The 71450-nt window shown below is 36.9% G+C and overlaps 6 protein-coding genes and 1 long non-coding RNA gene across 12 annotated transcripts in view; 3 read left to right on the top strand and 4 right to left on the bottom strand.

Moving 5' to 3' along the window:
* The first annotated feature begins 17262 nt into the window (after positions 1-17262).
* Positions 17263-20789, top strand: LOC111907370 (uncharacterized). The gene is made up of 3 exons (XM_023903143.3): positions 17263-18048; positions 18184-18220; positions 20525-20789. Exons 1-3 carry the CDS (start codon positions 17849-17851, stop codon positions 20657-20659), a joined length of 372 nt encoding a protein of 123 aa, XP_023758911.1. The 5' UTR covers positions 17263-17848; the 3' UTR covers positions 20660-20789.
* A 926-nt stretch (positions 20790-21715) lies between these two features.
* On the bottom strand, positions 21716-23474 carry LOC111907371 (probable serine/threonine-protein kinase PBL19). Its single transcript, XM_023903144.3, has 4 exons — positions 22948-23474; positions 22592-22849; positions 22324-22446; positions 21716-22213 (listed from the first exon to the last, which is right to left on the bottom strand). The coding sequence occupies exons 1-4, from the start codon at positions 23278-23280 to the stop codon at positions 21833-21835; spliced, it is 1095 nt and encodes a 364-aa protein (XP_023758912.1). The 5' UTR covers positions 23281-23474; the 3' UTR covers positions 21716-21832.
* Positions 23475-44482: 21008 nt separating this feature from the next.
* LOC111907372 (novel plant SNARE 11) lies at positions 44483-47494 on the bottom strand. 2 transcript variants are annotated; one of them, XM_023903146.3, is made up of 9 exons: positions 46942-47494; positions 46029-46121; positions 45797-45928; positions 45618-45709; positions 45453-45532; positions 45307-45363; positions 45092-45189; positions 44912-44986; positions 44483-44824 (listed from the first exon to the last, which is right to left on the bottom strand). In XM_023903146.3, exons 1-8 carry the CDS (start codon positions 47019-47021, stop codon positions 44947-44949), a joined length of 672 nt encoding a protein of 223 aa, XP_023758914.1. In that variant the 5' UTR covers positions 47022-47494; the 3' UTR covers positions 44483-44824; positions 44912-44946. The 2 variants fall into 2 exon arrangements, with proteins under 2 accessions (XP_023758914.1, XP_023758913.1); XM_023903145.3 differs by having other exon boundaries at positions 45097-45189; positions 46942-47486.
* A 5623-nt stretch (positions 47495-53117) lies between these two features.
* On the top strand, positions 53118-55470 carry LOC122196966 (uncharacterized). Of its 2 annotated transcripts, XR_006189717.2 has the most exons (4): positions 53118-53299; positions 53369-53917; positions 54649-54736; positions 55272-55470. It is a non-coding gene; the product is annotated as an uncharacterized LOC122196966 (long non-coding RNA). The 2 variants fall into 2 exon arrangements; XR_006189716.2 differs by having other exon boundaries at positions 53133-53917.
* Positions 55471-60610: 5140 nt separating this feature from the next.
* On the top strand, positions 60611-65417 carry LOC111907374 (SNF2 domain-containing protein CLASSY 4). 3 transcript variants are annotated; one of them, XM_023903147.3, is made up of 4 exons: positions 60611-60774; positions 61061-62853; positions 62943-63101; positions 63177-65417. In XM_023903147.3, the coding sequence occupies exons 2-4, from the start codon at positions 61081-61083 to the stop codon at positions 65070-65072; spliced, it is 3828 nt and encodes a 1275-aa protein (XP_023758915.1). In that variant the 5' UTR covers positions 60611-60774; positions 61061-61080; the 3' UTR covers positions 65073-65417. The 3 variants fall into 3 exon arrangements, with proteins under 3 accessions (XP_023758915.1, XP_042755941.1, XP_023758916.1); XM_042900007.2 differs by having other exon boundaries at positions 60623-60738; XM_023903148.3 differs by lacking the exon at positions 60611-60774 and adding an exon at positions 60892-60913.
* Positions 65418-68162: 2745 nt separating this feature from the next.
* On the bottom strand, positions 68163-69211 carry LOC111907376 (60S ribosomal protein L37a). The gene is made up of 5 exons (XM_023903151.3): positions 69097-69211; positions 68814-68853; positions 68625-68713; positions 68460-68542; positions 68163-68370 (listed from the first exon to the last, which is right to left on the bottom strand). The coding sequence occupies exons 1-5, from the start codon at positions 69097-69099 to the stop codon at positions 68307-68309; spliced, it is 279 nt and encodes a 92-aa protein (XP_023758919.1). The 5' UTR covers positions 69100-69211; the 3' UTR covers positions 68163-68306.
* A 1122-nt stretch (positions 69212-70333) lies between these two features.
* The window catches only part of LOC111907375 (phosphatidylinositol 4-phosphate 5-kinase 5), a 2795-nt gene continuing 1678 nt past the window's right edge, over positions 70334-71450 (bottom strand). Inside the window, exons 2-4 of one of the 2 annotated variants that reach the window (XR_006189010.2) lie at positions 71208-71450; positions 70762-71109; positions 70334-70592 (exon numbers count right to left, since the gene is read on the bottom strand). The exon at positions 71208-71450 is cut by the window's right edge and continues 7 nt beyond it. Coding sequence is in view for 1 of the 2 variants with exons in the window: in XM_023903149.3 (XP_023758917.1) it covers positions 70930-71109; positions 71208-71450 (423 nt within the window). In the remaining variant the exon portion in view is untranslated. Of the gene's footprint in view, positions 71110-71207 lie in introns of both variants that reach the window. The other variant, XM_023903149.3, reaches the window with a different exon arrangement.

Here is a 71450-nt window from a genome sequence, read left to right as displayed (position 1 = left end):
GCGGACTCGCCGAGTCCGGAATATCGACTCGCCGAGTCGCCAACTTAAACGTGCTTGAAATCCCGACTCTACTCGACGAGTCCAGCTACTGACTCGTCGAGTTCTCCTTAAAACTTGAAGAAAAATAAAGGTAAATATATAAATATCATACCAGAATTGGGGTGTTACAACCCTCCCCCACTTGTCTCTGACTTCGTCCTCGAAGTCTGCTGCCGCTGAATCTAGGAACAACTTGGGGTAATGCCCCCGCATCTCCTCCTCGGACTCCCACGTCCACTCTGAACTCTTCCGGTGCTACCACTGTACCTTTACCAACTGAATCACCTTGTTCCTCAAGGTCTTCACCTTCCGATCCAAGATCGCAACTAGTCTTTCGACATAATTCATGTTGCTATCAACCTGAATATCCTTAATGGGTACTATTTCCGACTCGTCCACCAAACACTTTCTCAACTAAGAAACATGGAAGGTGTTGTGGATCTGGCTAAGCTCTGACGGGAGATCCAACCGATAAGCAACCCGACCCACCCGGGCCAAAACCCTAAAAGGACCAATGAACCTGGGGCCCAGCTTGCCCCTCTTCCGAAACCTGATAACACCCTTCCAGGGTGATACCCTCAGGAAGACCATATCGCCCACCTGGAACTCCAAATTTGAACGCCTCCTATCGGCGTAACTCATCTGCTGACTCTACGCAGTCTGCAGTCTGCCACGAACCTGCTGGATCAATTCTATCGTCTTGAGCACCACTTCGGTGCTTCCAATGACTCGCTGACCGACCTCTCCCCAACAAATCGGGGTCCTGCACTTCCTCCCATAGAGCATTTCGAAAGGAGGTCGATCGATACTTGTGTGGTAACTATTGTTATACGAAAATTCCGCTAACGGAAGATACGTATCCCAACTGCCACCGAAGTCTAGAACACATGCCCGCAACATGTCCTCGAGAGTCTGAATCGTCCTCTCGCTCTGTCCATCCGTCTAAGGATGGAAAGTGATGCTAAAATGGAGACGAGTACCCATCTCGTCGTGAAACCGCTTCCAGAATATGGAAGTAAAACGGACATCTCGGTCTGACACCACTGAAACAGGCACTCCATGACGTGCCACCACCTCCCTCACATAAATATCAGCTAACTTTTCTGCTGATATACTCTCCTGGATCGGTATAAAATGAACACTCTTCGTCAACCAATCCACAATAACCCATATAGAATCCACTCTACGCGCAGTCCTGGGAAGCTTCGTGATGAAATCCATGATAATGTCTTCTCATTTCCACACCGGAATGTCTAACGGCTGCATCTTGCCGTGAGGTCTTTGGTGTTCTGCCTTAAGCTTCCTGCAAGTTAGGAACCTCTCCACATACCAGGCGACATCCCGCTTCATGCAGGGCCATCAATAATAGGGTTAAAGATCTCTATACATCTTCGTCGCCCCTGGATGAATGGAAAATCGAGACTTATGAGCCTCATCCATCAACACTTGTCGTACTCCGCCCCAGTACGGCACCCAAACTCTCCCGTGAAGGGTCAACAATCCTCTACTGTCATAGTCAAAAGAAGCTACTCGGCCCACGATCCTCTCACACTTCTGTCTCTCCTCCTTGAGGCCCTCTACCTGCGCCTCCTTGATTTTCTCCAATAATGGAGTAATCATCGTCATCCTCAAACAAATATCTCTAATCGGGGCCGCTACTGGCTTGCGACTCAAGGCGTCGGCCACTACGTTGGCCTTCCCTATGTGATAAAGGATCTCATAGTCGTAATCCTTCAACACATCTAACCATCGCCTTTGCCTCATGTTCAGATTCGACTGATCCATGAGGTACCTCAAGCTCTTGTGATCCGTGTAAATGGTACAACGGACCCCATAAAGGTAATGGCTCCAAATCTTGAGGGAAAACACCACTGCCCCCAACTCTAAATCATGTGTAGGATAATTAGCCTCGTGAGGCTTCAACTGTCTCGAGGCATAAGCTATCACACGGTCTCGTTGCATCAACACTGCTCCCATACCTGTGATCGAGGCATCACAGTAGACTACGAAATCCTCTATTCCCTCTGGCAGGGTAAGAATCGGTGCCTCGCACAATCTCTGCCTGAGGGTCTCAAACGCTACCTGCTGCTCAGGCCCCCAACGAAACGCTACCGACTTCTTGGTCACCCGGGTGAGCGGTACTGCTATCTTGGAGAAATCCTGGATGAATCTCCTGTAATACCCTCCCAAACCTAGGAAACTCCGAATCTCGGATGGAGACTTCGGAACCTCCCACTGCATCACAGCCTCAATCTTGGCCGGATCTACCAAAATACCCTTCTGGTTGACGAGGTGGCCAAGGAACTGCACCTCGCGCAACCAAAACTCGCACTTGGAGAAATTCGCTCCTCAAAACCTCTAGCACCTCTCTCAGGTGCTCCTGATGTTGCTCTTGAGTCTTGGAATACACCAAGATATCGTCTATGAATACTATCACAGACCGATCCAGCATCGTCCTGCACACGCGGTTCATGAGGTCCATGAACGCGGCCGGAGCGTTGGTGAGCCCAAACGGCATCACCACAAACTCATAATGACCATACCTGGTCCTGAAGGCAGTCTTCTGCACATCCTCGCCTCTGACCCGCATCTGGTGATATCTGGAGCGTAAATCGATCTTGGAGAACCAAGACGCTCCCTGAAGCTAATCAAACAAATCATCTATCCTCGGAAGTGGGTAACGGTTCTTCACCGTTACCTTATTCAGCTCCCGGTAATCTATACACATACGGTGTGACCCGTCCTTTTTCTTCACGAATAAAATCAGTGCACCCCAGGGCGAACTGCTCGGCCTGATAAATCCCTTGTCCAGCAGCTCTTGCAGCTGCGTAGACAACTCCTGCATCTCTGGGGGAGCCAACCGATACGGTGCCTTGGCTATCGGAGCCGCACCAGGGATTAGGTCAATCCCGAACTCAACCTGTCTCTCAGGAGGTACCCCCCGCAATTCCTCTGGAAATACATCCGAGTAGTCTCGCACCACCGGAACATCATCAACTGTCATCTTGCCCTTCTCCCGGGCATCTGAAACATAGGCAATATAGTCGACGCAACCCTGCTGAAAGTAGCATCTTGCTCTCGCTGCTGAACACAGAACTAGTCCGTGCTGTGGCTTCTCTCCCTGAATCACTAACTCTCCCCCACTGGGAGTGCAAACCTTCACCAACTGTAGCTCACAATCTATAATCGCCCCATTGGGGCTCAACCAATCCATGCCTACTATGACCTTATTCCCTCGCAATGGAATAGGGACCAAGTCCACCGGAAACTGCTCATCGAATAACTTCAGAGAACACCCTCTGTGCACCCTTGCAACCCTAACGGTCCTATCAGCTGCTATCTCAACCTCAAGTGGACAATCTAGCTCCCTTGGAGCTCTGCTAAACCTCTTGCTAAGTGCAAGAGATACGAATGATCGGGTAGCTCCCGAATCAAACAATACTATAGCTGAGATGCCGTTCACCGAGAACGACCCTATACAAAACATATAACCATAAGAAACAATAAAGAAATAAATACTGAGATAAGGGAAAAATACATACCCGTCACCACATCAAGAGTCGCTCGCGCCTCCTCTGCTGTTAGCTGAAAAGCCCTACTCTTCGCCACCGGCATCTCGACTCGGCCCTGACGGCCATCTGAAATCCTCAAAGTAGCAGGAGCAGGTGCTGACACCTTCCCCGCTGCCGCTAAACTCGGACACTGGGACTTTTTATGTCCCCTCTAATTGCACTGGAAGCAAATCAGATCTGATGTCGCAACGGTGGTAGTAGTGGTTGTACAATCTCTACTCATATGCCCAGTCCGGCCGCACTTGTAGCAGCCGACACTCCCTGCCTTGCACGCCCCATCGTGCAATCTCCCACACTTGCCACACCGCGCGTGGCTCTGCTGAATCCTAGCTCTATGATCTGAACCCTTGGGCTTTTTGCCCGAATTCCCTGAACCTGGAGCCACCTCCGGCTTCCTCTTTCTCTCCATCTCAAGGTCAATCTCTCTCTCTCGAGCCCTAGCAATCATGTCATCCAACGTCTTACAGCTGGACCGGCTCACGAACTGGCGGATATCACTCTGCAGCATCTCATGATAACGGGCTTTCTTCATTTCCTTATCAATTGCGTACTGAGGAACAAGAAGTGCCCTCTCTCTGAACTTGGCGGTAATTTCCGTCACCGTCTTTATAGTCTGAGTCAACTCCTGGAACTCACGTGCTAACTGCTGCACCTTAATAATCGATGTGAACTCAGCTCTGAACTTGGTAGAAAAGTTTGTCCAGGTCATGGCATCCAAAGTCGCGTCATCCCCAATGGCATGACCAACCTCCTCCCACCAATCTCGTGCCCTATCCTTCAGAAGACAGGACGCCAATCTGACTTTGTCCCCTACGGGACATCTGCTTGTGCGGAATACGTTGGCCACATCTGCCAACCATCTGGTACTCGCAATGGGGTCCCGCGCCCTGTGGTAACTTGGAGCTCCACATACACGGAACTCCCGGAAGGTAAGCGTGCGCGACCTCATCATGGCCGCTACCTCAGCACGGAAAGTGCTCAATCTCTCATCCATCAACTCCAAGATACTCTCCTTGATCGAACCAAAGATCACAGGAGTCTGCTCAAGTATGGTGCGAGTAATCTCTGAAGAGAGAAAATCCCTAGTCTGCTTATCCATCTGCCCGGCCTCCGGGTCTGATCCTGATCCCCCTTCGGCACCTGAACTGCCAACTGCTGGTCGAGGACGCAACACCACCATTATGAAAACACATCAAAATAAATTTCAGGATCATAAATATATCTCGAGGGATCAGTACTATCACAAGTTTCCAGGTCTCGTCTCAGCTTTCTTGATTTGAGTATGGATCCTCTGCTTTCAGTAGTAGTGGCCCATACTACCTTCCATATCTATCCGTACTTTCCTCAAGAACTGCCTTGACTCCACCAAGTCACTTTACAACTACTGATCTCTAATACTACCTTCCTAGGCTTGCCCTAGGGAACTTCTGACGCCACCCAAACCAGTTCTCAGCTGCTGAAGGCCTCCTTGTAATGCCAATTAGCCATTACCTGAATACCATCATATGCGGCGATGCTCGGATAATCCTTTGAGTAAAGATCCGTCCCTACTACGGTCAGACTCATACCGGAGCTGCACAATAGGGCCAAGTCTAGCACTCTGAGATTATTCAACCCTGTTCACATGTGACGTGACGTATTCACCTAATGGCTAACTCCCATCACTCAGAGCCCCACAAAGCACAAAGCAAGCAGCATTCAGACACAAAAAACTACTCAAGCAACTCTATCCTCATAACAAGGACCTATACTAGCATACAATGCTAAGCTCATGATATCAGGCATAACCTAAACAGGCTATCCTACTGTTGCCCACTCAACTAGTATGAAATTCTCATAAAGCTGAAGCACACATATAGCAGGCACATATGGCATCCTCCTAGACCTTAGTCCTATTCTAGCATGTTGTTCTACTGAATACCGAATCTGATAACTCATAACATAAACTTGTATGGGTAATTTGGGAGTACTTACTTGAGCTCGGCTGATCGCATACACCACACCCCTTTTCTCTTTTCAAAGTTCTTTTCTTTCTAAAAATTCTCTTCACTTTTCTAAAGCTCTTTTCTTTTGAAAATATTTTACCACTTCCTTAGTTTGACTTCAGACACACCCGAGAGTGTGCCCGAGTCCCTCAAACCAAGGCTCTGATACCAACTTGTAACATCCTAAAAATACGACCCAAATTTTTTTTTTTGTTTTAATAGTAATAAAACCATATACTGAACGTCACATCATAAAACCATGTGCCAAATATCTCAACCCATAATAAAATGTCATGAACATTTGTGCCAAATCAAACTATGAATCAAAACAATCTCCCAGGAAAAGACTGAAGCGGTGGTGTATGCGATGCCATCGTCCCGAGCTCTTCCCTTTACTTGCGGAAGTACCTGAAACCAAAACTGAAACTGTAAGCACAAAGCTTAGTGAGCTCCCCCAAACTACCACATATCATACATAACATAAAAAGCATCTACTGGGCCTTGCCCACTGCATCGAACCGAAGTCCGGAAACTAACCAGGGCCTTGCCCTCTACATCGGACCGTAGTCCGGAACTGATTGGGACCATGTCCCCTGCATCGGACCGAAGTCTGGAACTGACTGAACATAACAAAGCATAAACATATCAGCTAACATGGATACATATACTGCATACTTCATCGGAACATAGACCGAAACACATAACACCAAACATGCTTGAATCACAAAGACATCAAGCACCCTAACTACTGCATCAGACTGAGGTCCGAAACTACTGCTAATTAAACGGGCCGGAATTATGGTCGTGGACCCATTCCTACTGGAAAGAAGACTCACCTCGTAACCTAGCTGCTGAAAGGACTGCTCCGGAATCTGTCTGTTGCGGCTTCGGTTTCACCCCGGCTACAATTTCCATAAGCACCATCAATCAAATACTGATAATAATACTGAGGGTAAACTGACTCTCTTACCCCTGGTCCAAGTCATCCTAACTGTCAAAGTCAACATTCAGTTGACCTGACTCGTCGAGTTGGGTCGCCAACTCGTCGAGTCCTTACTCTTACTTTCTTGATTCTACTCGCTACTACTCATCGATTTTTGGCACAAACTCGGCGAGTTCCTCTTTGTTACTAACACTCCGACAATCTGCATCCGACTCGCCGAGTTGTATGAACAACTCGTCGAGTTCTCCTTCATCAGATGAACATTCTAGCTGTGACTCGCCGAGTTGTATGAACAACTCGTCGAGTCTGTTCTTGAGGCATGGAGATTGCCTTGGACTCGCCGAGTCAGGGCATTCACTCGTCGAGTCTTCCACGAATGAGTCTAACCCTCTAGCTCACCGAGTCCACCTCTCACTCACTGGTTCCACTCGGCATAACTCGAAAAAGGGAAAAACAGGGGACTCGCGACTCGACTCGCCGAGTCGTATACATGCAAACACTATATACTCGATTCTGCTTGAAACCAGTCCATACCATTCATAGATCTGGGTTCCTGGGACTTGATTAACACATAAAGTTTCCAACTTTACGTGTAAATAACATCAAATGAAGGTTTTAAGGTTCAAAGCATACTAAAAGAGTAGATCTAGAGCTTCTATGCAAAATGGATCCATAAAGGTGCTAGATCGAAGCTTCTGGAATTCAAACCTAGTTAGATCCGAAGGCTAATCAACTCCATGAGTCCTTTATGCTACTACTAAGCCAAGAAATGGTTCAAGAATAACTTTAATGGATTCAAAAAGAGGATTTAAGCATAGAAACAGAAAAGGGCAAAGATATACCTTACTATCTTCTGAAATTCCTCAAAGATCTAGGATCTCCTTCTTCTCCTCTTGATCTACCTTCCTTCTTCTCTCAAAATCTTCAAAGAACACACCAAAATCACACAAAAATGCAAAGGGAGCTCTAGGGTTTCGAGAATGATGCTCTGAGGGGTGATGGGGGCTGACTTGTGGCCTCAAAAGTTGTTTAAAGCGGGTGCAAACCCTTGAAATTAGGGTTTCATCCAGACTGGCGGACTCGCCGAGTCCGGAATATAGACTCATCGAGTCGCCAACTTAAACGTGATCGAAATCCCGACTCTACTCGACGAGTCCAGCTACTGACTCGTCGAGTTCCCCTTAAAACTTGAAGAAAAATAAATGTAAATATATAAATATCATACCAGAATTGGGGTGTTACAATTTCTTTACCCACACCTTTCATGGCAACCTTGGAAACCAGCCGTCTCCATATAGTGCCTACTGCGATCTGACGGATCCCGTTGTCAGGTTTAAGTAGAGGCGTGAGAGGAGCGGATGCAACAAACTCTGCCAAAATGGTTGGACATCTTCCTGCTAACCATAAATTAACAACTGAAGTGATAGCATGTATGAGATCTGTGGCAATAGCAGACCCTTCTCCACAAAGGGTGTCTAGTAGGTGTTGAGCCCTCAAGCCATCTCTCCCGCAAGAAGTTCCTTTAAGGAAGGATTTGATGCAACCGAATACACAGTCAAAGTCTGCTACAAGGGGAGGTTCAGAAATTATGGGGCTCGGCATGGATGGGGGTGGTCTGAAAGGGTGTTTGTCCTCCAAAACTTTAATAGTATCACCATTATATGGTGCAACACCCGATGAGCATAACACTTTCACTACTGCGGTAAAATGACCATCTACAACCTTACGGAGACACTGTCTGATGTTGGTGTTATTTGATGTAGTCTCCTTCTAAAGGATGCCTCCACCCTGTCTCATAGCTCCACCCTCAGGATTGTCTAACATATTTTGAACTAACTTCGTGATACCCCCTCTTTCCCCCATGTATCCAAGGACTGCAGGATGGAGCTTTGATGTAAGGATTTTCTATTCCCAGACCTACATTCTTGTCTATTTATGGGTCTAAACACTTGCAGTGTGCATCGAGGAAGAAGTAACAAACACATCCATGCCTCAACCGAGCCAGGTTGGGCAATCACCTTGTATATAGCGGTCTTCAAAGCCTGAGAGAAAGCAAGACGACAACTATGGGGGATACTCTTGACCGTAGTGATAGGCTCTTTAAAAACACGATCAAGGAGCGCAACATCAAAAACCAAACCTCCAAGGGCATTTGTCACCGACTCTTTAGTTGACGGCTTTAGAATACCGACAATATAACGACCCGAGTCGTCATCCCCAGTAACAAACCTCGCGCGACCATCCGGGTGATGACAATAACGGCTAAGAGCCTGCAAAGTCATACATTTCCCACACATCCATTGACCAAAGGCCTTCAAAGTTTCTTCCACTGCCATGAATAAACCAACATCTCTAGAAAGAGCTTCGCGTAACACACTTTTACGGTCTTCAGTAGGTAAATGATGCCTTTTAATGTGTGAAATCATACGGCCAGTCCCCTTACTTCATACTTCACCACTTGGGCAACAATGGAAGCTTCTGAACGGGCATAGACAAATATCACTCGAACTTGTGGAAGAAGAAGCCATACAAGAGAACAAGCCTCGAGATGAAGCTAAAACTATGAAACAATATTTAACAAGGAAGGGAAGGAAATGGCACACCAACACAATGTTGGTGTGCACAAGAAGCGTCCAAACGAAGCAAACTACATTATCTTGAACAATAAGGCTGCAGCGCGAGAAAAACTGGTTTAGGCATTTTATCAAACACTTGGTGGGCAGCAAAATTGGCTTCTTTGAATTTCATCTTCTTCCATTGAAACATCAACCCAAAATCTCTAATTTAATGAAGATAATCCTCAAAGCATGCCTAACTTAATCCCACCAACCATACATTTCCTCTGATTTTGTAATCAAATTCCGAAATCAAATAGAACTCACGTTGGTTTGTGATTTTTGATGTCAATTGTTTCACTGATTCAACAGTGACAGCGAGAGGTTAAGGATGACGATGACCAATAATCTCGTTCTTCATTTTTTTCTTTCTTTAACATGTTATTATGTCACAACTGAAAACCCGATGGGTCATCATTGCCAATTTGCTTATCTGTTGAAGAGGTGAAGAAATCCTTTCATACACACACAACACCATTACATTACATATGTATGAAAGCAAAGCCTTTTTTCGCGAAACTAATTTTATAAATTGGAAATAGTTCGTAACATCAAAATTTTAATAAAACTATTCTTAAAATTTTAAAGAATAGTAAAAATATCATGTAAAAAAACAAAAATCTAAATTTTTTTTTAAAAAAATGAAAAAATGTAAAAAAAACTATAAGTTTTATTCTAAAAAAACTAATTTTAAAAAACATAAAAAAATAATGAAAAAATTAAAAAAAAATATTGCAAACGATGTCTAAAATAATTACATGTATTACAAAAAATGCAATCGAAACCGAAAATATTATTAACAAAAACGGTAAAAATTATTTAAAGTTTTTTTAAAAAAAAATCAAGTTATAAAAAATTGTAGAAACTATAAAAAGAAATTATATCAAATTCATAAATCAAAGTTTTAAAAAAAAAAAATAAGTTATACCAACTTTGTAAAAATAATCATTTGGAAAAAATGAAAGATGAAGAAGTTTGAAGAGGCAAGTCAACTGCAGCGACGCGCAGAACACGTGTAGAGGTTTTGTAGTTGAAGTCTTCCAAAAAACAAACTGTTGCGAGAATACAAGTGTTGCGCATGTACTGCGTCGCACAGGCCGTCCAAGAGGATAAGCGATAGGGGCATCGTCCATGACCTACTTTTTAAAGGGGTCCAAAATTTCTATGGACTTTATTAATGATATGTTAGAAAAAATCGATCTTGAAGATATCATTAATAATTTTTCATCTAAAAAATCTAGAAAAAATAATTTTCTTTAAATATATGAATTTTTATAATCGAAAATATTATATTTAGGAGCTAGTATAAATAATTTTCTTTCAATTATTGAGTTACTATAAAAAGGTTAATGAAATATGTGTATTTTAACTTTTAAGGCCTTTTTTTCCTCTTTCTTCCTAGGCCCAAAATATGTTTGGAACGGTCCTGGCACCACACAACAAAAAGAATGATCTGAAAAGTTTTTTTTTTTTTTTTTAAATAAGCAACACCTAAATTTGTCTCACAAATGAAAACTTATATTTTGTATATATTTATAATGTAATCCAAAAAAAACTTCAATTTTTAACGATGTAATTCAATTCATGCGCACTGCAATGCTCGCGGATATGTTATGTATTTCAAGTTGTCTATCTTGAAATGAGACAAACTCTCGATGGTTTTCAATATCACTATTAAATGGAAATTAATTATTCATTATAGTTGTTCTTTTTAACTTGAAACTATAGTATCTGTTATTTATCTGAAAAATAAGTAACAAATAATTGAATTAACAAGCTTTAAAAGCGTAATCATAACCGAAATTGTGTGCACTGATTACGAGGCAGTTGGAGCTGCTAAGGCAACCCCACAAGAGGCAGTTCACATTGCCATGAGATAGCCCTAAGGTAGCGCGGTATGCAGACCCAGGCTCATGGTGCAATGGAGCTTGATGGTATTCTATTTTTCCTGGCTAACTTCCGTTCGACTTCGGTTATGTCCTTGCCTTGTGAATTCTCAAATTATTCTCCGATTATCCTCAACACTCAATTTCTTGATTTCGGTCCTCCTCCGTTCCGCTTTAACAATTCTTGGATTCTGAGAGATGGATTTGAAGTCCTTGTGATTGATTCTTGGAATAAATTCAGTGGTTTTGGTCCCCCTGATCGATACCTCTCAAACAAACTCAAATTCCTTAAGGATGCTATTAAAAATTGGCACAGAACTGAATTTGAGAAGGAGAACAAAACTTTGTGTGACCTCAAATCAAAAGTTTTGGATCTTGATCTTATGGCTGAATCAAGGGTGTTGGAGGATTCTGAGGTGGGGATTTTGTGTAACATCCCAAAATTCAAGACTAAAAATTTTCTTTTAATAAAACATTACTTAAAGCAAAATCATCAATCCAAACATAATCAGAGTATTAATTTCCAAAACACATGTTCGTTATCAGAGTAAAACATTTCCAGGCTGTCTAATCTATGGTGTGTGTCATGCGATCACCCCGAGCTCTTCCCTCCGCTACCGGAAGTACCTGAAACCAAAACTGAAAATTGTAAGCACGAAGTTTAGTGAGTTCCCCACCCTACCACATACCATGCATAACCACATACTGCACATACTAGGCCACGCCCGCTATCCTGGGCCTCGCCCGCTACCTCGGGCCTCGCCCGATACAACTGCCCCGCCGCTCCAGGCCCCGCCTGGCTTCGAGCCCTGCTCGGATACAGATCTGTTTCACTTAGGCCTCGCCTGTCACAGGGCCTCGCCCGCCAGCAAATAATAGCACATAAACATATCACCACATAAGCTAAACACATACGAACTAAACCTGTCCTAAGGCCTCGCCTATTCTGGGCCTCACCCTTGTTCTGCTACTGATGAGTCATGGAACCCCGTCCATGCTCCTACTGATTGTGAGATACGGGCCCAGCCCACACTCACTCTTTTCCTAACTCGGGCCTCGCCCCTGATCTGCTGCTAATGAGATGTGGAACACCATCTACACTCTGCTATTGGTGAGTTACGGGACCTCGCCCACACTCACCTCCCTACCAGGCACATACAAGTATCACACAGACAACAAGTATAAGCTATCACATAAATCATTCCTTGGCCACCCGCCCGCTATCATTGGACCTCGTCCTGAATATCATACTAGCATATTGTGCCTAGGGCTAACCCCTGGGTCTTCTACTCATAGCTACATGGGCCGGCATTGTGGCCTTAGACCCATTCACACAAAGGGAAACTCACCTGCACTGGCTGAACTTGCTGATGATCCCACTAGCTGCTGTCCGGCAACTCTCTGAACTCTTGCTCCACTCGCTCCCCGAGCTACCAATATCAATGCAACACTGAGTCTAACTGACCCCCGAAAGACAACCAAGTCAACTCTGGTCAAAGTCAAAGTCCTGGTCAAAGTCAACCTTCCAGGTCAACCCTACTCGCCGAGTCACCCTACTGACTCGCCGAGTTCATATGTTCAGAGTCCTTCCATTCGCGACTCGACTCGCCGAGTCAATCCATGACTCGCCGAGTCTACCGATTTCCGAGTCCTGACCTGTCCAACTCACCGAGTCTCCACTCGACTCACTGATTCGAGTCTCAACTCGAAAGGTTTGGGGTTTCGCGACCTGACTCGCCGAGTCCCAGAACAGACTCGTCGAGTCCAAGACAACCTTCAACAGACTCGCCAAGTTGTTCTTCCAACTCGCCGAGTTCCTGTCCAACTTCATCCGACTCGACGAGCTGTTCATCCCACTCGTCGAGTTCCTCCAAATCTTCATGCTACTCGCCGAGTCCACTCCAAGGACTCGCCAAGTCAATTCAGATCTTCATACATGCAGAGGACTTTTGAGTCATGCATGGACTCCAAACTGTAGATCTACCCTTCCCAAGCCTATTCCTCACGTAAAGTTTCAAACTTTACGTGTAGAGAAGGAGATCTAGGAAAAATACACCATAAACTAGGGTTTAAGGCAAAGAGGCTCCATAATCAACTCAAGGACAGATACTTTATGCTTCTCAAGACCATAATATGCTTAGATCTGAAGTAGCAACTTCAGATCTGGCTTCTAACTCAAATGGATAGCTAATCATGGCTAAAAAGCCCCCAAAACTCACAACCATAATAGATCTAAAGGAGGGAAACGACTTAATACCTTCAATAACTCAGAAATTTTCCCCAATCTTCAGATCTAAGGCCAATCCTTGAAGCTTCAATGATTCCCCTTCTTCTTCTTCTTCTTCCTTCAAATCACTCAAAATGGCTTGGAAGCTTGAATGAGCAACAATGGGGCTTAGGGTTCAATGTTTTGGGTGAAAGAGGCAGTAAAGGAACCCTAGGGGAGAGAATGAGACGTTTAAATAGGCTCCAAGTCCCGAATTTAGGGTTTTCCTCACACAGACCAGAATCGCCGAGTCTCCTTGGCCGACTCGCCGAGTCGGTCACTTACTCCTCGAACCGGATCCCGCTCGGACTCACCGAGTTCCTCCTTGGACTCGCCGAGTCGTTCCTTAAAATTAGGGTTTTCTTTCCTTTCTTGGCCTTCCTGACTTTGGGTGTTACATTTTGAGGGAAAGCGACGTTGAACCTATTAAAAAGGAGGTGCACTTGTTCTTCAGTGAGAAGTTCCGTGAAGAGCATCACTTCACACCCAGTTTTTCCAATCCCTTGTTCTCATCCTTGGCTGATACTAACAGACGCTTTCTCGAGGCTCCTTTTGGCTTGGCTGAAATCAAAAATATCGTTTGGGAATACGGAAATGACATGGCACTAGGACCCGATGGGTTCACTTTCAAATTCCTTAAAGTTTTTTGGCATGTGGTCCAGGATGATATAATGAGATTTGTAAAGCATTTCGAGAACAGTAGGAGGATGTCTTGGGGTAGCAATTCGTCGTTCATTACTCTTCTCCCCAAAGTTAAAGACTCGTTTTCCCTTAGTCATTACCGCCCCATTAGCCTTATTGGTTGTGTGTACAAGATTTTGTCTAAAACTCTCGCTTTAAGGCTCAAACAGGTGATGGGTTCTATTATTGATGAGGTGCAAGCGACTTTCATTGACGGAAGAAACATTGTTGATGGTCCGTTGATTGTTAACGAAATCTGTGCTTCGGCGAAACACTCAAAAACGAAAGTTTTTCTTTTTAGGGTGGATTTCAATAAAGCTTTTGATTCATTAAATTGGAATTATTTGGCTCCGTTATGTCTCAAATGGGGTTCAGGGAGAAATGGAGGCACTGGCTATTGGCTGCCTCTCGTCTGCGCGTGCCTCGATTCTTATTAATGGGTCTGCCTCAAAAGAGTTTTAGTTGTCTAAAGGCGTCTGTCAAGGGGACCTGCTCTCCCGATCATCTTCTTTCTGGCCATGGGGGGTGGGGGGGGCTAAATGTGGCCATGAAATCCGTCTACCGGAAATCGTTGTTTCATGGTGTTAATATTCCAAATAGGGGCCCCTCGATATCGCATCTTTTTCACGCTGATGATGCGGTTTTCATTGGAACCTGGGAGAGCGCCAATTTCTCAAATTTGACGTATATTCTCTCTTGCTTTCATGCGGCTTCAGGCTTAAAGTGAACTTCCATAAGTCCAAGGTCTATGGAGTTGGTGTTTCGGAAAGTGAAATCCCTGGCTATGCGCGGGTTCTCGGATGTGAGGCGGCTTCCTTTCCTTTTAAATACTTAGGAGTTCCGATTGGCTCAAACATGGATCTTAAGAGGAATTGGATGCCTGTCATTGAGAGATTTCATAGTTAACTTTCTTCTTGGATGTCTAAATCACTTTCGTTCGGTGGTAGAGTTACCCTCACGAAAGCGGTCCTTGGTAGTTTACCTTTGTTTTTCTTTTCGCTTTTTAAAGCCCCAAAGTCGGTCATTGAGTTACTCGAGAGATTCCAAAGGAGATTTTTGTTGGGTGGTACCGGGGAGAAGAACTGCATTCATTGGGTTGACTGGATGGTTGTTTTAGGTCCTAAAGCCAAAGGAGGGCTTGGCATTGGTTCATTGTCTTCTCTAAATTTGTAATTGTTTTTTAAATGGATTTGGCGGTTTAAAATGGAACCGGACACTCTATGGAAAAAAGGTCATCTGTAGAATTCACAACTTGTACATGAAACCTATTTCCAATCTCTCCAAAAAAATCCATTCCATGCGTTTGGCATAACATCACAAAGACGATCTCCACGCTTGAAGGCATCGATATATCTCTTTGTTCTGTTTTGAAACTTCAAGTTAGGTCCGGTAAGTAGGGCTGTTCGCTATTCGGATAAAACCGAATTATCCAATTGGACAATTTGGATTGGACTATTTGGGTCGGATATTCTGATTTTTGGATTGGTTTTCAACAAAACTGAATTATTATTTTGGATTTCGGATTAGTTTTGGTTATAAAATAAGAACCGAATATTCCAAAAAAACCGAATAAACATTTATTATTTATCTATTTATAATATATATCTATAGTTATTTATTAATTTTGTAATTTATTTTTTCAAATAGGTTCAAAGCGTTTCACCCGATAAAAAAATATTAATATGCATTTTTTCTCAAAAGTTTAGTATCTATAAAATATTTAACTATAATATATCTTCTTATTAGTTGTTTATAAATTTCAAATCACAACAAAATTATTTGTTTTTGCTTCTTGTGTAAAGTTGGATAATATTATAATTATATGTTGTTTTAAAATGTTTCGGTTTTGAAAACCGAATTATAAAAACCCATCTAACCGAATTGTAATTGGATCGAATCGGGTCGGATTTGAATTTAGATTGGACAATTTGGATCCATGTTTTGAAAACCGAAATCAATTTGGATTTACTTGATTGGATCGGATCAAACTGATTCATCCAAACGAACACCCCTACCGGTAAGGACATTCTTTTTTGGCTCGATAACTGGAGAGATTGCGGGAATCTCGCTTCAAGGTACCCACATATTTTTGGCTTAGATAAAAGGAAATCGTGTTGTATTAGTGATCGGCTATGTAATAGAGGAGGCGGTTGGGAGTGGAAGAGGCAGCCTAGGCAATAGGCAACAGGTGGAAATTGTCGAATTTCAAGCCTTGAAAGACGAGGTGTCGACTTTCGTGCTTAGAGATTCCGCTGATGTTTGGAAATCGCCCTTGTCTGTTGATGGAAAGTTCTACGTGCATGGTCTTAGGTCGTTGATAGATTCCTTCCTAACGGCTGAGATGTATAATGTTATGCCTATAAAAATAAATTGTTTTGGCGGGCTTGCATCGGTAGAATCCCTATTGCTTGTGCTCTCGCTAAGAGAGGTGTTTCTGCCCATAGTAGCGAATGCTTATGGTGTACATGGGAGGCTGAAGATGTGGATCACCTGTTTGTGGGTTGCTCTTGGACTCGAGATGTTCTACAACAGATTTTGGGTTGGTGCAATATTCCTTAGCGAAATTTCGATTCCATCCGGGAGCTTATCGTTTTTGCTTCCAAGCAATGGCGAATCTAGAGCAAAAAGTTACGTGGTCCCTCATACAAAATTAGATAGGTCATTTATATTTTTCAATACTATAAGGTAGGTCCTGATATAAGTGTCTATATAATTTTTATAAAATATTAAAACTTAGGTAGGTCCTAGGACCCACCTGGAGTATATGTGGCTACGCCACTACTTCCAGGTGGGGTAATTGTCTGAAGAAATGTAAAGTTCTTTTGGCCATTTTCTATGGATACATGTGTATTTGGAGAGCGCGAAACAACAGACTTTTCAGCAAGGATTGTATCTCTAAGGCAGGTGTGTTTGATAATGTTATTTCTCTTGTCTTTAGTTAGGTTAAGCATAGAGGGCCGTTTGTAAACTGTATTTGAGTGGAGTGGTATATGGTATGTCTCTCCCTTTAACATTATGTAGTGTCTGTTTTGTTTGTTTTCTGCAATGCCTTATTCTTTTAGGTTGTGGTTTAATAATAACTCTCCGTTTCCAAAAAAAAAAAAAAAGGATATCATAGTAACTCCAATTTAGACGTGTAATATATAATTTCAAAGCTGTATTTAAAGAGAACTAAACTCGGTTGGTCATCACTGAAATGGTTATTAAATATCCCGATTTGCACGTATCCAAAATTAATAAATCATATCATATTTTCTATTTAAAGATGTTCATGTTTGTCATCACATATTCACATACCATGATGGTCTTTGATATCAAGAGGTCGGTGGATAATCGACATCACTTGCTAACAAATTGTTAATACTATGGACGACCGGCGAGTGGAAAAACCGTCGTCCAAATCTCAGTCGTTCAAACTCTCAAACCCTCATAAACTCTCTATTTTACAGTTAATTAGAGGTTTTCAGCACACGACTTTCCCACCTCCCACATTCCTACGCTCCATCTTCTTCGTCTACCACATAATAGAAACCGCCATGTTCCCCCTACTCTCTCGGAACTCAATGCATATAAATGGAGATCTATTGTGATATAGAACAGACGTCTCCTTTCCCACCGATCAAGCTTCCGCATGATTATTATCCCTCCGCCTTTCCCTGCGAATACGCTCCCACATCCCATAATCAAACTCCCGAAACTGCCTCCTTCTAGTCCTACCGACACCATATTCCTACCAACACCATTAAATTGGAATCCCTAGATGCTCTTGTCATCGAAATAGCCAAATCAAAGATTCATCTCATTTGCTTCTTCTTATTATTTTTAGTGATCAACGATGGAACATAAATCGATAACAACTGGATGCCAACAAAGAACATCCTACTAAAGACATCAATTGCAGAGTGCGGCTACTCCCTTCTCGTCCAACGACCCACCAACTCCTCCGTGCCTCCTCTTCATCGTTGCAGCGACCCCAAATCCCCTTGTCTGCCAATGATGGCCCCATGGCATTTCGTGGGCGTTGATCAAGGTTTTCACCTTCATCCCTTTTACTCCAACAGGTCTGATACATTCCTCTAAAAAAAGAAAAATAATTTCTTATTCTTTTATTATCATCATCTTCATTGCTACTTGACATGTAAACAATTAACGCAAAACTAATACCAAGTTACTGGTTGATTATTGGAATAATTAAGGTCAACTGGGGATCCAAAATATTCCTTCATTGCACAGGTAATGTGTAATTCCTTCAATTTAAGTTTCAATCGTACCAAAATTTGTGTTCTGTTACGATACTATTTCACTAGAAGTTTGAAATTTAAAGCTCCTTAACAGTTATTTTCCTATGATTTGGGTTCCATAGAGGCAATGTTAAGACTAATATTGGCAGTGAGGGAGTATCCGATTAAAATATTACAGATTTTGTTTCTACATTTTACATACTTTTTTAAAGTTCTAGAAACTAAACTTGTATATATAGTGTTAAAGATTTTCCTATGATTTGAGTTCCACATGACAAAGATCCCATCAACATATACCCATTGTTGGTTCAAGATTTACCCTTTTAAGCATTTTCTTTCTAGATTGATAACAATTGGATTGTTTTGTTCTTGTATTATAAAGTGTAATGGTTTAATCTTTGATTGGTAATTGGTTTTACTCTATTTGGTAGAACTTGGAACCATTTTATGTCGATTGATAATTCTTGATCACGCATCAATGTATCTTCTGTGAAGTTCTTGTGTTAATTGGTGCAGATGTTGCTCAACCAATAGTGTTAGATAAACATGTGGTGTATGTAATCCACCATTATAATTCTTACCTCATCTTCTTTGCCTTTTGGGAATGACTGGAGTATTTTATTTATGTATGTTGCTTATGAAAGTGGTCATGATCGAGATTCATTATGGATGACCTTAATGCTTTAACAACAGCCAAGGTCTCCTTTAATGTGGCCCTAAACAGAGCATTTTTGTTTTTTAACCGATTTTCCTTGAGAATGTTTGGAAAAGTGTTTGCACTTGCGGGTTGTACTTAAGAATCAGGTACCTAATATTTTATATGAACGCGAAGTTATATCATATGAATTACTAACAACCAATATTGCAATTTGAATTAACATTAGCAGAAATATTACATACTGTTCTTGAGGGATTAATGGTTTCTTTTTACATGTTAAACCCATGAATATTTCCCATATGGAAAATCATCTAATAAAACCGAAATTGATGAAATTTTGGACATCACCACGATACACTATTGAAGAATGATCAGGTAAATAGATTTATTTAAAGATAGCTGATCCATGTTTAATTGTTATTGTCAAGTTTCAGTTCTATAATCAAGTTGTTTTTTATGTAATTTCACATTCAGGTAAAAATATATATTATGTTGCATTTTATAGAATAAAAAAATCACACAATAAGTAAAGTAACTAAAAGTTCAGTGCATAACTAATTATTAACAAGTCTACAAAAAATTGATAAATAGCAATAGTTACTAATGTTGTTACAACTGACAATGTTTTGCAAGGACTATTCATTAATCTAATATGATGGATATACTCTATGTAATAATTAGTACAATTCATATTTAAATTATAACTAGGGTTTGGATCATCCATGTGTTGCTGCGAAGGCTCCGGTATGTTAAAAAACGCAGTTTGACACTATATATACAACGAATACGATTAAATCATATAAAGTGGAGCACAAAAATATCAAAATAAAACATGGATACAAACAATTGACTTGAAAATATAGTAAGGGACCAAATTAATAAAAAAAAAAGATTATTAAAAAATTATATAAGGTGCCAAAATGTAACTTTTAAATATAGTAAGGGACCAAATTATAATGTATAAAATACTAATAATTTAACTTTAAAATTATAAGGTTAATTAAGGAGAAAATATAAATATATATAAACTTTAAAATTATAAGGATAAAAGTTATTACATCAAAATTAGTTTAGGGGTACAAAATATAAAAACAAATAAAAATAAAGAGAGGAAAATGAAAAAAGAAATGAAAGTATGAAATCTTTTGCTGCTTACGGCGAGAATGAACAGTGAATCCTCTCACATACCAATTTTGGTAATTAATATATATATATATATATATATATATATATATATATATATATATATATATATATATATATATATATATAATGTACTTATGAACTATTTTGTATTTGTATTTTTTTGGGTTAGCTTTTACATTTTTTTTTTCATTTTCATTATGTATTACATGTAATTTTAATGAAAGATACATGGAAACAACACATATAACAATGTTTGTTACATGGCAAATATGCAACTGGGTAATAAAAGGAGATCCTGTTCATGGTTAACAGTGGGACATCAAGCAAACATCACCTATTGGTTTTATATGTTTACTTTGCAACCCCAACATGCATTGTTTATTACATTTTCTGTAAGGTTTTATTCAAATATATAGTTATTCTAATTTTTTAGTTATTTTAATTATTTGATTAGTTTAAGGTTTGCTTTTTAGTATATGTTGATCTTTTCAGGAGGATTTTTATGAGGTTGTTCGTTCGGAGTATAAGATTGATCCTTTGAGGTGTATATCAATGCAAGGTGTGGATAAAAGTCGTTGTAACCAGTTTTCTACCATTTATGCTGTTACCAATCATATTTACATGTAGATTATTGCATACAAATCCTTGTGGGACATATTATATTTGCTATCCCAATGATTTTGGTTATAACTTTTTTACTTAAATGATTTGTAGATAAAGATTCGTTTTGCAAGTTCATTAAGTTATCTCATGCAAATCACTGCTTCATTGATAGAAACCTGGTAAACACAGTTATCTTTTCAACCAATTAAAAGCAACAAACTTATTTGTTTAACCATTAATAACAATGCACTTATCTTTTTAATCGTTCATAGCAATGTACTTATCTTTTTAACCAATAATAGCAACATACTTAATTCTTTTTAAGCAATACTAGCAACTTCGGCTATGTTTGGCGCGTCACAATTAGCTTATTTTTTTGAGCTTTTTTATGTTGTCGTGTTTGGTAATAGCTTTTTGAAAAGCTACTTAAACTAGCTTTTTAGGAGCTTATTTAAAATTTTCCAAATACACCCCTTAATTAATTATAGAAACATATATTCTTACATGTCTTTTTATGTAATTTTATATATTTCAGCTAGCTTTTCAGCTAGTTTTACCAAGCATTATTTTTTGTCAGCTAGCTTTTCAGCTTTTCAGCTAGTACGCCAAACATAGCCCTAATTATCTTTTAGCAGCCTACTAATTATACCATTTCATTTCATTTTTTTTAAAAGAATCAATTATCGTATTGCAAATAAAAGTAGAATGCTATAAAATAAAGTAAAATCAATCCATTTTTTAAAAATTCATCAACCCGACCAACGGACGGGTATAACACTGGTTAATATAGTTGGCAAAACTGATTAGATCGGATAAGTGGATCAAAATGAATTGCATCGCTCGTCCACACGTTTGATGTCCTTTTATAATTTCTTAAATATGTAATTATTAAATTATTTTCAATTTATCTGTCCCACTTGTTAGCAATACATATTTTCAAGATTGCAATTATCTAGTCAATAAATCAATTAGAAACTTTCAAGAAATGAGACCAATCAGGCTGCTGGACTAGGATGCCACTCTTGACCAAAAAGATAAAGTGTTGATGTACATTGTACAACCATAAATGCATGTGGTACAAGCTTTAATGCATATGCTCCTGTTGGTATCGCACTAGCGTACCATAGAAACTTTTTATTAGGAAAACAATATACTCATAGATACATGAACCTTTACAAATGACTCAAAAACATGACTCTATTTGTCATATACAAGTCCAATTTGGGAGTCACTGATCACGTCTCTCAACCCCTTGACCACTTGGCTCATTGTAGGTCGATCATCAGGGTTCTTATACAAGCACCTAACAGCTAATTTTGCAATGCTTCTAGCATCATCCACACAATATTTATTGTTTAATCTTTTGTCCATAATCATCCGAAAATTCTTGCTATCAGCAGGGAATAGTTTGACCCATTCAATAAGCTTGTGTTCGCCTTTCGGTCGGTTTCTATCAACTGCCTGCCTGCCCGATAAGATCTCAAACAGTACAACTCCAAAACTCCATACATCACTTTTCGCTTTCAGATGTCCTGTTTCAACGTATTCTGGGGCAGCGTATCCATAAGTCCCAACAGGCTGAGATCAATAGTAAGTAACACTACCAGTTGTTAGCTATGCAGAACAAATCAGAAAAGCACCCAAATAATCCGTTTTATTGTAGTAGCACACACATATAAAAGACTTACCATTGTAGATACATGACTTCGGTCCCCTTGAGGACCTTCTCTAGCAAGACCGAAATCAGAAAGCTTCGGGTTGAATTTCTCATCCAATAACACGTTCGAAGTCTTGAAATCACGAAATATCACCTTCCAAAATCGATAATTAGAAACAATATGTCAACAAATAGCGATCAAAAACCTTTGAAAATGAAACTTTTGAAACTGATAGGAGATATGATCCAGCAAAAAAACCTAATGAGGCAGTAGTATGTGGCTGACTAGTGAATGATACCTGAATTTCCAGCCCTTCGTGCAAATAAGCCAAACCCTCGGCTGCGCCAAGGCAGATTTGAAGCCTCGTTTTCCATGGAAGTGGTGGCAGAGTTTGGCTAAAAAGATGAACTGCTAAGCTTTTGTTTGGCATGTATTCGTAAACCAGTAATCTTTGCATCCGATCACCGTCAACAGAGCAATATCCCAGAAGTTTTACAAGGTTGGGGTGATCGACCACGCCAAGAAACTGAACTTCTGTTTGCCATTCTTTATGACCCTATCACAAAATACGCCACAAATCTCTTAAAGACTTGAACTTTTCGGAAACATAATCGAAAAATACAAAACCCAGTTCGAAAATTTTCTAAGAATTACCTGCATGCCCTGTTTGTTAAGCCGTTTAATCGCAACCACAAGAGGATCCTTTTGAGTTTCAGAAAGTCTGATTCTTGCTTTGTAAACACACCCAAACCCACCTTCTCCGATCTTTAAAAGCTTGTTGAAATTACTGGTAGCATTCCTAAGATCTGAAAATGAAAATTTCGTCAAGGTGTGCTCTTTTTCTTTGTAGATTTCTGGTATGTTCCTTGGGAAAGAGATTGAGCCTGTTGACTTGACTAATCTTGTTTCTGATTTTGGCTTACTTGGAGGATTTTCTTCTTTTGGCTCCGGTGAAGATTTTGAATGAAATATGCTTAAACATTTCATCGTTGAATGTGAAAATTGGTGAAAAAGTTTGAAATTTAGGGGAAATGAAACCTTGAAATAAAAAGTGAAAAGAAACCCAGGAATCGAAGAAGATGAATCTTGAAGATATTTAAGGGGATTACAGGTAGATGTGTGGGTAAGCGTTGGGAGTAGAAATGAAGGTGGTGAATGGTGATGACGATGGGACTAGAAAATCCCTAATAAAAGGAGGGAAAACGTAATGTTGACTTTGACGAACGTATGATGTGGTCAACGGGAGTGACACGCTTCATTCAATTGGTCATGTTTCTCTTACTTTTTACTCCTTTTTGTTTGTACATTACTTTCTGTTCACATAGAAGAAAAAAAAAGTTATTTTTATTAGAAAATTATTTATTATAATTATTTTTCTACACATATAGTAATTTCATATTTGTGGTATTTAATAAAATTAATAAATTTTTATTATATTTGTCACCGTTTAAAAATATAAAAGTATGGGTAGAAAGGAAAAATAGAATATTTTATTTTTTCTTTTGATTTAACTTAAATTTTATATTTATAAATAAATACAAAACAAACTCAAAAGTTTAATTTTATTCTTTATAATAGGAAAAATGACTCAAGTGCATGATTAACTATTAATTTTGTTTATGCTAGGTCTATTTTCTTTTTTTTTTACATCTTATCATCTGTATTATTGTTTATGTTTATAATATACTTTTTAATCGACTATAACTTGGTTTGTTAGTTTTCTTCAATGACATGGATTAGTTATGTTGACATGTCTTATTATGTGGCCTTAAAAAAAACTTCACCCCTTTTCTCTTTAATTTAGGGTTCATGATTTAAGATTACGAACAACTCAATCCCTTTTCTACACCCCGTAATGTCAATCGAAAATTAAGGTTCCGAAATTGAAGACACTAGTTGAAGGCGATTGTAATATGTAAACAAGATGGCCTCAGATTCATCTACAAGTACTTGACAGTAGATGATCGTTATCAAGGTTTTTTCACACCAAAACCATTAGTGTACTTGAACCCTGTTATAGTTTCAATCCGTGATGTCGACTTTGGTGGAATGGATCTTAAAGATTTGTTTTGTTCCTTCAAAACTTGAGTAACGGGAGTTGTGATAATGCGTATTATTGCACTGGAAACAAAAGCTTGCCAAAAGGTATTAGGAGAATTGGTAATGATGTTGACTACTATGAGTTTATTAAGATTGGTTATATACTTATGGTTGGTTTGGTCAATCTGGCCCAATTCACTCCTAGTTGACGATTTTACCCCTTGTTGGCACATTACTAATTGTTTCAAAGTAATGAAAACGTTAAACTTTCATTGAGAGTACACTATTTAGTCATAATACATCAAACAAAATACAACATTTAGTCAAAATACAACTTTTGTAATACATCAAACTACAAAATACAACACAACTATGTGAGTAAACAACTTCCGTTTCAGTTTGTCTAACAACCAAATTTTCTTGTTCTATCTCCATCTTACATATGCTAATCTATCAGTGTAAGTGTAAGATTGCAGGGCTCCATTTCATCTATTTTAGGAGTGTAAAGATCCACCCATCGCCCAAACTTATATTTTTTACTTTCATTCTTGAAAATGAAATTAAAAGAAGAAGATTAAACAAAAAAATCAAAAAAAAAATTGATCTACCATGGAGTTAGGGTATAACCTGAACTTTCTTCTAGGGTTATCATAGTCCGCAAAGTCCTCACTCAAGACGATAACCCATAATCACAAGAATGTTTAGGTTGAAATTTTGCATATCGTTTGTAAGAAGAAGAAGAAGAAGAAGAAGAAATCATTGTCATCTAGGGAAAAATTAAGGAGAATGAAGTATAACAGCCCTAATAACATATCGCTTGACTTTAATATGTCACATAGATCACACATATTGCCATGTAAGAGCCAACTAAGTAATAACTTACAATAACCGGTGGTAATGGTATATTATGAATACAAACAATAAATTAGATGGTATATGATATATAAAAAAAAGATTATCAAATATGAATAAAATCAACCGTCCTATTGAGTCATGTTTTCTTTTTAATAAGTAGTTTATTTAAAATGGTTAAATATTTAGTTGATATTTAATGGATTTGAAATTGTAGTAGATCAATAATAAAGTTATGTAAAAATTAAAATTATTTTGTAATTTGTTACATATTATAGAAATCAATATATTATGAATGGTATTAGCTTAACAAAAAAAGTTGAATGGATATATTGGTTGATGGTATTCAACGGTTTAAATTTAAATAAAGCTTTGGGGTATCCTCACGAGTGGTTTATGTGTGAAAAGAATGTCACATAGATTTTTTACTATTCCACAACCAACCAATTAGGTTGTGGAAATAGTGTTCACCTATGAGTTGGTGGTGAAGAGGCAAAAAGAAGAAGAGAAAGAAAGAGAGTGACCGATGTTCTGCTTGTTGGAGACGTCACAGCCAAACCACCAGATTGGAGACGTCACATTCAAACCACCGGACTTTGGGGCGTTGTTCACGCGTCCCTTTGGCTGCAATATAGACTTCCACGCATGATTTGAGGCTCCATTCCGGACAGCCTAAATATTTTATTAATTTTTGTAGAAATTAATGTATTATGAAAAAATAAAATAAAGTGATGTAGGAAAAATAAAATGATTATGAACAACCAACCAAAAATAATCATTTACGATTCGTCGATTGAAACTTTGCTTACATAAACATGGCGATGAATATTGATGTGGACCTCTGACGTGTTATATCAAGTCAGATAGTATAAAATAACAATAGTATTTATTTATTTATTATTAGATTAGATATTAAAAATAAAACTCAAAAGCGTCGAGAAAATTTCTCATTTGGAGCATCCCTCTCTAAACTATGGGTGTACGTTTGGATGTATCGGTTCGATCCGATCCAATTAAGTAAATCAAAATTGATTTCAGTTTTCAAAAGATGGATCTGAATAATCCAAATTATATTCAAATACGATCCGATCCGATCCAATTACAATTCGGTTGGATCGGTTTTTATAATTTGGTTTTAAAAAATTAAAACATTTTTAAATGACATATAATTATAATATTATCTAATTTTTATAGAAGAAGCAAAAAAATATTTAGTTGTGATTTAAAATTTATAAACTACTAAGAATCTATATTATAATTTAATTAATAGATAAGAAACTTTTAAGAAAAACTGAGAAAGTGCATATTAATGTTTTTTATTAGATAAAACTTTTTGAACTTATTTGAAAAAATAAATTATAAAACATAGTTATATTAAAAATAAATTGTTATTCAGATTTTTTTATCCGGTTCATACTTTATAAACCAAAACCAATCCGAAATTCAAAATAATAATTTGGTTTTGTTGAAAACCAATCCGAATATCCGAACTAAATAGTCCAATCCAATTTGTCAAATTGGACAATTTGGTTTTATCCAAATAATAATGAAGAGTCCTATTCTAAACTATCAAAGTATCAACTATCTCGCTTTTTTTTCTTTTTCTTTTTTTTATTGAGATTGGGGTTTTCTAAATCTAGTTAAACTTAATTTAAATATCTTTAAAATATATAAAATATTTTTAATAAAACGTTAATCAAGCGAAATTTCATCAATCATCACGTTCTAAACTATTTAACAAAATTGAAAACTAAACAGAAATATATAAACTAATGAAATGCAATTTCGCTTTTGTTTTGTCAAACAAACACGTTAAGCAATTAAATTCCTTGAAACTCCAAATTATTTCGTCGAAAATTTCATACATTTCTTATTTTCAAACATAAACAATAATTTATTGTTTATAGGTTAGATTGTGTAAGTTGTGGTATTTGTGAAGGATTGTTGTGTAAGTTATTTGCAGATTTCAGGTTTATGCACGAATTGTGGGTTGCTACATGGAGCTTCATGACCCGATGTATATAACCTTTGTTGTAGGCGTGTTAATTCATTCATATCATTTTTTGTTCTCCCATCGTTGATAGAAGCTCTTGTTCTCTCTAAAAGATAGATTAGGGTTTTGTATAGTTAGCTAGGGTTTGAACTTCTATTAAGATCAAATCTCTTGTTTCTTTGTATCGATCATATGAGAGTGAGTGATTCTTGTAGTGAGTTTTCTGCTTGTAAGTTGATGTATTATCAAACTAGTTTATAGTGAATAAATTGTTAAAGTTTGGAAGATCTTGAGTTTATACTTTTTGTACTTGGTATCAGAGCCATAGGCGGCTTAGTTGGGGTTCACTAACAATATACATTGTTATCTCGCAAGGTTTGTTCATCGATCCTCTTTTCTTCCACAATTTGTGTTTTCATTTCTTGTAATGTAACGTCCCAAAAATTAAGAATAAAAATTTCAATTTTTAAAATAATAAAACCATTATCCAAAACAATATCATGAAAACCATTGTGAATCAGAGTATATCAATAAACATCCAAGTACATCAGAGTCATGTAATATGCGGAACAATGTGGTGTGTGCAATGCAGTCATCCTGAGCTCTTCTCTTTCGAAACAGAAATACCTGAAACATAAACTGAAAACTATAAGCACGAAGGTTAATGAGTTCCTCAAAATACCACATACCCTACATATCAAACATATAATGGATCCTTAGACAATGTCTTAAACCATAAAGTTGCAACGTTTACTCCCTTGCATGCCTTAATGGGACCCAAAACCCATTTTTATCCTTTTAAACCCATAATATGAACACCAACTTAATAATGACTCGCCCAAACCCATGAAGATGGCATTTTATGCACCTACGACCTCAGAAGTGCTAAGATCCAACATTTTAAGCTCTTGGAGTAGCTCATACTTTCAAGGATGACTCTAAGGACCAAAATAAACCCAAAACATACCATATACTAGATCTAATACATAGAGTCATCAAGTTATAAACTTTATACCTCCTGGAAGTTGATGAAGATGATTAGATCTTGGATCCACAAGCTCCAATCCAAGAAATGCTTCCAACAAGAACTCCTTCTCCATGGCACACCAAAATCACACCAGAAATCACAAAATGCTCAAATAGAAGCTAGGGTTTCAAATCTAGGGTTTAATGGGATGGAGGTTGAAGATAGCAGGGATTGGAGTGGAGTTAAGATCATTAAATAAGGTCCAGGACCCTAAATTAGGGTTTGCATGAGATTGGAGTATGCCCTGCGTACTCCGAGTACGCCCTGCGTACTCCGAGTACGCCCAACATACTCTAATAGATGCCCGCGATCCTTTTGCCTAGTACGCCCAACGTACTCCCTATGTACCCCAACGTACTAGGCTTGGCCTTAAACCCACCAACTTTCCAAAGGCCATAACTTCTTCGTTCTAAGTACGATTTCGATGAACCTTATATCCACAAAAAGGTAATGAGAAGCTCTACACTTCTAACAACTCCCCTTTTCCATAAATTCTTAACTAAAATCCAAAATTCATAAAAGGCTTGAACTGTCACTTTACTGATATACCCTTGGACTCCAAAATACAAAGCAGCCTCTTAGATCATCTAACCTACATTATCCACATTCAAAGGGGTCTAAGTCTCCTTCCCAAATGCCCTAAGTCGTATGATAACCGGTCTTCGGGTCACGACCCCAAATCATGAAATGATTTGAAACAGGGTGTTACAACTCTCCCCCACTAAAATTAGATTTCATCCTTGAAATCATTCCTTACTACTTCCTCTGTTGCTAGACAATCCTGCTCACTTCCTGAATTATGATTAAGACTGAAAAATCATCTCATACCGACTACTGCCTCCCAAACCTGCCATCCAAGCCCTGTCTTGGCAGAAATTGGTTATACCTCCGAGAGAATGAACCTTAACACTCTTCCCTCATCTCAATAGAAGGAAGCCTAGTTGCCCTGCCTGAGAGCTTAAACAACTACCTTACTCTTGCCAACTGGAAGACCTCATAGCACCGCAATAACCACTCAAATCAGGAACTTCCCGAAAACATGAACCCATCAATTTAAACCCTAGAAGATTACTCCCTATGACTACTTATCATTCATTCCTCACACCCACCCCCTAGTCCTTGACTAGGAATACCATTCTACTATGTAGAAAGAATGCTCAAAATATACAGATAGAGAATTACACCAAATCCCCAATTCAGAGTTTGTGCCTAACAACCTCAAATATGCACTTGAATTCCTGAAAAGTCATCAACCTCCTCCTGATCCCACAAGCATAAGGATGGTTACTCCAAAAATTCTCACATTGTATTCAAATTCCATGTCAGTTTATGTGTACCCCCACCTGATGAATCGTTCAAGACATTCACAATAGACTTCATGGCTCGAGATTCCATAATTGATGCCTAGCATTGGTAACCAAACAGACAACCCTCAAGCAACCAAATTTCATAATGAAAACACTCTACAAGCGGCTACCGGTGCACAACTATCATTCCTAACAACCTTTAACTGCCCACATGATCCAAACCAACTGGTCACCGAATCTCCCAACTCCCACAATGCACTAACACCCAAATAAGCCAAGAAAGCTAACGATCTGAGACCTAATATTTTCAATCAAAATACCATCGGGTCTTACCCATATAAATCATACAGCCACTGGTTCACGATACATTGTGACACCTGCTATCCACTACATGATAAGCTCACGGTACTAAACCGATCTTGTCGACGCCACATCCATAGCCTGAAGAATCACGACTAGCCCCACAGGGACCTAGAGATATTCAACCAGCAATCCACTGACTTGCAAGAACCCACACAACATTCCTTTCAATGTTATCCGAACACAACCTGGTCCATACTCTTCTATCATGCACAATTCCTTACACAACACATACTGATATCAACGTAAAACTAGAAGAAAACATGGTCACACACAACCAGAGGAGGAGATAGACAGTCATACTCTTGTCCCAATTTGAATGTTATAACCCAAATGATAACCATGCCAACAATACTAATCAATAGGTCTCAATTTATCTTATTAAGTCCGCTTGTACCCCTCATGTCCATAATCGAGGCACTACCACAATGAACACCCCCAAAGGGAGACACATACCCAACCATGGATCTATTACATCCTCTCGTCCTCACAACCTTACCCAAAGGGTGAGGTACTAATATATTTAACGAAAGGGCGAACCTCAACCGTTAACAGAAACATCCTCATGAAAATATGAAGAAATAGCAGAAAAGAAAAAGAGTTGTGTGACCAGCTTTGGTAATGTGGTAGAGAAACAACACTAAATCACTTTAACAATGCAATGGATGGTTTGAAGAAAATTAATGATGAAGCTCGTGGTTGTTTATGTCATATTCCTGCAACTACTTGGTCTAAATCTCACTTTGGTGGTATGTTACTAACAAGTTGTTGAGTTTTAAGTATTTGTAATATAAAATGTATATTTCTCTTTTTCTAATATGTTTTACACAGGTAGGACACACACTGATTGTCTGTTGAATAATCTTTGTGAGGTATTCAATGCTAAGATAGATGAAGGTAGGGATAAACCTATCATCGCCTGCTTAGAGTGTATTAGAGAGTATCTCATGAAGAGATTACATGATGTTGTGCAAAAGGAAGTAGATAAGTCTCAAAGGCTACTAATGTTGTATTAGGTGTCTAAGCCCATAACTATAATTGTTATGTACTTGAACCAATAGTAGCATGGTCCTTTTGGGTTGCCTTTACCAATGCAATTTGATAGAATGGACTTTTGAGAATAAGGTTATTTGTGATTTATTAATATATTATAAGTATAATATATTAATTGAGAAATCATATTATTTAATTATTATTGATCAAGAATTAATTTGGAATTAATTTAGTGAGCAAAAAAGACTGATTAAATATACAGAGACTGATTAAGTAAATCAATGATTCTTATAGTGTGGGCCAATGATCCACGATTGATTAGGATGGGATAAACCAATATTATAGTCCATGGAGGTTTAACCCAGGAGCCTAAGTAATATGAAGGTTCATGGTGCATTAGGTTTTGCATGGATGAAACCCTAGCCTTTGTAACACTATAAAAGCAACCCCCTAGACCTAAAATTGGTTACCCATTCATTCTAAAAGAGTGATAATCGATTTGAGCTAACTAGCCTATTCTCTCAAGCCTCCTCTTGCATTTGGTGTTTATGACACATTAGAAGCATCACACTTGAGGTTCTAAAGCTTTCTAAGGCCAAGAACTACAAACTACATCAAGAGGTATTCATCTAACTTGAGTTTTATGTTGTATATCCTCTACTGTATGCTAGTTAGGATGTATGCTTTAAAATTTTGAAATTGCATATATAATTAGAGAAAACATAGATCCAGATCATCTAGGGTAGCATGTGCACCATAAGAGTGTTATAGTGCTTAAAACCCAACAACTAACTCCTACAACAACTCTAATTTTTTATAGAATTAAGACTAAAGCATCTAAGTGTATAGCTAAGTATAATGGGGCTGGAAAGTACCAAATGGAAACTATGGTTGGATTAGGTGTCTAAGCCTATAACTATAATTGGTATGTACTTGATTTGATAGTAGCATGGTCCTTTTGGGTTGTCTTCACTCTAGAAAATTGACAGGATGACTTTTAAAGAAAGAGGTTGAATTTATTTTTTGGAATAATAAATTGATTTATTAATGTATTATGAAAATAATATATTAATTAGAAATCGTGTTATTTAATTAGTATTTAATTTTGAGATTAAAGAAACTAATTAAAGGAACAAGGGTTGTTTTGCAAATCATTGATAGTTGTGACATTAGTCAAAAAACAACGAAAGATGTCTTTGCCATTGAAAAGAGTGACATGGCCTTGAAAGTGGGCTATTGGACTCCTTAAATGGGAGTGGACGGAAACTATAGGGAGGCCCTATAGATTTCGTCCAAGGCTCATTAATAAGGGTTCATGGGGTGCTTAAGCCTTAAGCAAGAAATTAGGGTTTCCTCTAGCAAACCCTAGCAGCCCACAACTATATAAAGAGCTCACCACTTAAGGATTTTGGCCACCGCTTGCTATTTTGATAACCCTAGCCGAAATTGTGGTGTATCCCCTCCTCTCTCCTCTCATCCTATTGTTAGTGGTGTTTGTGAGCCATTAGAGGCGCAACATTTAAGGCACTAAGCTTTCAAGAGTCAAGATCTACAAGGTGTTCTTGCTATTATTACATAACAAGTAAAATAAACATCAAAACCCTTTTAATATGTAATTTTCGATTTATATACGTTAGATCTAGGGTTTTACTTTAGTATTTAATTTGCATGTTCAACTAGTGAAAAACATAGATCCAAAGCAATTAGGGTTGCATGAACATATAGGTTGTAATTATGCTAAAAACTCATCAGTGGTATTAGAGCCTAAAATGTTTTTTAGTTGAATTTGATGCAATAGTGAATTGTCTAAAGGATGAGGGAACAGATTCGTCAATCTGTTCATCAAACTCGACGAGTTCATTCTGGAACTCGACGAGTTGGCTCAACTCGACGAGTTCATTGCCTGGCTCAACGAGTTTGACTCGTCAGATGCCTGATTTTTCGATTTTGATATCTTGATTTGATTAGAATAATTACCTTAATTCGTTTTAACTTCTTAAAATTGAATTTTCTGAAAAGGTAAATGCATATCCTTATTAAAATAAATGATTTGGTCAAATTTTAAGATAAAGACAAAATTAATTTATTAATTTAACTATTTAAAACTTGATCTAGTATTTTTGAAAGGTTTTAAAAATACACCCTATGGTTTTATAATTTAAAATTTGATTAAATAGTTTTTTTTGAAAATCTTAAATTTTAGAACCCTAGAATTTTAAAAAGTTTAAAATACACCCTGATACTATTATGAAATTAGAAGTTTAATTTATATATATGTATAAGAAAAGTTAGTCTTGCCGTTAGTAGGTCTCATTCACGAAGTTGGTCTATAAGAGGTGTTTAAGGAAGCTGCCTATAAAATGACTGTCATTGGGTATCCATTCTTACCCACCGCACTCTTGACAAGTGGAGGGCTGTTAGCCGAACGGGTAGGATAAGACATTAATATCTCATTAATAGGTATAATGAAAATATAAAGTAAATAAATGTTTTTATAAATTCCCAATCTTAGTTACTTTAGGAAAATATGAATTTGATGCTAATCCATGAAATTGCACATCACAAATTGTAAAAGTCGTTAACGGAGCGTGTGTGGTTTCCGACAAAAGAGTCTGTACCTCTAAGGCGATCCATGAGAGTTAGGAATGCACCTAAGCATTACTATGGTTTCCATATTACTGCGGAAGGTGATACACTTATCAGTGGTAGAACACTGGTAAGTCTAGATGAACCTAACAGCTACATGGAAGCCATGGCATGCCCTAAGGCTGCTAAATGGAAAGAGGTTATGGACAGCGAGATACAATCCATGTATGAAAATCAAGTTTGGAACTTGGTTGACAATGTACCAGGTCGCAAGACAGTCGGGTGCAAATAGATCTTCAAGAAGAAGACCGACATGGATGGTAATGTACACACTTATAAGGCGCGACTGGTTGCAAAGGGTTTTTATCAAACTCCGGGAGTTTATTATGATGAGACCTTTTCACCAGTAGAGAATATTAAGTCTATTAGGGTTATGTTAGCCATTGGTGCATTTCATGATTATGAAATATGGCAAATGAATGTCAAAACCGCCTTCCTTAATGGAAAAATGGCTGAGGATGTTTACATGAGTCAGCCAGAGGGTTTTGTCAGTATAGAGTACCCTAATAGAGTGTGTAAGCTTGAGGAATCCATCTATGGTTTGAAACAAGCACCTCGCAGATGGAATCTTTGTTTTGATGAGAAAGTCAAAGAGTTTGTCTTTTCGAGGAGTGAAGATGAATCTTGTGTATATGTCAAGGCAAGTGGGAGTATAGTTAGCTTTTTGGTATTGTATGTGTATGACATACTACTCATAGGAAATGACATCCCAACTCTGCAGGAAGTGAAGTCCTGGCTTGGGAAGTGTTTCGATATAAAGGACCTTGGAGAAGCTGCCTATATCCTAGGGATAAGGATTTTGAGAGATAGGAGTAAAAGACTAATTGGACTTAGTCAGAGTACCTACTTGGAGAAGGTGTTGAATAGGTTCAGCATGCAGAATTCCAAGAAAGGAGAGTTACCGATCCAGAGTAACGCCAGACTGAGTAAGACCCAGAGCCCGAGTACAGAGGATGAGATAGCAGAGATGAGTCGAGTATCGTATGCTTCCACTATAGGCTCGATCATGTATGCTATGACTTGTACTCGTCCTGATGTGGCCTTTGCATTGAGCATGGTCAGCAGATATCAGGGGAACCCTGGCAAGGCTCACTGGACTGCGGTAAAGAACATTCTCAAGTACCTATAGAGGACTAAGGATTGGGTCCTTACCCTCGGTGGGAGTGATGACTTGAGAGTATTAGGCTATAGTGATGCCAGCTTCCATACTGATAGGGATAATTTCCGCTCTCAGTCAGGCTAAGTCTTTACCTTAAACGGAGGAGCAATTTCTTGGAAAAGTTCCAAGCAGGTGACAGTGGCTGATTCAACTTGCGAATTAGAGTATATAGTGGCAAGAGAGGCAGAAAAGGAGGCTGTATGGCTAAAGAACTTCATTGGAGACCTTGGAGTTGTACCAGCTATAAAGGAGCCTATATAGATTTTCTGTGATATTGAAAGTGTAGTTGCCTTAGTAAAGGAACCAAGGGATCACGGGAGATCCAGACACATCGACAAAAGATACCATTTCATCAAACATCGAATAGAAGAAGGACTCCTCGTTGAAAAGAGGGTATCATCGGATGAGAACCCAACAGATCCCCTCACAAAGGGACTGGGTAGGGTTAAGCATCTCCAGCATGTGAGGGGCATAGGGCTGAAGGATGATATTAGTTTTAGTAATTAGATAGTTTTGAAATGTGTAAAGTGTAATTGACATTTGATGATGAATAAAAGTTGTTGTTTATTTATGAGTAAAGTGTTGCTATCTTTTGTCAATCATTTACTATCGTTTCATTTTGCATGTTTTGACTTCCAGGATAATTATGTTATGGTATATCATATTATTCAAATTCTCCACAGTCGGCTCAGAAGTAGATATGAATCAAGGCTGTCATGAGTTGGTTTGTAGATGTCTAAGATGTTGTACATAGCAAAGTGTTGCTACAACACTCATGAGTGCTCATAAGTTCTGAGTATTGGATTGAACCCACACTCACTTGTATCACTTCATGGAATTTATCTCGAGTGGTCATGAGACGGTAATTTCATATAAGTCTTCAAACCTAGAGATATGAGTTGGTTATGCATTGATTGTACGAAAACGCATTGGTAACTCGATGTTATAAAACGTGTCTTTGTGTATAATTCAACAAGTACTAGAACAAGCATATGAGTCGAAGTTTATCTGTTCCTTCTTGGATTAGAAGCGATATTTGGGCCCCTCAATGATTTTGTTGTGACCTATGTACCGGGCCCGGTCAGAACTAAATTGATGTGTTCGATTAAGTTCTATGTCAAACAAATCGGAAATCGGGAAACAAACTGTTGGACAATATGTAACACTATGTTCCATGTATTTGTCTGGCTGATATCCAGAATAGAGGATTATATGATCACTTACCATAAATGGCGTATCATCATCATCTCAGTTCCGCGAGACCTTGAAAGAGCTACGATTGCTGATCGGTTCCCGAAGTCATTCTTGCAGTAATAGTTATTAGACTTATCCAAATGGGAGACTGTTGGATTAGGTGTCTAAGTTCATAACTATTTCTGGAATGTACTTGACCTGATTGGCATGGTCCCTTTGGGTTGCATGGCATTGCAACACTTGGATAGACTAAATGAGAGAAAGGATACTTAAGGTTTATTAATATATTATAAGTTCTAATATATTAATAATATTATTTAATTAGTATTGATCAAAGAATTAATTTGAAATTAATTAAGTGATCAAAAAGAGACTAATTAAATATATGGGGTTTATTGTGTAAATCATCTATTCTTGTATAGTGGGCTAATGATCCATGGTTTTTATGAATTGGGCTAAACCCATAAGGTGCTCCATGGATAGTCCATGGAGGTTATAAACCCATGGATCATGGAATATGGAAAGCCATGACAATTAGGGTTTACATGGTGTAACCCTACTTGTGACACAACTATATAAAGACCCCATGACTAACAAAATCGACACTACAAGCAAGTACAATAGGGCTAGCCGAATTTTGAGTGTTAGTGAACTTCTATCAAGGTTATTCCAAGTATTGTGGTGTTGTGTGAGACATTTGAGGCATCACACTTGAGGTGCTAGGCTCACAAGGTTCTCAAGGAATCCAAACAACAAAAGGTATGTTCTTCTACTAGCTATTATGTTTCAAAGTTCCCCATGCCATGCTTGTTAAGTAAAGAACCAATGTAAATCAAATTTGCATGTATCTTAGTAAAACATAGATCCAAGGTTTCTAGGGTTGAATGTACACCTTAGGAGTGTTAGAATGCTCAAAACCCTTTAGGGTCTTCTAGTGGACCTAAAGGAAAATCCGGCTTTGCTCCCCCTCCTTCCTTAGATCCAAAAGAAGCAACGTGTTTCTACTGCCAAGACAAGGGGCACTAGAAGAGAATATGCCCCAAGCACATGCAGGACATTAAGGATGGCAATATCAAGCCTACCTTGACAGGTATTTACACTATTTTGTCTAAAAACTAATCGCATTCTAATTCTTGGATCCTTGATACAGGATGTGATTTTCACATTCGATCTGACTTGCAGGGACTAAAAGAAAGTAGGAATGTGGAGCTTGGGAAGTTGAACCTAATAATGGGCAATAGGAGATCGTCAACTGTTACCAAGATCGGCGTTTATTCTTTAATGCTTAGTAGTGGGTTATGTTTAGACTTGAATAATTGTTGCTACTCGTCAGAAATGACGAGGGATATTTTTTTCATGGTTTGTACAGACAAAGTTTTAGATATTCTTTTAATAATGAGAATGGATCTATTAATGCGTATTATAATGGTGTATTTTATTTTGAAGCATTGCCTTGTGATGGTGTATATGAAACTATGATGGTTGTAGAAAATTTAGGAAATAGTTTGTTGCATATTGACTCGTCTAATGGTTTAAACAAAGCATGTTTGTGGCATTGTCGTCTTGGACATGTCAACAAGAAATGCATTGACCAACTCCAAAAGGATGGAGTGTTGGAATCATTTGACCTAAGTTCAGATGATGCATACAAGTCTTGTTTGCTTGTAAAGATGAGTAAATCACCTTTCACAGGTTCGTGTGAAAGAGGTGAGGGACTATTGGGTCTCATACACATCGATGTGTGTGGGCCCTTCAGATCCACCACAAGGGATCCAAATCGATTTTATGTGACTATTACCGATGATTATAACAGATATGGATATATCTACATAATCAAGCATAAGTCAGAAACCTTTTAAAAGTTCAAAGAGTTTAAACATGAAGTCAAAAATCAATTGGCAAGAAGATCAAGATACTCAGATCCGATAGGGGTGGTGAGTATGTTAGTATCGAGTTCCACGACTACCTCAAGGAATGTGGAATTGTTTCAAAATTGACACCTCCTAGGACACCACAACTTAATGGTGTGTCTGAGAGGTGTAATCGAACCTTTTTGGACATGGTTCATTCCATGATGAGTCGAGCTTCACTTTCGATATCATTTTGGGGTATGCTTTGGAGATTGCTGCCCATATCATTAATCTAGTCCCGACAAAGAATGTTGCCAAAACACCTCACAGGATGTGGACAGGGAAGGTTCCCTCATTGGCACGTATAAAGGTTTGGGGTTGTGAAGCATTCGTTAGACGAGAGACTCAGGACAAGCTTGAATCTCGAAGTGAGCGATGTATTTTCATCGGCTACCCACATAATGGGAGTTTTCCGCGAGAGGGAAGTTATATGCAAAGAGGACAGTGGGAGTATAATTGATCTTGAAGAAATTCAAGATTCAAGCGATGAAGGGAACCTTTAGCACTTGTGCTCAACCCGAGGAAGAAATTCATGTTGAACCAATTGACGAGTTGTTACCTCTTAGGCGTTCCACTCAATTTAGAATGACATCAAAGTTTTATGGTTTTCATATTACTATGGATGGTGATATGTTTATCAGTGACATTACACTGGTAAATTTGGATGAGCCTTCTAGCTATAAGGAAGCCATGGCGGGCCCTAGGTCTGCTAAATAGAAAGAGGCAATGGACAACAAGATCTAATCCATGTATGACAATCAAGTTTGGCACTTGGTTGATAATGTACCAGATCGTAAGACAGTTGGGTGCAAATGGATCTTCAAGAAGAAGACCGACATGGATGGAAAGGTAAAAATGTTCAAGGCACGGCTGGTTACAAAGAGCTTTACTCAAACCCTAGGGGTTGACTATGATGAGACCTTCTCACCGGTGGCTAAGATCAAATCTATTAGGGTTATGTTAGCCATAGTTGCATTTCATAATTATGAAATTTGGCAGATGGATGTCAAAACTGCTTTCCTTAATGGAAAGTTGGTTGAAGATGTTTACATGAGTCGGCCAGAGGGTTTTATGGATTCTAAGTACCCTAATAGAGTGTGTACGCTTGAAAAGTCAATCTATGGATTGAAGCAAGCTTCTTGCAGATGGAATCTTTGCTTTGTTGAGAAGGTCAAAGTGTTTGGCTTCTCTAGGAGTGAGGATGAGTCCTGTGTATATGTCAAAGCTAGTGGGAGTATAGTTAGCTTTCTAGTGTTATATCTTGATGACATACTACTCATAGGAAACGACGTTCCAACCTTGCAGGATGTTAATTCCTGGCTAGGAAAGTGTTTCTCTATGAAGGATCTAGGAGAGGTTGTCTATATTCCGGGAATAAGGATTTTAAGAAATAAGAGTAGAATACTAATTGGACTTAGTCAAAGTACTTACTTGGATAAAGTGTTGAAGTGTCTTAGCATGGAGAATTCCAAGAAAGGAGAATTACCTATCTAGGGCAACACTAAAATGAGTAAGACTCAGAGTCCGAGTATCGATGCCGAGATAGCAGAAATGAGCCAATTTCCATATGCTTCCGCTGCTGGCTCGATCATGTATGTTATGACATGTACTCGCCCTGATGTGGCTTTTGCTTTGAGCATGGTAAGTCGATATCAAGGGAACCCAAGTAAAGCTCACTGGATAGCAATTAAGAACGTTCTTAAGTATCTACGAAGGACAAAGGACTGGGTCCTTGTACTTGGTGGCAATGATGACTTGAGAGTTACTGGTTATAGTGACACCAGTTTTCAGACAGACAGAGATAACTTCCGTTCTCAGTCTGGTTGGGTATTTACACTCAATGGAGGAGCAGTGACCTGGAAAAGTTCCAAGTAGGAGACCATGGTTGATTCAAAATGTGAGTCAGAGCATATAGTTGCGAGCAAAGCGTTAAAGGAGGCTATATGGTTGAAGAACTTCATTGGAGACCTTGGAGTTGTGCCATCCATAAAGGAGTCCATGGAGATTTTCTGCAATAATAAAGGAACGGTTGTCTTGACCTAGAAACCAAGGGATCATGGAAGATCCAGACATATCGACAGAAAATACCACTTCATCAGACATAGGGTAGAAGAAGGACTCCTCGTCGTCAAGAGGGTATTGTCAGAAGAGAATCCTGCAGATCCCCTCACAAAGGGTCTGAGTATGATTAAGCACGTTCAGCAGGCGAGGACCATTGGTCTGGAGGACGATATTAGTTTTAGTGATTAAATAGATATTTCAAAAACGTGTAACAATATAAATGTAATTGACATTTGATGATTAAGTAATGGAGATTTATTTATGAGTATTGTTTACTATCTTTTGTCAATTTTTTATTTTGTGTTTCAACTTTGCATGTTTTACTTCTAGAATAATTGGATTGTTCGAATTATCCACAGTCAATCATACTTTGGATGTAAGTATTGAATTAAGACTGCCATGAATTGGTTTGTAGATTGTCTAAGTGTTTAGACATAGAAAATGTTTGTTGCAACGTTCATGAGTACTTCTGAAATAGGGATTTGAGTATTGGATTAAACCCACGCTCATAGAATTACTTTAATGGAATTTATCACGAGTAATTATGAGACGATAATATCGTATAGTCTTTAAACTGAGATATATGAGTTGTTGTTTACGAGTTGGTTGTGCATTGATAATGCGTAAACACGTCAGTAACTTGATTTTATAAAACATATTATTGTGTATGATTTGATGAGTAAATAGTACAAGCATATAATTCAAATTTTATATGTTCCTTTTATCCCAAGGGGGTAAAAGCCATATCTTGGGCCCCTTGATGATTTTGTTGACTTATGTGTCAGGCCCGGTCTGGACTGAATTGATGTGTTCAATTAAGTTCATTGTCATACAAATCGGAAATCGGGAAACAAACTGTTAGATAATGAGAATGATTATATTCCAAGTCTTTGTCCACATGATATCTTGCAGAACAGAGGATTCTATGATCCCTTATCTAAGGACACACAACTGACTATGTCAGAGTTTGACAGCGGCTTTTGAAAGCTATGATTGCTAGTCAAATTTTGAAGTCATACTTGCAATTATAGTTATTAGACTTATCCAAGTGGGAGACTGTTGGATTAGGTGTCTAAGCCTATAATTATAATTGGTATATACTTAATTTGATAGTAGCATGTTCCTTTTGGGTTGCCTTCACTCTAGCAACTTGACATGATGACTTTTAAATAAAGAGGTTGAATTTATTTTTTAGAATAATAAATTGATTTATTAATGTATTATGAAAATAATATATTAATTAGAAATCATGTTATTTAATTAGTATTTAATCAGAAATTAATTTTGGAATGAATTTTGGGATTAAAGAAATTGATTAAAGGAACAAGGGTTGTTTTACAAATCATTGATAGTTGTGAAAGTGGGCTATTGGACTCTTTAAATGGGAGTGGACGAAAACTACAGGGAAGCCCTATAGATTTCGTCCAAGGCTCATTAATAAGGGTTCATGGGCTGCTTAAGCCTTAAGCAGGAAATTAGGGTTTCCTCTAGCAAAACCTAGCAGCCTACAATTATGTAAAGACACCACCATTTAGGGATTTCGGACACTGCTTGCTATTTTTCTAACCCTAGCCGAAATTATGGTGTATTCCCTCCTCTCTCTCCTCTCATCCTTTTGCTAGTGGTGTTTGTAAGCCATTAGAGGTGCAACATTTGAGGCACTAAGCTTTCAAGAGTCAAGATCGACAAGGTATTCTTGTTATTACTACATATCAAGTAAGGTAAGCATCAAAACCCTTTTAATATGTTCGATTTATATATGCTAGATCTAGGGTTTTGCTTTGGTATTCAATTTGCATGTTCAACTAGTGAAAAACTAGCTTAGATCCAAATCAATTAGGGTTATATGAACACATAGATTGTAGTTATGCTCAAAACCCATCAACTACATTGTAGGATCAATTTGTGGTAAGCTTAAATGAAATAATTTGCACTTATAGGTTCTAGGAGATTACAGGTTTTCCATGTAAAAATATTGTTTATGCTATATGGAATAAAATTGAAAATGGAGAAAGTGCCCCAGATGTTGAAGATTGGGTTCATCCTTGCTATACGTTATCAACATGGAGAGCCATGTATTTGAACGAAATTGATCCAGTAAATGGTCATTTAGTATGGCCAAAAAGTAACTTTTCATTCACTTGAAATCCACCAAAACAACACACATTCAGGTTCTTATTTCAATTAAGCTAAATATCTACTTCGAATGTCAACTTGTATCTTTAAGTTTTAACTACTATGTATGCATATGTGTAGGTTGTGAGGCCTAAAAGGAAAAGAAAGAGGGGTGTTGATGAGCCCAACAGCCAACCCATTAAATTAAGCAAGAAATTTCTTACAGTCACGTGTTTAAAATGTCATAACAAGGGGCACAATTCCAGAACATGTAAATGGCAAGGAGGCATTGGTCAAGTTAGAGCAAAGGGGAAGACACGAGGAAATAGGAAGGGGGTTGCAAATTCTGCTAAGTAGTTAGTTGAATGTTTGGGTAATTAGGTCTTTTGAAACTTAAGTTATGGTTTGGTTGTTTAAAATTGTAATGTTTGTATGGGTTAAAAACGTTTATCATTAAGTATTTTGAAACTAAGTCTTATGTTTATAATTTGGTATGTAATGGTTTTATCCACAATTTACTTATGAATCTAAGATATGCATCCACTCAAGTCTTAGATGCATGTGAATGAATTTTACTACCATCCAAATATGCATTTATAACAATGTACTTCTGAATTACATTTCTAAACCATCTAAAAGATGTATTTATAACAATGTACATCTAAATTACATTTCCAAACCATCCAAAAGATGCATTTATAATAATGTACATTTGAAATACATTTACAAACTATCCAAAAGATGCATTTATAACAATGTATATACAAATTTCACATCAAAACTATTGATTTATAACAACCTACATTCCATTACAGTTCTATTGACTTAATGTGTTACATAAACCTGCATACAACAAAATGAAACCAAAAAACCCTGCACTAGTTAGATGCTTACAAAATGAAACCAAAACCCTCCATCCGATTACCATCGTAACCCTACAATCACCTTACTGCTTAAAATAAAACCAAAAAAACACCCATGGCCAAAACAACATCATTTGGTAGTTCCATAGCACTGCACGTGCAGTAAAAAACCTCTCTTCCAATCGTTTCACTAATTTTATCAAACCTGAAACCACCACCAATGCCTTATGACACATCGGGGGGTCAATCCATCCAAGGAACTCACATTGTGGACAACTCCAAAATTGCCTTCCAGGGTTACGATCTGTCAATGAAGTCACCTTCATTGCTTCACTTCCATGTCGACAAACACCATCGTCGTCACTTGTATGAGAGCTTCTCGAATGGATGCACAATAGAGTAAGAGTAGATAATGGTAGAAGAAGGGTTTTCCAAATGAAGTCAGACATACATTTGCTTTCAAAGAAGGAAGAGGTTACAAGTGAAAAGATGAAATCTCCCTCCCATTATTTTAATAGAATAAGACTTAATGGTAAAAAGATGATTGAATCATGCATAAGGACTAAACATCAAAAGTTTTGAAAGCACATAGACCATCTGTTAGGTTTTCTAAACTTAGGAACTAAATGTCAAATTTCTAAAAAGCACAGGGACAATTTATGATGTTTTGTCCAATTTTAAAAATCCATATTTTGACCAAGTACCTAAAATCCAGTTAATTTCTTTGAAAATGATTGGTTCACAATGAGTTATGCATTCAAACAATAGATGTAACTCTTATTATAATAGACATTTATCTTTTTTGAGGAATATTATTTTGTGGCACATACCCAAATTTCGTAATTTTAATATTGTAAGAAGGTCGGGTCATTGGATCGGGTATTCGTTGATTTGGTGGTTATGGTTATGAATTCGATTATTCTAAACCCAAAGGTTTGTCGAAGCGGGACAAATCATGTTTTCAAAATTTGTTAAAAGCGTTTGGATCAAGAGTGATTCGTTCTAAACTCGTCTCATTGACAAGTCTAGGTTCAAATTTGAAGATTGGAAGTTCTTCACTTTAGTTTTTTTTTCTTCTATTAGCAGCTCTAATCCACTCTTGTAGGTCTCCGACCCTTTGGTCTTAATAGTTCTTAGACCAATACTCTAGAAAAAAAATCATGATTAATCATTAGATAATCTGTTTACCCGTTGGATCACGTGATTATCAATGAGACACATGGACTCTTCTGAGTCACAAGTTGACTCGATTTGGTACGAATGATGCAAGGACTTGCAATCGACCAAGTCATACACCAAGTCAACTCTTTTGGGGAATAAAATGGCATCACTCAGAATTTGACAACTATGGTTTAGTCCATACCCTTTCTTTCTTTTTTGTCATTTTCATACATAGCTAATTAAATTTTACCTATAACTAATTCGGTGTAGTTGTCCTGATGTCTTTCAATAGTTTCAAAATTTCCCATATTTTTAACATTCATCATCTCGCAATATAAAAATGTGTAATTTAAGGAGAATCGTTTGTTACAAAGACACTGCTATCTAATAAAAATCTCAACAGATATTAACATCCACGGCTGGGCAGTGAAAAGAGTACATTATTAAATGCTTAAATTTCATATAATACACATTCATTCAATAAACCAAAAAAAAAAAGTACATCGTGTTCAAAAAAGAAAGTCTTTGTATAATAATAAGCCAATAAGAAAAGCAAAATGTGAATATTTGTATACAGTCTCCCTCCATCCAAAACCCGATAACTTTTTCTCAAACAAAAATCTGCCAACACAATACAAACACAAATACCCCTTCCTAGGTCATACGTAGTCAGATCACCACCTGCTGTTTCTTGTAATTTAGAAAGAAATTTACCAAAAAGCCATCCATTCAAACTTTTAATTTTATCACACTCATGCCCTTATTCAGGTATCCATAGAAGCTTTCGACTAGGAGCAGGTGGGGCTAATCCTGGAATATCCCGAATGTCTTTGTTGTTTGGATCCACAATCTGCATCAAGATTTACATAAATAATGAATTTTGTTAAAGTAAATATATAAAAAGAAATGACTTCAAATATAAAGTAGGTATATGTACCTTCACAATAATGATAGCTATGACACCAACCACAATTAGGAAGAGTAAAGCCATAATGCATCGATCAGTTGCAACCTATTAAATAATAGTATTACAGAATTCAAGAAATGATAAACAAGAAGAAAAACACACAAAAAGGGTAAAATGGGAAATGGGGTTGTGAAAAGTTTAGAGATTAACCTTACCTGCCTACCAATTTCCTTCACTAATTGAGAAGCCTTCTTGATTGAAAAATGGATCGAGTCAAGTTCATTCACAATTCTACTCATTTGTTCTGTCTGAAAAAATTAATTATTACACAAAAAGAATAATAATAATAATAATAATAATAATAAATAATAATTAGTCTCCAGTGATTCAAGAAATTGAACAGGTTTTAATTTTATAACATATACCTGTGCTTTAAGTGCTGCTGCAGTCTCGGTTCCAACATTTACAGTTTCATGGACAACCTAAAATAATTTCAAAATTATAATAATATAACATTGCTAGTTAATTTTTTTTTTTTGTATATGATTAATTTTAAAAGATAATAAATAACCTTCTTTGAACGTTCAATAGCTTGGTCAGTTTCATCCATCATGTGATGACCATTGTCCATTAGTTGCTGATTTGTCATAGCTGGAATGTATCATAAATGACAATGTTGTAATTAATATGATTAAAAAAGAACAACTAGAGTAAAATCAACAAATTTTAATCTTACATGAGGCTAGCAAGCCATTATTATCCTCCTCAAATCCTTCAGCGGGCCCCCCAAAAAGATCAACTCGTTTATTTTCAATGTTGCTTGCATATCTAGATTGAAAAGTAAAAGTTATGATTATTTATATGATTGAATAAACAGAAATTAAAACAAAAAGGATGAAGAAGTTAAGGGGTTACTGTTTTTTGAGTGCAACATAGGAATTCAACTCTTTGACCATGGATTGCTTTTTCTCATTCAGAATCTTGCTGGTATCAGGGCCAACTGTATGTTCTAAATCCTTGACTTCTCTATCAAACTCTTTAATAAGCCTGTTAATTCAAATATTTTGTAGTATATGAGATTAACTTAACTTACTTATCAAGGATTATAATTTGTAAATAACAGAGTTAAAATAGCATCAAAAGTTACCTTTTACACTCACGCATCTTTCCAGTGAGCTCTTCCAACTGCCTACTTTGCCTACTTGAGTCTTTGATCTTCTCAAACTTTTGAAATCCATTTCTGAATCACAACATTCCCATCACAAATCTTTAGGATTACAATTGAAAAAAAAAACGAAAATTTTCACCATTGTATTCTGATAAACATATATTCTACTTTGTCAATTTGAACATTACTTAAAGCTTGATTTTACGATATCTATATGCCATATAAACATTTTGAAAAACAAAAAAGTCAATGCTTGACAGATCTTACATAAACACAAACGATTGGTGGCAACTGGTATTATTGAAAATCGATCAAGGCAAGAAGGAGGTTACAATCAATGGTAGGGATGGTAGATTAGGATACCTAAAATAGAAAAACCAATAGTCTATTAACTAGAATTAACTAGAATACTAATATATACAGATATAACTAATAACTACCATATAGAAAGGTAACTGTCCATATCCTAAGAACGAAGAAAAGGAAACAATCCCATAACAGCCTTTAAGGGGAAAATCGGATCATGTAACAACAAAAGTAGCTCAATTTGATTTGCTGCGGAATATTGGAATTATAGTTAACATAACTATCCAAAGTAAATAACAATTAAAATATTGGTCAATTCGGACTACGGAAGAAAATTAAAATCAAAGTTCGCATAACAGATCAACCTAAATAGCAATCAAGTTTTTTGCAAGCTAAGATACAGTATTACAGTTTATACATCAAATAAACAGCTGGATTCTCCCGATTTGCCCAACCCTCTAAACCCTAAGCTATAGATTCTACAAATTAGCGCATTCAATCTAATTACGCCTACATAAAAGTTATCCAATTTCTTTCGGTATAACTATTGTGACAAAATTTAAATTAGGAATAAGTAAATGCTTACGAAAGTGCTCGAAAAATATCAGCTATTTGTCCGTCAATCTCGCCAAGCTCCTCACTTATGGCCGAAATCGAAGACGCCATACTTATCTCACAAACTCCGTCAAAATCAAGCGAGTGTATATACTATGTACCTCTACCTCCTTTCTCTAATATATCACAAACATCAGCAAACGCCAAAAAGGCAAAAACACATCTCAAATTTCTCGATTCAAATCTTGGTCAAATCACAAAACACCAAGCTTCCTCAAGTCAGATCCGAACAATGTTAGAACCACGAAGCAGTAGGACTCGAATCTCCTCAAGCAGATTGAACCAAAATCACCAATTCAAAATTTGAACTTACAGACGTGTGTTTTGAACGGGTCAGATCAGAGCAATGCAGGTCAAATACATCACAGATCTGATCGAAAACTCCTGAGATGAATCTTCAGATGATAATGAACGTTTCCACACGATGTTGAAAGAGAGACAGACAGAGAGAAGTATGAGCTGTGATGAGTGATTTTGTTGTTAATTGAGTAAAGTTTTAGTTGTACATCATGCATTGAAGGTTGTACCGAAAGTAATTTAGAACCGAGGGCCTAAGTTTCGGCCGTTTAAACCGATGGGTGGGTCCATGGAGCATGTGTCGCGTCTTTTATACCCTAGTCCGGTTGATCCCATGCGGGCATGTCTATGTTTAAAATATGGAACAACAAACAAATTACACATTTTGATTCAAATTGAATATTAACAAATGAAATGGTCTATTAATAATTCCATAATATTATATTACTGGAAGTCCTTGTATGGGTGACATTTAGTTTTTTGGATCTCATTTATTACATGTACAATAGAACAAAATAACACATAAAGGTCATGCATCGGATTAGAATGAAATTTGTATAAATAGAGTGAGAATCGTAAATTTCAGTCTAATAAAAAAGATAAGATGGTAAATCACTTTTGATCTCTTGTAAAAGATGTTAAGTTCATATAAATTATTTGTATCATTGAAATAGCCTTATGAAAATAGTCATATCCTGTGAATCCAATTCATCTTGTCATGTTTCGTGTTTTTGTTTAGTTTGGTTCATTTGAATTTGTTTTTGATGTATACAAATATAAATGTTATTCTTCACAGAATGTAGATTTTGTTTTTTATTATTTCACCGCTTAATAGGCAAGAAACATGAAATGTGGATTTTTCATGTGTGCTTTGTTTTTGTATTAGTATCTTGGTTAACCGTACGAGGAAAGTGAGTTGAGTGTACAAGAAGTGTCAATTAAACATAAAATGTGAGTTAACATAAAGAGATCAAAATGTTTGCCTCAAATAACTTTGTGTAGCTATCCATTCGAATTCATGTCATTTCGATACATGAATTAGATCAAGTGAAGTTAGAAGAAGTAACATATACCCTGAGAAAGGGCTTACATCAAGATTCAAAATCATGTCATTTCAATACATGAATTAGATCAAGTAAAATTGGAAGAAGTATCATATCATCTAAGAAAAGGCTTACATCAAGATTGCCATATAAAAATGGTTATATTTTTGTGTTAACTCGTTCAAAAGATGATAATCTTACAATTAGTAGTAGATATTTGATGAAGTGTAATTTAATTTATAAAAATGTTTTGATATGTTTAATTTGTTTGGTTCTATTTTGATAATTGTCACATCCCCAAAATCTCGGCCAGAAAATACCGATTTCATTTATGTTTTTTAAAATAATTTCAGAGTAAATCTTTTTTATTTAAAAGAGTTGCGGAATTTGTTCCCAAAACAAAATAAGATAAAATAATATTTATCAAAGCATTTCATCAAGAGATGCAGTTTTATTATATAATCAAAACTCGGTATGTCATGTTCCGATACAGACCATAAAGCATAAACGATAACATTACAAGTCATTCAACAAATATATACATATACAGACTTGTAAACAAAACAATTCGATGATTCATCTATCTTATGCCCCTTGCGCCACTTCCTGTAATACAAATAAAACTGAGTGGGTCATGCTTGGGAGCATGGTGAGCATATAGGGTTTTCAACACACAATAAATAAATTATATTTAATTTCACCAACCAACAATAACCCGATTACCCATTCCTGTTATCCTCACTTTACGTCCCTAAAACAACATCTATCTCAAGGGACCTCAACAATAGATATCCTAAAGGCAAGCATGAAGGGGATAGAGTACACCGGTGAACACATCGTTCACAACACCTACAGGTTATGAACCTGCTAGCGTTCCACAGGACTGTCTAAAAAGAGTCCGTGGTCGTTATCCATACTCCGCTGAATAACTAGATCAACAACAACAACATTGAGGCCTCTCATCTGTTTATCACACATCAACTATCTACCCATGTTCTACCAAACATATTAGTAGATAAAAATATATATTTTTATACATAGTTTAAAACCTGTATAGCATGTTCAATCAATACATATTCCACATAACAGATAAGGCACACCCACATAACACGTATTTCATAGAGAATAAATCAGATCTATGAGATAGAAGAAAGTGAATATATATTCACACACATAACAACAAAATTATACACATAACACGTATTTCGTATAAAATACTTCATAATTATGCGTTAGAAGAAAGTAACTACACACTCACTTGATCAGAAGATGATCGGACAGCACTACGACTTGCATAAGTAGTATTCTTCGGTAGATCTGGAAGATCTTCACAAAAACCGGGCTCCTCGCGGGCAGAGCTTCGGCTCGGGAATTTCACTTCTCGGGATCTTCGGGGCTTCGGAACTTGCTTCGGGGCTCGGGATTGATACCGGGGCTTCAGGGTATAATTGGCACGCAAATCGAGGCAAAAACTAGAGAGAAAGTAAGAAATTGGCAAAAGAATTAGGTTGCCCTCGCATGCCCTTTTATAGGAGGTTGAGGCCTCGCAGTACGCTGGGCGTACTCCTTTACGTGAGGCGTACTCCTCCGAAGTCGTCATTGCATGCGTCATCGGAGCACTCGAGTGCGAGGCTTCGTCATGCTTCGCTGTACGCTGGGCGTACTTCGGATAAGTCCGGTGACTCCCCTTCGGATAATATCGGAATTAAAGATTAAATAATAAATATTAATTATTTAAAAACTTCGGAAATTCATATCTTCTTCATACGAACTCTGTTTTCGACGTTCTTTATATCCACGCGTAGGTGAGACTACGCTCTACAACTTTCGTTTAGACTCTGTCGGCTAATTTTGAATTTATTTTTATTGTTTATTTTTAGAAGGTCAGAACAAGAAAACTTCGTTATAAATTCATTTCTTTATCCGACATCCGTTCTCGCCTATCTTTTTATCGCTTCACTACCACTAACGAGATCTTCGATTCTCGTTTAGATTGTTTAGACCAACAATCACTTGATCTCGAATCGAATATTCGAGCTGCATATTGCTAAGTCGATTCTCGTTTAGATTGTTTAGATTTGGGCGTTCTATATATATTCGGAAACTTCGTTTCGGCCATTACAACTTTATGTAAAGATATCGAGTTTATTTTACACTTAAATTTTGACGCTTATTTTTATTCTTAATTAATCAAATCACATAATTAAGCAATTAAGCACAAAACACATAATACTCAAATAATACACTTCTATTATTTCAAAACGGGTTACAAAGGTTAACCTAGACCATTATATCAACATTAATGACAAGCCCAGAAACACAGGCGTTACAATAATGTTCGAACTTTACTTAAGGCAAAGGGACCTTATCCCACTTGGAAGAAAGTAGGAGACTTTATAGACCTTATAAGTTTGTCTTTACATCATATTGAATGGATCAAATAATACAAAAATATATTTATGTTAGGATTATAGTGTTGGGCTAACAATTTAGTCATAAATTAGGCTTGTCATCCAAAACTAATTTTTATTGATTAATTATTAAAATTTGTCACATTGTTAATTAACTGTCTTAGCATTTAATTTCGGTTTTGAAGAGATGTGATCATTGGTAGTTTTAGCTGCCTTGTAGCAGCCTCTAAATGATGATTAGTTCGCATATTAGGGAAGCATGGAGAATTTCGTCAAAATCAAGATACAATTTGATTACTTGTTTTATATTATTTAACTATATTGTTATAAATTTTATTGTACTACTAATATATAATTTTGTATGTTTATACATTTATACGTACGGATAACTTTAAATTATTATATATCGTAATACTTGTTTTTCGTAACAAGTATTATCCAAAAGGGTATAACTTGTTTACATGATTATAAGTTTGTTGAATGTTACAAAAAAGTTATAATTCTCTCGGAGACGATTACATGGATATAAAGTTTGTCGAAAACAGAGTCTGTATGAGAAAGTTATGGTCGTTCGAAGTTAAGATAAAAGAACGTTGCTATTATGAGAAATTCAATGAAATTCAAAGTCAAACGGGCTCTTGGGTCACCACAATGTGGTTTCATACTCACCATGGGCATACACTAAGCAGGGGCAACCCCTAAAATTTAGGGTTTGTGTCATATTTAAGCAACTTATGTTGCCTTGGTTGTATATGTTGGTCAGCCTTCACTCCTCTAGGCCCTAAGAACGAAACCCTAATTGTCATTTTGTGAGTTTTGAGCTTGGAAGTGAGTTTTGGTGGTGTTTTTGGTGATTTGAAGGAAAAAGAACACTTGGAGGTTGCTTTGGTGTGGCTTGAGCTTGTAGATCCAGAACCATCATTAACTTTGCAAGCTACTTGAGGCATAAAGCTCTCAACTTGATGATTTCTTGTGCTATATCTAGTTTAGGGCCTTGTTTATGCCTTTTTGGGTCATTTAAACCTTTTTTGGGAGTATAGGCTACTCCAGCAACTTTGGATGATAGATTTAGGCTTTTATAAGGTCCCTTGTGCATAAAAATGATAACTTGATGGTTTTAGTTCAACCATGCAAGGATGATGTTCCTATTAATGGAGTTAAGTGTTGGATTAGGTGTCTAAGCCCATAACTATATTTGGTACGTACCTGACCCGATAGTAGCATGGTTCTTTTAGGTTGCCTTCACCATAGCAACTTGACTAGATGAATTACAAAGAAAGAGGTTAATTATGATTTATTAATATATCATAGGAATAATATATTAAAACATAAATCATATTATTTAATTAATAGTGGTCCATAATTAATTTATAATTAATTTTGTGGTCAAAATAGATTAATTAAATTAAGGGGACTAGTATTGTAATTATAAGATAGTTACAAAGTTGGGCTTATGGTCCATAAGGAAGGAATGGATGAAATTTACGTGGGAATCCACATAGAATTCGTCCAAGGGGCCTTCTAGAATGATCCTATGGGCTGCTTAAGGACTAAGCAACTGGATTAGGGTTTTGACTGAAACCCTAGTTGCTCAACTATATAAGGAACCATTGGGCATGCAGAAATTGGTCACTAGAAACCCTAGAAGGATCTTGAGCCGATTTTTGCCTCTCCCCCCCCCCCCTCTCTCTTTCATTCTTCCAACTTGCTCTTGGTGTTTGTGATCAATTAGAGGTATCACACTTGAGATACTAAGCTCTCAAAGGAAGAAGATCTTCAAGCTACAATTCAAAGGTAAAATTCTATCTTGGTTTTAATGTCAAAATCGAAAATTGTATACTAGATTAGGGTTATAGCTTTGGATGATTATTATTGCATGTACAATTAGAGAGAAACCTAGATCCAAAGCTTTAGGGTTGCATGTGCACCATAAGATTGATGTAATGCTCAAAACCCATCAGTATGATCAAATCCTAGGTCGTTTTTGTAACATCCTGTTTGAAATAGAGCAATTAAATAATAAACCTGGAACCCCCAAGATGTGAATTTATAATTTATAATATTTTTTTAATGGCCCTAAAATCAATAATAATTAGCGAAGTGTTGGTCTCGGGGAGCCAAATAATATAAGTTGGACCTTCGAGGGCTAAAAGTGTATTCCCAGGATTTATGTTGTGAAGATTTTCAGGAGTCAGGGATTGTTGGTAAGATTGGGACTTAAATTGAAAAGATATTGAAGTGTTGAGGACTGCTTGATAATTATTAGGATTATTTATGAAGGGAGTTATGAAAGGAAGGGCTAAAGGGTAACTTTTGGAGTTAAATTGAAAGAAATGTTGTGGGGTTATATCTTTTCAAGTGACCAAAATATAGGGGTTGTCTTTGCCCATCTGCTAAATTGGACATTTCTGTCCCCCCTGTTAGCGACATAGCGTGAGGGAGGGAGTTGTTCTCCCATTTTCGTTGCTGCACCTGGTCGTTCTAAATGCAAAGAATCAACCTCAATTTAATTAGTGAGTGTGGGTGTGATTGTGTTTTGTGTGCAGCTGGAACGAGAGTCGGAGAAAATTGGAGAAAGGTAATAGCTAGAAATAAAGATATAAGTTGAGTTCTTTCAGCCATCAAATGTTATCCTCTTGTGCTCCAGGTTCTTAGATCTAGAAATAAGAGGGAGAGAGAGAAGAAGAAAAAGAAATGAAGAAGCACCGGCTGTCGCCGATGGACCCATTGGAATTTCACCGGAAGACATCTAGGTGAGAGTTTGATGTGTGGAGTTAAGCCGGCAGTGAATCACAAGCTTCGATGAGAAACTGATGGTTCAATGCATTTCCGATGGGACCGCTGATCATTTCTTCAGCTATTCCTAGCAGCAAAGTCGTCCTGTCCATGTATACTTTCCGATGAACAAGGTGTAAGGTAGAGCTACTTATCGAAATCTCCAGTGGGCTTATCACAACAAAGATTAAATAGATGAAGCAGTGGGGAAAAAGAAAAGGGGTAGCTATGAGAATCATGTATAGCTTAAACCCTGTTTGGAGTTTTGAGTGATTGTTGGGGCTAGTTGGCATCGACGGGGATAAGGGCATCGCTGGAAACGAAGAGGACTCCGCCAGAGCTGAGTATCGTTGGAGTTAGGAAGCTCAACGGAGAAGTAGGGGGCGTTGGCCTCCTGGCGGCTGGTTATGATGTGGAGGAGGTGATTTCCCTTTTTGACCTTTTGACTTTCATTTAATCGATTGGGCTTTTAATTATGTGATTTGTGGACTTGGACTTTTGAGCAAATAGAAGTCAGTCCAATATCGACCCACCTGGTGTTATTATTAATCTTTAATGGGTCATTTTAAGTATTGGGTCTAAGAGTTAGGTTCAATTAAAATAAAATTCAAGTTAATTTGTTGAGGCAAGCTAATATATATATATATATATATATATATATATATATATATATATATATATATATATATATATATATATATATATATATATATATATATATATATGGCATATGTTTAATCAAGGTTTCTATGGGTTAGTAAATACGAATGTAAGGGCAGTTTGCTCTAATCATTTGCATAGCAATTTTAGTGATAATAATTAAATGGATTGATTATGTTGTGTTGGGTTTTGAGTTGGGCTCTTCTGTTGGGCTTTGGTGATTGGGTTATTAATGGGCCATCTAAGAACAAATGCATGGACTAGAATATTTGGATGGGCTTTAGGGTAAGGCCCATGTGAGGGGTTTGGGCCCAATTTGAAAAATCGAGCCATATATTGGGCCTTGAATTATTATTTGGCTTTGGCCCTATGGATTGGACCTTGGGCTTGGGTAAGCTAATGTTTGGGTAATGTAGTAATTATCCAAAGTATGTAATTATAGTTATATAGTGGAACCCAATTATTAATTGGGTGTTATTTTGATGTTGACAGATCGGGAATTTGTCATCTAGCAGTTGGGGTCGAGTCTGCGGGACTTCAGCAGTGTGGGATTGAGTCTGCGAGACTTCAGCGTTATGAGGTGAGTTTCCTTCCAGTAGGAACGGGTCTAAGGCCACAATGCCGGCCTGTTTAACTAACAGTAGTTTCCGGACTTCGGTCCGATGCAATAGTTAGGACGTTTGATGCCTTTGTGGCTCAAACAGGGTTATATGTTATGAGTTTCGGGCTACGGCGCGATGCAGTATGCAGTTTATGTGTTCATGCTAGATGATATGTTTATGCTATGCTATGTTATGCTCAGTCAGTTTCCGGACTTCGGTCTGATGCAGTTAGTTTCGGACTTCGGTCCGATGTAGGGGACAAGGTCCCAGTCAATTCCGGACTTCGGTCCGATGCAGTTTCTAGAATTCGATCCGATGCAGAGGGCAAGGCCCTGGTTAGTTTCCGGACTTTGGTCCGATGCAGTTTCTGGACTTCGGTCCGATGCAGTTTTCAGATTTTGGTCTGATGCAGTGGGCAAGGCCCAATATGTGCTTTATGTGTTATTGTATGGTATGTGGTAGTTTGGGGGAGCTCCCTAAGCTTCGTGCTTACAGATTCAGTTTTGGTTTCAGGTACTTCCGCAAGTAAAGGGAAGAGCTCGGGATGATGACATCGCACACACCACAGCTTCAACATTTTATCCTGGGATTTTTGTTCAGATACTTAGATATGATTTGATACAGTTTTTGATACGACTCTTTTATTATGGTTTTTGATATATTGACGTATGGTTTTATTCTATGATATTCGTCGTTATGATTTTTAGTATTATTTAAACAAAAAATTTTGGATCATATTTTGGGGTGTTACAGTTTTGCTATTGTATTTGATGCCATGCTTAATTTTTCAAAGCTGAAAAAATCGTTTTTTTTATTCTGTCTGATTCCACGACGTGGAATAGCCTGGCACGACGTGGAATGGGGTCTGACGAAAATTTTTGGGATTTTGGCTAAAATTGGATTTAGATGATTACCATAAAATGTTTTTCCTAATAAAAATTTGTTATCTGTTATGGTAATGCATATCTTAATCTAATTGGAAGATAATGATTAAAATTTAAGATAATCACTAGATTATGTGATAAACTAATTATTTGTAATTATCTTGTCAAAATAAAAGGAAATTAGATTAGATCAAATTTAGATAATAATAAATTATATGATTAATTTAATTTGTTTAAATTTGATCTGAAAGGTTTAGAAAAGTTTCATTACTTGCCCTCAAGATTTGGAATTTAAATTTTGATTAAAAAGTTTTAATTTTGAAATATTTAAATTCCAAACCCTAGAGTTTTAAAAGTTTAAAATTCAACCCTTATACTATTATTAAAAGATTGATAATTATATATGTGTATAAGACGGGTCATTCTTACCGTTAGTAGGCCTCATTCACGAAGCTGATCTATAAGGGGTGTTTAAGGAAGCGACATATAAAATGATTGTCATTGCGTATACACTCTTACCACCACACTCTTGACTAGTGGAGGGTCGTTAGCCGAACGGGTAGGTTAGGACAAATTAATTCCTCATTAATAAGTATAATGATTTATAAAGTAACTAAATGTTTTCACAAATTCCCAATCTTAGTTACTTTAGGAAAAAATGTGAAATGATGCTATTCCATGAACTTGCACTTTGCACCTTGCCAAGTCGTTAGTGGAGCATGTGTGGCTATCCATCACACTAATTTGGGACTAGCAACGGTGGAAAAGGGTAGTTCGATGTTTATCATAGATCAATGGAGCGTGTGTGGTTAACCGACACATTGATTATGTGATAAATGACATCGAGAGTACCAAACACATTGACATGGTTATTCACATCTTGTTTGTGATCCTCGGTATCCAAGTCACAAACTTGAATGGTATAATCTAGATTCAAACATGTCATTGAAAAGTTCAATGAATCTCAAAAGAATCTAGGAATTTCAATTAATTTAAAATTTAATATTATTTTTCGTTTTTCATGGTGAAAATTGGTAAATCATTATTTACCTAGATTCAAATTATTTGCAATTAGATTACGACATCCCTTTTTTGAATTGTAAATAATTGTGTTGGGTCATAGCCCTAATTTTTCATATGGGTGTTAAATTGGGGATTCTTATCTAATCTAAACTTTGTCTATTTTCTTTTTTCAGATGTCTACCTCAAACAACAACGCTTCTGGCTATTTCTCCCTCATGAACTTATGTGGGAGGGTGATCTTTGATGGATCCAATTTTAACAATTGGATACACAACATTCGCATGGTCACCCACTACAAGGACAATGAGTATGTTCTCGAGAAGGAGCTAAAGGAGATTGACCGTAACACTACCACTCCTGAGCAAATCGCTCAATATGATGCTCATGAAAAGGGCACGACAAAGGTGTCGTGTATCATGCTTGCGACCATGACTGTCGAACTCCAAAAGTCCTACGAGGACTACTATCCTTATGAGATGCACTAAGATTTGATGGAAAAGTACCAACAAAGTGCGAGGCAGGAAAGGTACGAGATCATCGCCTCCATGATCACTATAAAGATGAAGGATGGAGAGTCCATCACAACCCACTTACAAAAGATGCAAAGGTTTGTGGACCGCTTGTTGAAGTTGAATGTCAGATTCGACGAAGAATTGGCCATAGATATCATTCTACACGCTTTACCTCCTTGTTATGATCAGTTTCATATGACCTATCATATAAACAAGGAGGAGTTCACTCTAAGTAAGCTCCAAGGCCTTCTACGAACTGCTGAGAGTAGTTTGAAAGGTAAATTTGATGCATCAAATCCTACTGTTGTTGCCATTGTCTTGGCTATTGGACGAGGGAAAATGAAGAAGAGGAAGGCTCCTATGATGGATCCTATTCTAGTGGGACCAAAGGTGGTTCTGATACTCCCTCTTCCAATCCGAATAATGCAGAGTGCTTCCAGTGTCACGACAAAAGGCATTGGAAACGAAGATGCCCGAAGTATCTGCAAGACATCAAGGATGGGAAGATAAAGTCCACATTCACAGGTATTTACACTATTCAATCTAACAACTCATCGCATTCTATTTCTTGGGTCCTTGATACAGGAAGTGATTTTCACATTTATTCTGATTTGCAGGGTCTAAGAAGAAGTAGGGATGTGGAGCATGGGAAGATGAACTTGATCATGAGGAATAGAAAAGCTTCGCCTATCACTAAGATTGGAGCTTATTCTTTAGTGCATAGTAGTGGGTTAGGTTTAGAGTTGAATAATTGTTGCTACTTGTCAGAAATGTCACGAAACATTATTTCCTTTCATGGTTTGTATGAACAAGGTTTTAGATTTTCATTTAATAATGAAATTGGTTCTATTAATGCTTTCTTGAATGATACTTTCTATTTTGAAGCATTGCATTGTAATGGTATATATGAAACTGTGATGGTTGTAGACAACTTAAGAAATAATGTGTTGCATATAGATTCATCCAATGGTTTGGACAAAGCATACTTTTGGCATTTGTCGTCTTGGACATGTTAACAAGAAACACATAGCCCAACTCCAAAAGGATGGGGTGTTGGAGTCATTTGACCTTAGGTACGATGACACGTATGACATATACTATAACTTTTGTTAAGAATATTTATCCTAAATAATCTTCTATCAAAAAGTCATTTTTGACTTTTATTGTCTCTAAATTGACTAACCTGAATATGAGGACGTTATATATATATATATATATATATATATATATATATATATATATATATATATATATATATATATATATATATATATATATAATAACATTGTGGGATTGAAATCCCTATGTACTCACCATGTTTCCCATTCTGATCCACTCAGTTTTTTTGTATCACATGAAACAGTATGAAGGTACAATTCCCTAGGAGATTCGAGGAGTTTAGACATTTATTACAGACAATAATGATTACATTTATGATTATATTTTGTATCAGTTATGACATCCTAAGTTTTAATAATAAATGGAAAAAAAACATTTTCTTACGAAATACTTTTTACGGGACGGGTTCTGCAATTATAAAGATCACTCTTATTTAAAATAAACACAAATAAAACGGTCTTTACTAGCTGAGAAAATTGGGGATGTCACATCATCATCAGTGAACATCGTCCATGAGCATCATCCACGAGCATAATCACATGAGCATCATCTACAAGCATCATCGCATGAACATCTTCCATGAGTATCATCGCATGAGCATCTTCATGTGTATTTTCGCATAAACATATTCCATGAGCATCATCGCATGGACATTTTCATATGAGCATCTTCCACAAGTGGCTCATCAAATGATATCATGGCTCAACAAAGGAACACATGTAGCGCACCTTCATCTTGAAAATCACAAGATGCTCCATTCCCTTATTAGGTGTTCCATTCCCCTCTTAAAAGATCCGTTAATTTGTTACTTGATTTGTTCCTTTATCCGATTATCTATTTTCTTCTCAGATGATCCGCTCCTTTGTTACTTGCTCTTTGAACTCCAAGTGGTTCATATTGATTTCCGATGCTCCATTACAACTCCACGTGCTCCATGTATTGTACAAAACTTCATACCTCAACAGTAGCACATAACTAGATTTATCAACGTTTGAGAATTGTAAGGACTAAAGAATTAACAATATTTTGTAATTTGGTTAATACTGAATGAATTGTATGGTTTCATTTGATAACCACAAGGAAACTATTCATCGGAATGACTTAGTTGTTGTATGTTTTTTTGAAGCAAAAATTCATGAACTCTGCGGACCACCTCTGTAACCTTTGCAGTAGAAGAGGTGGACCAAACCACTGCAAACTGTAATAATAAGTGTGTTTGTTTTTTTAACATCTGCATGCTGCTGAATATATTAAAAATTAAAATAAACTGATTTTATAAACCGAAAATAGTTTATAATACCGGAAATTTAATAATGTATGACATTTCAGCAATACTTTATGCTAATTTAGCAAAAAATGATGATATTTCAACAAAAAATAAAGATATTTTAGCAAAAAATAATGATATTTCATCAAAAAATTATTATTATTTTATAAAAAAAAGTAAAATAAGATTTCAATAACGTATAATCAAGATTTCAATAAGAAAAAGGAAAAAAATGTTGGAAAAGACAATACAAGTGCTGCGCCAAACAGAACACGTGCATATATTTTTTGTTCTGAAGACTTTTAAAAAACAAACAATTACGAGATTAAAAGTGATGCGCGCGTGCTGTGTCACGCAACAATAAAAGATTGAATATGTTTTTTTACAAAAAACAAACAACACCTTAATTACTAATTGAGAATTATTCATTGCCGTCGTTTTATGTAGGTAAACCACTAGTTATTTCTATAAAATACTAACAACTAAAAATGAAAGTTTTTAAAAAGAGAATAAACTGTCTAAAGTTTGGATATCCTCGGGTAACCAAAAGATATCAATATTTTCAAATGTGAGTTTAATAAAGTATACTCTTTATCTTCCTGAATTTTACCAACGATATTCAAGGCTCTAAACCAAACGCAAATCTTCTCCAAACCTCATTCACAATGTGCTTCCGTTAGATGCACATATATTAAACGCAATATTAGTTTATTTATAAAAATGCAAAAGTGTGTCATTTCAGAACCAGAAAAAAGTAGAAAAATAGAAAAACCAAACTGATTTTGGCTCCGATTTGAAAATGATCTGAATTCGATTTTGAATTTTTCGGGTACAGTTTTGAAATTGAAACCTCTAAACTCTAGGGCCAAGGTACAAACATCGATGCACAGTCTACAAAACGTGAAAGCGAACGAAAACAAGAATCTCAAGTCACAGGTGTAACCGTGGGGCCAACATAATGTTCTTTTTCCGGATCCGAGTTAAGCCGTCGATTCGCATGGAATAGAATTTTTCGCGCCCATCGCGTTTTTTTGGCGAGTGAACCCAAAATATTCGTCATTATTGCTGTGCTGCCGTATCTCTCTCTCACTTTAGCTTATTTCTCTCTCTAGAATTCGTATTGACTTTAGATTACTCGTTTCCGCTCCAATTCCATTGTCAATTTTGAGATTCGAGTAAGAGTTCTCCGATGCCGTCGTATGTTTATTCATGTGAGCAATGCAGTTCTTTATCGATTTACCTTTTCGTGTGATTGATGTTTGACAGAATGTGTAGTTTAGGTATATAAGATCGTGGCAATTTAGTGTTTAATCGAAGTGGCAATTGGCTATTTGGATGGATTGTTTGTTTGTAAGGAGTTAATAAATAAAGAATATATATAATATATATTTTCGTGTATATATATATAATATTAGGTCACTTCGTCGTACTGTTTTCAATCTTTTAGTGATTCTCTGATGATGTGTTTGTTTGGTATTTTTTTTATATGTGATGTAGGGGATTGAGTTGGTAAGGTGATGGATTTCTCGAGAACTAAGCTATGTCAGCGAACGCGTTCTTGCTATGACAAGCTTTACTTAGAGTTCAATGAGAAAAAACATAACGGAAGGCCTCGCAATCCTTCCGGCGGCAGCAGCAGTGGCGGTGGTGATGATCGGATCGATAGGGTTGGAGAGAGTTCTGGGAAATCAACTGACGGATTAAAGGGAAGCGATGAAAGAAGAGATGAAATCGAAGTTAGGTCTCGTAAGACAAAGAAAGGGCGTAAAGGGGGAGACAAATTAGGGAAAGTTTCAAAGAGGGGCAAGAATGCGACTCCTGTTTGCTTAATTGTTGAATCCGATGATGATGATGATGATCATGTGGGGCTGAATGAGCCCTCTCCGGCGAATCATTGTGGATTTGGAACTGAAGAGACTTCTGGAAGTGGAAAGATCGAGAAGAAATTGCGAAGCGGGAGATCTTCAGAAATAGGCAAGAACTCGAAACGAAATAGCCTCATTGATGAATTAGAGAATGACTGTGGGCATGGATACTATGAAGACGTCGATGTTGTCGAGTTGAGTAAGAGCTCTGGTAGGAATCAAAGTACGTCCGATGTCGCAGGGGGTTCTGCAAGTGTAAAAACCAATCAAAAGTTCGAAAATGGATTTGCTGTCTCGAGTAGGGATTTTTTTGGAAAAAACTTGGATAATAAAAGCGCTAGAACAAATGATTCACAGGATAACAGTGATGATGATGATGCGTTTTCATTATTGGGTGGTAATTCAAAATCAAGCAAGAGCCACGGTTCTGGGAAAACTGAAAAGAAATCAGAAAAAGGATTTTTGTGTGACATTACTACTTCAAATGGCGATTGTTTGAAAGGGAAGAGGATTCTTGAAGATAAGTTCGTGACTTCACATGGTTGTCTCCTTGATGAAAGTGATGACCATGAACGTATTACATTAGGTGATGATATTACATGCTTGGATGACACTGATCCCTCCCATAGTTCTCGTGTTGGAAGTAATGAGATAAAGTTAAGCCCAGTGGAATTGGATTCTATTCAAGCAGATGTTAATGAAGGTGATGATTCACAGGAGCTAAAGTCATCTGAAGAAGATGACAGTGATTGGCAGGACATGGACCCACCTGAGAATGCTCATGTTGTTGGTGGTAAGGATGTTGAAGTTATTAGTTTGAGTTCTTCTAGTGATGATGATGATGATGACTCTAGTGTTCTGGAGGTGGATAAAATGGGTGATACAGGAGACAGGTTTTGGACTGAAGTGGTTAAGAAAGGTCCATTAAACGAGCCTGTATCAAAAAAGAGGCGAACAGATGCAGATACTTCACTTGGTTGTGGTAGAAAAGCAAAATTGAAAAAGGAGCAGTCTATACATGAAGCCATTGAGCAACCTTTTTGGGTTGCAGATTATAGCAAACAACATTGTTCATCTAAAGATGCCAATGGAACCAACACTCAAAAGGCTGTAAATATCATATCCAAAAAACAACTTGGAAATGTAATTGATGTAATCAAGATTCTCACAGAAACAATAAAGGAAGGTGAAGATGGAGACAAACTGCTTAAACAGTATGTCACTCCTATAGAAGACAGTCCAGTAAAAGACAGTCCTGTACATCAAACATCTGTTGAACAAATAGTGTCATATAAGTTCAGATTTGAAGATGAAGATAATATGAAGCAGGATGAATCAGAAACCGATATGGAAGTTGATGGACTTTTTGATGAGATGAATATGTGCTTCCAACTTTCAGAAATTGGTTGCCCTGATGCTTCTGCAGTAAGTTTTCATATTTATGTAAAATGGTATTTTGAATCTTAAAGAATTCAAATAATTTATCCATTCCATTTACTCTGGATGATATGCAGGTTACTCATGGTGATGCTGACTTCTTTATGGAGGATATTGACCAAGCCACACGTTGTCGCCTAGGAAAACATCAACTTACAATCAATGATCAATTTGGAATCATCTGCAGATATTGTTCTTTTGTTGAGATTGAAGTTAGAGACATTTTACCTCCTCTGGTTAGTTTTTGCTTATTTCCTACTTTTAAATTACTGCATTGTGATGTTTATTTGATTTGATATTTATATGCACAGGGTAAGAATGGAAGGGGAGGGCATAGCAGACATGAAACCGACACCGACAAAACAGACAACCTTAAATTTTCAGATCTTCAATTTGCTGAAGGCCATCAAGAATGTCCTAATGATTCAAAAGGGAGTGAATACGAAAAAGGGACAGTTTGGGACTTGGTGCCAGGTGTCAAAGAAACCATGTATCCACATCAGCGAGACGGGTTTGAGTTCATTTGGAAGAAAATCGCAGGTGGGACCTACATTGAAAAGTTAGAAAAATGTCTTTCCAATGGTGGAAGTGGATGCATAATCTCCCATGCCCCTGGAACTGGAAAAAGCAGGCTCACAATTGTTTTTCTGATGGCATTCATGCGAATGTATCCGAATTCAAGACCAATGATTATAGCTCCTCGTTGTATGCTTCTAACATGGGAAGAAGAGTTTAAAAAATGGGAAGCGGATGTTCCATTTTACAACTTGAACAACAAAGAGTATTCCGGTGAAGAAGACGGAACGGCATCCACTCTTTTGAAACAAAACGGGAATGGAAAGAGCGCACGATGCCTCCGTTTATTAAAGCTGTATTCTTGGAAGAGAAAGTCAAGTGTGTTGGGAATCACGTATAGACTATTCGAAAGCTTAGCTGGCAAAGAGGGTAGAAAGAAAGAAAAAAGTTCAACATCAAAAAATTTCGAAGACGTAGAAATCAGAAAGATTCTTCTTCAGATTCCGACTCTATTAGTCCTAGACGAAGGGCATACACCCCGGAATGAAGAAAGCCTGGTTTGGAAGGCATTACAAAATGTGAAAACAAAAAGAAGCATCATTCTCTCCGGGACTCCATTCCAGAACAACTTCAACGAACTCTTCAACACATTCTGTTTGGTGAATCCCGTATTAGCATTCGACATGATAAGAAACGACGGCTTCACCATAAAACGAAACCGGAAAAACAGTTCCGTGAAAGGGCAATGGGATTCCATCACAAGCGAAGTGTTGAAAAGCCGGCATAAGTTGGACGAATTGAAAGCCATGATCGACCCTTTTGTCCATGTACACAAAGGAACAATTTTACAAGAAAAACTCCCCGGGTTAAAAGACGCTTTAGTCGTTTTAAAACCTACAAAAACACAAAAAACATTACTCGGAATGATGTCGGGGACAAAAAGTCAAGTGGAAAACGACCATGTGATGTCGTTGGTATCCATTCATCCTTCGTTGGTTGAAGACAGTTTCATGGATAACGAAGGGATCCGCAAAGTTTTGAAAATGTTCAAAAACGACCCGAGTGCGGGTGGGAAGACGAATTTCTTAATGGAGCTTATAAAGCTTAGTTGCGCGTTGAACGAAAGGGTTTTGGTTTTTAGTCAGTATACGAAACCGTTGAAGTTTATAATGGAGTTGTTGGAGAAGAAGTTTCGTTGGGTTAGAGATAGGGAGTTTTTGTATATGGATGGACAACAAGAGGAAAAGAATCGACAGACATCGATTAATACGCTTAATGATCCGAAAAGTGAAGTGAAGACACTGTTGGCTTCAATCAGGGCTTGTTCTGAAGGGATTAATCTGGTGGGTGCTTCCAGGGTTGTGCTGCTTGATGTGCAGTGGAATCCGTCTGTAGAGAGACAGGCGATTAGTAGGGCGTATAGACTTGGTCAGAAGAAACTTGTTTATGTTTATCATTTAGTCACTGGAACAATGGAGGGTGAGAAGTATATTAGACAGGTGGAAAAGAGTCATTTGTCTGAGTTGGTTTTTTCTTCAAAAAATAATGTGGCTTCAAAGTCTAAAATAGCAGCCATGGTGTCGGGAGATAAGATTCTTGAAGAAATGGTGCAACATGATAAGTTGCAGCATATGTTTGAGAAGGTGATTTACCAACCAAAAGAATCGGATCTAATTAAGACTTTTGGTTGATTTATTGCATACCAAGTTTTGGACTGAAGGAACTCTACTTACTACGTTATGGTCTTCTTTTATTTTAACTACTACTAGTTATAAGTAACATATGCTTTTTCTTGAATCTCTAATCTAATTTTTCTTCGGGTTTTGTATTTTGGGTGTTTGTTTTTGGTCATATATAATTATTAACTGTAGGGGTAGGTAGAAATGAAGAAATTACTACCAAAATAATTGCTGTGGAGTTCAAACAGGTAAGAGTAGAACAAGCTGTATGAATTATAACAATAAGCTCAATTCAATTTCCTTGTACCCAAGATATAGTTTCACGAAGCTTTCAAGTCAGGGTTGTTTTTAGCGTAATTTTTCGTTTATAAGCTCAATCCAAGTTAGAGACCGGATGTATTATTGAGGTTTGAACCCACATATAATCAGTTTTTAGTGGTTGGTGAATTGCTTGCTCTTACTTGATAATTTCGGGTCAAATAAATACGTTTGGATTAAAGAATACAATATGCTATATGTATTTTGTATATTTTGTGTAAATATAATTGATGGATTTCATTGCAACTTATGCATTATCTACTGCAATTGAAATAAAAAACCAAAATTAAAAAGGATTTCAATGAGGATTCGGTCGCATATTGTCTGTGAAAGAATTTGCATGTGATCTACAAAGCAAAATACAACAATCCCACATCGCCTAACAATGAGAACTATAAACACCAGTTAGAGGCCCGTTGTTTCCATGACAACTTTCTGCATGCTTAATTTGGGATCGCCGTATCACCCATTTACTCTGCCACCAATTAATAATCTTTCCTAATAAATAAAGTTTTGCCATACGGCATCTTCTTCTTCATTTGGATACATGATATTTTTAGAGTTTTTGAATTTTTTATTTTCCACTTGTCATTTTATTGTATTTTTTATTTTATTAAATTAAAATTCCACATAATATGTAAGGTATTTATTAGAAAGGGTTTATATATAATGCATTCAATACATTAAAGCCTCATTAATTTTAATAATTTAATTTTTTTTCTCATTTTTCTTATAAATTCAAACTTTTCAAATTGTTAAAATTTCATATTTATTTTTTTTAAATAAACCCATATAATAAATGAGTCTCACACCTAGTTTTAATTATATAATACAAATATACTTAGACAAAAAAAAGTATTATGCAACATGTAATCAAAATAAAAACATTTTTATATTTTTTTAAAAAGACAATACATAACATGTATAAAAATGTAAAAAATCAAATGTTATTTATATATTTTCCTGAATCGCCATTTTTACCGAAAACATCTTCTCAAAGTCTTCACCATGAAGCTACATATTATATTATTTTTTTTCTGAATCTTTCGGGTTGGCTAAAAAGACACCCTATTTTACCATATAAACATTCTAAGTAAATTTCGAAATATTTTTATTGGTTGAAACTAAGGGTGACAAATCGTGCTATCGTTTCGTGTTTTTGTTTGACACGACACGACATGACAAAGTTTTATGTAACATGAACACGACACGATACGATGTCATGTTATTTTAACTAACACGAAAACGAACGAATTAAAAAACGATAAACACGACACGAAAAATATAACATATACTAAAAACTAGTTTATTTAATGATTATTTTATCAAATATAATACGACAAACACGAAAAAACGATAAAGAACTGTTAAATCGTGTCAATTTCGTGTCGAATTTTGAACACGAACACAACACGACACGACACGACATCGTGTTTTTTTACAGTTAACACGAACACGAATTCAAATTTCAGTTTCGTCCTAATTTCGTTTCGTGTCGTGTATTGTCATAAATTACCACCCCTAGTTGAAATTGTATTGTTTTCCGAAAAAACTGATTATAAGTAATTAATTATAGGTTGATTTTTTATAAATGTGTGAATGCGTTGACATTTGAATTGGGTTTTGCTTAAATGAGTTTTGCGGAGATTCTTCAAAATCGTATTGCTCAAATCGCAAAGGTTGTTGTGTTTGCATGTCAACGCGTTTGTGTTTTGGTTGGTGGTTTTCCTCCATTGTTGGAGAAAATAAACTAGAATATGAGAAATAAATGTGTGTAGTTTGAGAAGGCTGTGTATAAGTTATAAAATGAGGTTAGTATTTATAGTTAAATTGGTTATAAAAAAACAAGACAGTAATAATAACAACACTTATTCAACGGTGAAAATTTTGAAAATTTGAATGAATTTCCAAAATGACATCAACCAAGTTTTAACAAGGGAAAAGGTTTTTATTTATAAGAGAAATATCACAACTTTGAAAGATAACGTGTTATCAAATCCATGCACACCAAAAGATTTCAATTAGGATCCATCCCACATTGCCTGTGAGTAAAAGAAATAGTACGTGATGTATAAAAACTACAAAATAAAATGCGAAACAGACATCCCACATCACCTAATGAGGTGAAATGGTAAGAGAGGTGCAAACTTATAATAAGAGTGATCATACCCGACTTTAAAATAAAGAAAAAGCCCACATCATGTTTATAGGATTGAAGTCTAGATAGGGTCTGTAACATGGGGGCTGTTGCATGGGTGTTGGGTTCCTACTCATGACTATGGTAGGAAACAAGTATTCTCGCGAATACAAAGGTGGTTTGAATCATGGGCTTCGCAACTATCTTTTCAGGTCAAGTTTAGTTTTCATCCTCAACTTCTTGAATCTTTATACCAATTAGCAATCAATCTACATACATTTATGCCTTCTTACATATAATAACGCATGGTTTAAACCTTTCGTTTAATTCTAGTTCATTTGAAATCTGATATAGTTTTGCTTGCAAGTGATATCATTGACAGAAATATGTTTTTTTTTATCATACAAACCCTTTTGGCTTTTACAATAACATGATATTAGTAATTAAGCACTCCACCCTGACCCATGTAATGAAATTTGTAACTATTGACATAATCCAATCATTTTAAGGTGAAATCACCAATTCATTCATTGATTCCTTGCATCGTGTGTTTGAGTAACAATATAACGATGCAGAATCAGAGACACATATGCTGGCGAGTAGTTTTCAGTCAAGATCCATTGTTTTGGTGTGTGTGTGTGTATGCATTGTTTCCAAATAACCATATATCAATTGATGCAACAAATTAATCAGTCTAACACATAATTTGGCTACGTTTAAAAAGGGTAAATTGACATGAAAGGGAAAGTAGGATAACGGTGTTCCAACAAATTCAAAACAGAGATGCACACTTAACTCTCAGTCTGCTCCCTCAGCCTTCGGATTGTGCTCCTCACTGTTACAGCACTTGCAGTACTGTTTCACAAAACAAAATCATCAGTATTTTGTATAACGCAAGTTACGATGACGATGATGTTAAAAGGGGATTGTGTGTAACTACTTACTTCAAGGTGTATGCACCCCCTGCTTTGACTTTTCCGCAGTCCTTGCAACCCCAAATACCAACAGCCTTTCTCTTCACTGCATACTGTTTGTGTTGTTGTTCAAGTAGAAACAAATCTGTAAGTTGTAACAGCAGTGTAACAAAATTATAACTCGTATCAGCATACCTTGCCACAGAATTCACAGAAATATTTGCTGTGTTGGCTGACTTCCATTTTCTTGATTTGCTTTCTCAAACTAGCACCATAACGGGTACCTATACAAGTAGAATGTGTAAAATCAAAATTAGAATCACTGCAGCAAAGCAAAAAAAAAAAAAAAAAAAGCAATGAGATGATGGAGAAGGGAATACGTACCATACTTTCCTACGATTCCAGCCTTCTTCGTCCTCTTTGTCTGAGATTCAATATTTTGTGAAAGGTAAATAAAACCATTGACGAGATATGTAAAATGTAATATTTTGCAATTTCATATATGACTCGTATGCTGATACAAAATGTTCGATTTACAAACCCTAAGTTGATCCTAAAACAGATAACAAAATTATAGTGTAATAGGAAAGAATTAAACACCAAAGCAATGGAAATGTGGTATTGAAGGGGAATTTACATGTTATTCTCAGAGAGATAGAACTCTTACCATTTTGCAAGATCGGAAAAGAAAAGCTACCGATACGCAGAGAAGAGAGAGCAACGGCGGAGAGGAGCTGAAACCCTAGACTAAGTTCCTTATTTATATGGAGGCATTTTGGGTTTTATAAAATTTGAAAACCGGTAATCCCATCTATTTCCAAAATGGAAAGAATAATCAAATAACTAATTAAATATCTAAATTAATAAAATACATAAAATAAAGGTTTTTATAATAATTATTATTATAATTAGACTCATCAATATATATAGGATTATTATAATTATATGTTAAAATAGATAAAGTTTAATCAAAATCTTTCACAAGGAAAACATGATACTCCCTTATTTTGTAGCTATATATTTTGCTAATTTTCGTTACGGTCCAAATAGTTACAAAAATACCATGAATGAAAAGAATTTAGGAGCAAAAGGAAATAAATGAGGAAAATTTTATGGTTTCTTTCTTTAAAAAATTTCCTTTATATTTTGAAGAGAAAGGAAATGGAATGAATGATAAGATTTTATAAGAAAAAATATAATAATAAAACTGTCTCTATTTTCTACCCTAACTTTATGTAGTGATATTTATTATATATTTACACAATAATAACAAAATTACAAAACCTAACTTCCTCACTTTTTTCAATTAGCTTTTCTTTTATTTCTTTTCACCTTGTAACAGTCCGACTAGCACTCAATTTTGATTTTTGAATATATGATATCAGTGTGAAGACAAAAGAAATATATTATATTAATTGGGTAAAAATTATCAATCTTTAAATACAAGTGATAAGAGTAAGAAAAAGGGGGCTAGTTTTGCAAAATAGTAGGTAGATGACCTACTAAATTGCTTAAAGTATAAATATAATATATATCTCCAACATAATTTAGCATTTTCTTTATTGTGTTGATGCATAAGTAAGATTTTGTTGAAGATCAAGATTCATGAGGAGCAAGGTAAGGTCAAGAATTAAAAAAAAAAAAACATAAAATAAAATCCGAAGGACATAACACACCACAATTACCCCCAACCGATTGTTTTGCAATAAATTCTTGTGTATTCTTTACTTTTCTTAGCATCTTATAAATTGTGTGTCATTCATAACCACAACATGAACATCTAACATCAAATCCCATGGATGTCCAAGTTAGTTGTAATCTTATCTTTTTATCTTTATTCAACACATACACACGATTTTGAAGTTTTTGTCAAATACCAAACAGTCAAACATGTCGGACCCACATACAATAAGATCCGTACATAGAGTGATATAATATATATAGAAAGCCACAAGGAAAAGATTACATTCGTAGAAACCAAAAAAGCCAAAATACAACACTAGGAAGAAACTATGATGATGCTGATTTTGTTTTTCTTCAAGTAAAGGCACAAACATTTACATTTTACAAAGACAAAGGCAAAGGACAAGAAAAAGGCATCCTAATTCTCATGAATCTTGATGGGCTATGCAGCTGCTGCAATTAACCCCTTCCTCAGATATCCTTCCGATAAAGAAAAAAAAAAAAAAAAAAGAAACCCAAAAGAAGCACTTTAGTGCTCTTTAAACCCATTAACCTAGTAGTAGTAGTAGTAATAGCAACATATATCATCATATTTATATATATATAAACATCATTGCTTATTTTTAGTAGCTAGAAGCAAGAGGGATACCATTTGCTCCTCAATCAGCACCTTCAATATTCTAATCTGATTGCGGTTCCAGGCGGCACCACCTCCTTGCACCACCACCCACATCACCACTTCTAGAAAACCATTTCCATTTTCTTTTTCTTTTCTTTTTTCCCCCCCCAAAAAAAAGATGGAATAAACACAGTTAAATCAGACAATGTCTAGTGGCACATCATCACCATCATCATGCTGATGCATTCGGTTTTGAACCGCCTTAACTGCCGCCACTCTGGCTGCGTTGGCCGCCCGGTTAGCCGCAGTCACCGCCCTGTTCACCCTCTCGTCCACGTCAGCAACAGCTAACGCTTTCTCAGCTATACGTCTTGCTTCCTATTTAAAAAAAATAATTGTAACATGTTTATTTTTTAGTAGCTATATGACTGTTTCTTTTTGACTTAAATGTGGAAAGAATGAGTGTGTATCCTTACCTGGACTGCTTTAAGGACTTTGGCATGAGAAACAGATGAAAGAAATGGATTTTGAGAAGTCGAAACACTGATAACTCCATTATCCCATTGACCTGATTGAGTCTCACCATTTCTGAAAGTATACATACCACAACCTTGTCTTCTTCCTTCATGCCAAGCCCCTTCATATCTATGTCCATTTGCAAATCGATACACACCAAAACCATGCATCTTGTCTGCAAAATATTCTCCAGCATATGTGTC

Source organism: Lactuca sativa, chromosome 3, assembly GCF_002870075.4.
Source record: "Lactuca sativa cultivar Salinas chromosome 3, Lsat_Salinas_v11, whole genome shotgun sequence".
In the NCBI taxonomy this organism is placed as follows: Eukaryota; Viridiplantae; Streptophyta; class Magnoliopsida; order Asterales; family Asteraceae; genus Lactuca; species Lactuca sativa.
This window is presented reverse-complemented; position numbering and strand designations above follow the sequence as displayed.

Excerpts from the sequence above, each read along its gene's own strand:
- LOC111907370 (XM_023903143.3), top strand. The coding sequence starts at position 17,849 with ATGCCAACAAAGAACATCCTACTAAAGACATCAATTGCAGAGTGCGGC. Across the intron at positions 18,049-18,183 it reads CATCCCTTTTACTCCAACAG|GTCAACTGGGGATCCAAAAT; the intron begins GTCTGATACATT and ends GGAATAATTAAG. Across the intron at positions 18,221-20,524 it reads AATATTCCTTCATTGCACAG|GAGGATTTTTATGAGGTTGT; the intron begins GTAATGTGTAAT and ends TGATCTTTTCAG.
- LOC111907371 (XM_023903144.3), bottom strand. The coding sequence starts at position 23,280 with ATGAAATGTTTAAGCATATTTCATTCAAAATCTTCACCGGAGCCAAAA. Across the intron at positions 22,850-22,947 it reads TTAACAAACAGGGCATGCAG|GGTCATAAAGAATGGCAAAC; the intron begins GTAATTCTTAGA and ends ATTTTGTGATAG. Across the intron at positions 22,447-22,591 it reads ACGAAGGGCTGGAAATTCAG|GTGATATTTCGTGATTTCAA; the intron begins GTATCATTCACT and ends CGATTTTGGAAG.
- LOC111907372 (XM_023903145.3), bottom strand. The coding sequence starts at position 47,021 with ATGGCGTCTTCGATTTCGGCCATAAGTGAGGAGCTTGGCGAGATTGAC. Across the intron at positions 45,710-45,796 it reads TATGTTGCACTCAAAAAACA|ATATGCAAGCAACATTGAAA; the intron begins GTAACCCCTTAA and ends TTTTCAATCTAG. Across the intron at positions 44,987-45,096 it reads TGAAGGAAATTGGTAGGCAG|GTTGCAACTGATCGATGCAT; the intron begins GTAAGGTTAATC and ends ATTATTTAATAG.
- LOC111907374 (XM_023903147.3), top strand. The coding sequence starts at position 61,081 with ATGGATTTCTCGAGAACTAAGCTATGTCAGCGAACGCGTTCTTGCTAT. Across the intron at positions 62,854-62,942 it reads GTTGCCCTGATGCTTCTGCA|GTTACTCATGGTGATGCTGA; the intron begins GTAAGTTTTCAT and ends GATGATATGCAG. Across the intron at positions 63,102-63,176 it reads GAGACATTTTACCTCCTCTG|GGTAAGAATGGAAGGGGAGG; the intron begins GTTAGTTTTTGC and ends TTATATGCACAG.
- LOC111907376 (XM_023903151.3), bottom strand. Across the intron at positions 68,543-68,624 it reads TCTGTGAATTCTGTGGCAAG|TATGCAGTGAAGAGAAAGGC; the intron begins GTATGCTGATAC and ends CAACACAAACAG. Across the intron at positions 68,371-68,459 it reads GGGGGTGCATACACCTTGAA|TACTGCAAGTGCTGTAACAG; the intron begins GTAAGTAGTTAC and ends TTTGTGAAACAG.